This window comes from Aricia agestis, chromosome 3 (genome assembly GCF_905147365.1).
Source record: "Aricia agestis chromosome 3, ilAriAges1.1, whole genome shotgun sequence".
In the NCBI taxonomy this organism is placed as follows: Eukaryota; Metazoa; Arthropoda; class Insecta; order Lepidoptera; family Lycaenidae; genus Aricia; species Aricia agestis.
The window spans coordinates 5,954,284-6,026,372 of record NC_056408.1 but is presented as its reverse complement, the minus strand read 5'-3'; the positions used below and the strand labels follow the sequence as shown (position 1 = coordinate 6,026,372).

The 72,089-nt window shown below is 36.8% G+C and overlaps 3 protein-coding genes across 3 annotated transcripts; all 3 read right to left on the bottom strand.

Moving 5' to 3' along the window:
- Positions 1 to 2,389: 2,389 nt before the first annotated feature.
- Positions 2,390 to 7,923, bottom strand: LOC121740412 (acetylcholinesterase-like). Its single transcript, XM_042133100.1, has 3 exons — positions 7,759 to 7,923; positions 6,302 to 7,557; positions 2,390 to 2,576 (listed from the first exon to the last, which is right to left on the bottom strand). The coding sequence occupies exons 1-3, from the start codon at positions 7,921 to 7,923 to the stop codon at positions 2,390 to 2,392; spliced, it is 1,608 nt and encodes a 535-aa protein (XP_041989034.1).
- A 3,628-nt stretch (positions 7,924 to 11,551) lies between these two features.
- LOC121740409 (juvenile hormone esterase-like) lies at positions 11,552 to 14,179 on the bottom strand. Its single transcript, XM_042133096.1, has 3 exons — positions 13,993 to 14,179; positions 12,521 to 13,776; positions 11,552 to 11,738 (listed from the first exon to the last, which is right to left on the bottom strand). The coding sequence occupies exons 1-3, from the start codon at positions 14,155 to 14,157 to the stop codon at positions 11,552 to 11,554; spliced, it is 1,608 nt and encodes a 535-aa protein (XP_041989030.1). The 5' UTR covers positions 14,158 to 14,179.
- Positions 14,180 to 35,908: 21,729 nt separating this feature from the next.
- Positions 35,909 to 37,546, bottom strand: LOC121725517. Its single transcript, XM_042112519.1, has one exon. The coding sequence runs from the start codon at positions 37,340 to 37,342 to the stop codon at positions 36,062 to 36,064; it is 1,281 nt and encodes a 426-aa protein (XP_041968453.1). The 5' UTR covers positions 37,343 to 37,546; the 3' UTR covers positions 35,909 to 36,061.
- Between the last annotated feature and the right edge of the window lie 34,543 nt (positions 37,547 to 72,089).

Here is a 72,089-nt window from a genome sequence, read left to right as displayed (position 1 = left end):
TATAACTCTACTAGCATTATCCAGGGAGGAAACAGGGGACAACGTTTGTATGGAAAAAATGGCGGTGTGGAATCCTCTTAACAAGGCGCGCGCCGGCCGATATGACATACTTCGTCAAACGTACAGCTCGACAAGGCTCTAAATGAACGTGGCGAAAAAAAGGAACTAACGCTGCCATCATACCAAAACGTCATTTTTGACAGTTCTCCTTTACCAGCAGCGCTCCTGCCCACGTTCATATAAAGCCTTGTCGCACTCTATCCTTGTCAAATATGCATAACAGATACACATTTGACCCGGTGACGTCATAAAGAGAAAAATATTTTTCTGCTGCTACAATATTGCTTAATAAAATACATCTGATATTGACAGTTCCACCAAAGGAAATACGTAGGCTTACGGAACGGATATCAACAAAGGACCTGTCAGAATAATCCCAGTGAGAACACGAATTTATATTTGTTTATAAAGCTTGTCAAACGACGCAAGACGGAAATCGGCGTGGGATCAGACACAGGGATGTAACGTATCTTTGAAAGACGTAGTTAAATGGTTATGTTATTTCCACCCCGGATATTCATGGAAGATATTAATTTTCGCAGTCTATGTAAGTATTTTTGTACCACCATGGAGCATAAATAGATGTTAAATTTTTAACAAAACAAAGTGTTCCATATATAGATTATAAAGTACGTCATTTGCGTAGTCAAAATGATAGAGTAAGTAATTTGTGTGTGTTTGATGATAGTTGTAATATTATATTAGCCGCGGTAAGCAGTACAATATTATATTTTGTTAGCACAAAAATCCTTAATGAATTTATAATACCCACATTCTTTGACGTCGAGCTTTGTTAAAAAAGGCAGCTGTTTTTCATAGAAAAATGTTTATTTTTTAGATCGTAAACATTCGAGACAAGTTTTACAATTTACTAACGCTTACACAGTTTCCATCAAAACGGCAAAGCCCGAAATATTAAAGCGAGCTGACCGACACTTTTCATAATGTCAGTTTTCAAACGATTCGTTTGAACGAACTAACATGCGAGTGCAAAATTGAACGCTTATAAAACACGTTTTTTTGGTTCCCGTCACCACTCTCACAATATTAGAATGTCGGTAGGGGAAAAATTGGAAGTGTAAAATGTTTTAGTTATAAAGGTATTAGTTCTTTTGATCGAAGTGGATTTTGTTTGACTTAACTGATTTAGTTAATATATTGGAACAAATTAAAATTTTAACTTCACCGAATTCTGATTGAAACGAAAAATTCTAAAGTAATAAACCAGGAAAAATCTTCGTGCTTATTCCAAACTTTACCGTATATTTAAAATTTACTCCGTCCACCAGGGACAGGAACGAAAAATTTCCAATGTTCGAAGAAGCCCTCGTATTTCTCCAAAAAATATTCCAAGGAAACTAGAACAGGAATCATAAACAAAGTATGGCGGAACGTAAAACTAGAGCTCCATTTTTAGTGCTGAAACTCGTGTCCATCCTCATAACCTCAAACAAAAGCTATCGAGAGACGCCATGATATGAACAGTCGAAGTTTAGTACTTACTGAACTCGACTTATTGTTTATCGCTTTTCAAACAAACAGTTTTAACGCTGAATACGTCTAGTGTTGGCTTAACTTAGTAAAGTTGGAAATATGAAAAGTGTATAATCAGAGTTCCGTTCGACTTTGTTCCCCACGTGTTTATATTGGTAGACCGTGTACTTTGCTTCATACAAAATAATTCCTTTCTAACCTACGAATAATAAATAGTTTTTACTATTCGTAGTTGCTAACATAAAAATCTTTTTACTATAAAAAACCAATTAAACCTTTTTAAACTTATTTTCAGAATAACCTGAAAGTAAAGTATTAAGTAATAAAATAAGTTTAAAAAGGCTTAATTAGTTTATTTGCTTAGTAATAATACTATGCTTTAAAGCAATTGTGTAGACAATTGTTTTGATATCAAAAAATAATTCTTTCAATGCCGGGAGGAGGGAAAATTCTTTCTTTTATACGTTGGAGAGCCATGCTTCGGCACGAATGGGCCGGCTCGACCGGAGAAATACCACGTTCTCACAGAAAACCGGCGTGAAACAGCGCTTGCGCTGTGTTTCGCCTAGTGAGTGAGTTTACCGGAGGCCCAATCCCCTACCCTATTCTCTTCCCTACCCTCCCCTATTACCCTATTCCCTCTTAAAAGGCCAGCAACGCACTTGCAGCTCTTATGATGCTGCGATTGTCCATGGGCGACGGAAGTTGCTTTCCATCAGGTGACCCGTTTGCTCGTTTGCCCCCTTATTTCATAAAAAAAAAACAAAATTAAAAAACCGACTTCTAAAGTAAAAATCTAATATTTTCACAAAAAAATGAAGATCACCAGATCACCTTAAGTAGGTGGTATTCGAAGTTTATCTAAGTGCGCATCAAAGAACAGGTCCCAGAATGCCATCCTCCTTCTAAAGGGGCGCGACAAGACGGTCAAGTTGGAGTCGATCTGCAGACAAGGTACGGTGTCTCCGGTCAGCGGCGGCCAGCGCACCGGTAGCAGCTCCGTGGTCACGGGGGTTGGCTCCCTGAAATGTAATACGGATATTTTAAGAACAATAGGCGTTTGCAAATCGAGGCATGTATAAATATAAAATTAGCTGCCCCGGTAAACGTTGTTTTGCCATAAAATGATTTTCCCTGTTTTCCTGCTTTTCTCTTGAATTTTTTTCTGATTTTTTTTCTATAGACCTCACGGAGCCCGAGACCTTTCCAACGAATGCAAAATCGTGGAAATCGGTTCGTGCGTTCTGGAGTTATAGCGTCAGGAAGGAAAACCCGACTTATTTTTAACCGACTTCCAAAAAGGAGAAGGTTACTCAATTCGACCGTATATAATATGTTCTTTTTTTATGTTTGTTCGCAGATATCTCCGCTGTTTGTGGACCGATTTTCAAAATTCTTTTGTTGTTGTATAGGATACAGCCGTCATTTGGTACCACGGTCACCAAAATGGTGATCTGATGATGTAATCCATGAGGAATCGAGTGGACTCCTTGAAATTTATATGGAAACATCTAGTGATTTTAACTTTTTCTGAAGGATTATGAGCATACGCTTCCAAAAAGTAACATTTTGCACCAGTGTATACCCTGGTTCCGAAGGTGCTGTACAGATCTTTTGAATCCTTATAGATATAAGTTCGCAGGGTTCGGCGTTGTTTTAAAAACGGTAAGCATATACTGCTATGCAAATTACGTTCATCATCATCATCATCGTCATCATCATCATCATCAACAGTACTATACTAAGTTATTAATTAAAAGTGAATATCTTAACGAAATTATTGTAACCTAAACTAAACATACCGGCCTGTTCTTTGTTCTTCTTTCTTGTTTGTTCTGGCCATGTTCTTTTTTTTATGTTTGTTCGCACAAACGGCGGAGATATCTTCTCCGCCGTTTGTGGACCGATTTTCAAAATTCTTTTGTTGTTGTATAGGATACAGCCGTCATTTAGTACCATGGTCACCAAAGTGGTGATCTGATGATGCAATCCATGAGGAATCGAGGGGACTCCTTGAAATTTATATGGAAACATCTAATGATTTTAACTTTTTCTGAAGGATTATGAGCATACGCTTCCAAAAAGTAACATTTTGCACCAGTGTTGCAGGGCTGCGCCCCCCCAAGTTTGTCCGGCATGTTTAGTTCAATCTAAAAATAAAAAAATTTAATCAGAATTCGGTGAAGTTAAAATTTTAATTATTACATAAGGGGACTATAAAGGAGAAATTTATCCATCTCCGTTATTGTACCGTACTGTTACCTAACGCGGACGAAGTTGCGGGCAACAGCTAGTCTAATATATAAAAATAAGTCGGGTTTTCCTTCCCGACGCTATAACTCCAGAACGCACGAACCGATTTCCACGGTTTTGCATTCGTTGGAAACGTCTTGGGCTCCGTGAGGTCTATAGAAAAAAAAACAGAAAAACTTCAAGACAAAAGCAGGAAAACAGGGAAAATCATTTTATGGCAAAATAACGTTTGCCGGGACAGCTAGTAATATTTAAAATACAATCCACAAGAGACTACGTAATAATATGCTTAATGGAGATAGCTAAAAAGAGAAAAATAATTATTTTTAAACAAAAAATTTAAGCCGACTTCCATAGTAAACTGCCTCTAAAAAGTATGCAATAATAATTCTTACTCTATTTAAGTGCCCTTTATAGGATTGGCCTAAGCCTTAACTATATCTTTACTCAATCTTTATAATTTTGAAGTCGGTACCAGCTGACGTAAGTTATAGCTATGTCAAGAATCGCAGAAATTTTAGGAGCTGGTACCGACTTCAAAATTATAAAGATTGAGTCTTTACTCATATATAATAGTTAAGGCTTAGGCCAATCCTATAAAGGGCACTTAAATAGAGTAAGAATTATTATTTCATACTTTTTAGAGGCAGTTTACTATGGAAGTCGGTTTAAATTTTTTGTTTAAAAATAATTATTATATATTAGATATATAAAAAAAAATTTTTATTTCTGAGTAAATTTGAAAATATTTCAGCAAGTCTACGTGATGTCCTACCACCGGTTAGGGAACTAACCCGGCAAGATGAACCGGTTATTACCAAAAAAGTGGTAAAAATTAATCTTTTGAAAAACGAAAACTACAATGTCACGTAACTAAATCTTATACCATAAACTTATAATATGCATTATAAGTTTATGTCTTATACAATGTAAAAAATCGGCCAAGTGCGAGTTAGACTTGCGCACGGAGGCTTCTGTGCCATTATAGAGCAAAAATAAAAAAAAAAGTTTTTTTGCATGGGAGTTACCCTTAGTTATTTATTTTATTTACATTTTATTATCACTTATTAAAGTATAATATACATCTGAGTTTTTTGTGAAAATTTCAGGTACCTAAGTGTTGGCATTATTGAAATAGAGCAAAGAATAGCAAAAAAATCATGTTTATTGTATGAGAGACTTACCCCTAAACTTTAATTTAAATTTTATTTTTAGTATTTCTTGTAATAGCGGCAACAGATATACATAACATGTGAAAATTTCAGAAGTCTACCTTAAGCGGTTATTGAGATACAGCCTGGAGACAGACAGACGGACAGATGGGCGTACATCGAAGTCTTAACTATAACTACTACTATCAGTACTATCAGATCAATTGTTTTATTGACAGATGGCGGATCTACGTTATGAGTCGGGTTACCTATGAAAAGTTAATGGATGTTTTTTTTTTTTTTTTTTTTATGAAACAAGGGGGCAAACGAGCAAACGGGTCACCTGATGGAAAGCAACTTCCGTCGCCCATGGACACTCGCAGCATCAGAAGAGCTGCAAGTGCGTTGCCGGCCTTTTAAGAGGGAATAGGGTAATAGGGGAGTGTAGGGAAGGGAAGGGAATAGTTGAGGGTAGGGAAGGGAATAGGGTAGGGGTTAGGGGATTGGGCCTCCGGTAAACTCACTCACTCGGCGAAACACAGCGCAAGCGCTGTTTCACGCCGGTTTTCTGTGAGAACGTGGTATTTATCCGGTTGAGCCGGCCCATTCGTGCCGAAGCATGGCTCTCCCACGTATAAAACGTGTCCTGGAGTTTTTTTTTTTTATTTTTTTTTTATTTTTTATTTTTTTTTATTTTATTAACCAATATAATAATATAAAAGATACATTTTAATATACAGCAACAAAAAACCCTGACAGGTTTATCTTGTTGCTGGTTCACACTCCTTATAAAACTAAATAAAAGCTACAAATTACTAAGTTTCAAAGTACATAATACAAGCCTACATTAATTTACAGTTTGTCAAGAAAGAGTAGACACAGTACAATTTATTTTTTTTCTAAACGTAATCATTCTCCAAAATTCGACCTTGCACATCCTTATCTCGATTCAGCAAATCTTTCATATTTTTATGTGATTTCAACTTTGTGTACCTGAGTACCATACCATAATAACATTTTAATTGATAATAATTTTTCACACAACACCTACCAGCCGAGCGCTCGGTGCGTAAGACAGCTGACGCGCATGCTATACGTCTCGACCGTCTCGTTACTGAGAACATTATGAGGCGCGCGGCGCGGGCGCAAACGCAGCCGGCTGTCGTACACACCGCTCGCTCGTACTTGCTACGTAATACGTTATACAGGATGCTTACGTAGTTACTAATTTATTCGTAAAGTAGTTCATTAGGACTGTTTTTATATTGATTTATTTTTATACAGGCATATTATGCTTTCACAAGATTTACTTAACTTTAATTAAAACCAAACTTTCATCTCACCCGTATTTAACGAAGTTAGCCCATAGCGTGGTAAGTTTATCGATCATACATTGATCTCTATATTTCGTGTCGGGCATGAAATCCATGGAGAACATGTACCCCAGCTCATCCGAGTGAGTCGCCCCAGCTTTTGTTATGTTGAAAATCTTTTTCATTCTATTCCGATCGCCATCATAAGAGAATATGTAGAGATACACACTAGTATTCTTGTGGTTTGTATACTTGATCAGTTGTCGATGTTTAGGGTACACGACATTGAAATCAGAAAGCAAATCAACAATTTTATGTTCATAAGATTTGCGATCTTCATAGTCGTCCAGATAGAAGCGATGAACTACGTCGACGAGGTCGCTCCGATTCTGAAGATTAAAATGTTGATACAAAGAATATCGAAATCCATCCGGCAGTATAAATATAGGTCTATAATGGAAAGCATACAAACTATATAGGCTCTCTCTATCCGTGAATCCGCCCAGTATTTTTAATCCATCAACATTTAGTCCTTCAGACAATTCCGGATGTACAGTGATAAACGGAACGACATCCTCAAATTTTTTTTCGACACACGGTTTCCAGTTATACTCTATATCTGTCGCTTTAACGACAGCTTTGGGGCTCGCTTTGGCCAGGAACGACATAGCGGAGTACGTGTCGTTCGTTTTGAAGCCGAGCTTTCTAGCGATATTGACGAGTGTCATTGGATTAGAAGGGCCAAGAAAGCCTGGACTCGTGGCGGCTCCGCTTTGTAGTATGGCCTGCTGAAATAGCCTAGGCCTTTCGGTCAACAAATGCATGTCGACTAACGAGGACCCTGAGCTGTGTCCGCATAAAGTGAGCCTCTCTGGATCACCTCCGAATGCACCAATATTATCTCTGACCCATTTGATGGCATCGTACTGGTCCCGAAGACCCTGATTACCGGGTATCTCAGGTATGTCCATGCACATGAAACCGTAGGGTCCACTTCTAAAATTAATCGTAACTACTATTATATCGTGACGCACGAGGTACTTCGGTCCATATATGCTTATCTCGTTGCAACCATTTCTGTACCTGCCTCCGAAGACAAAAATGAAAACAGCTCTGTGTTTACTTTCTGATTTCGGCACGAATATGTTAAGTCGTAAGCAGTCGAGGGTGCCCTCATAACGTATATCCACACTGTTTGGTTTATAAACTTCCTTGATCTGCGGACATACTGCCGACTCGGTGAATGCATCAAAAACGTTGTCAAATTTTTCGTGCGGGATGGATTCCTGAAAAAAATTGTTATAGCCAAATTATAATTGGCACCTTATAAAATGTCTGCTGAGTACAACGCTCAAATTAAATATCTTTATTATACATTCATGGACCTTTCGAAGCTGAAATAATTTCACTGATTTGAAATAAACAATGCATTTCTCGAGCACTGACTTAGGGCACTAATCCGAGTTCTACAACGCTCTTATACTCACCCCAAAGGGATTGCTGGCGTTGACTTTGGCATACGGTATGCCCAGGTACATGTCGTAGTCGCCATCGTTAGCCGGCAAACCGCGGAAGGTACCCGCTGGCGCGTGGACCAACAGCCGACCCTCCGTACATCGTGCAACCAACAATACTGCTGCATACACTAACATTTTACTTTTTTTTTATTTAGAGATAAAAAGAACTTTATCATACAGCAAAAATGCCGGCCTTGTAGATTTTAAATTCACATTTGACGTAACTATTGCACTTAACGACCTCCTCACTTACACGTGCTGCGTTTGTAATCATTATTGTAAGATAATGTCGCTAATTACGCAGACATTATTGTAAAAGTCGCTAATTACGCAGACATCTATTAACAATAAGGACTTGCGCTTACTGGAGACGAGACAGTCTTCAGTTAATAGACTGTTGCTATACAAAATACATGAAGATACACACACACAATAAAAACAAAAGTTTTGTATTGCATTTAAGCGGGGAATTCACTACCGGGCTGCCCGCGGGCCGCCCGGTCTGGCACAAGTCTGCCGCTTGCCCCTATTGAACACACACAGAACAGGCAAGTCAGTCGAATAGATAGAGGGCTGCAGCTCGGTCGTGGACTCATGGACTCAATCTTCTTTGTAACAAATGATAGATCAGCATCGGCGTTGATTTCTTTGGATTTTTCAATAAGTTCGCTGTATTAGCGGCATTAGGTAGATCGGTATTCATGTAATCCTTGCTTTTAACTTTCTACAAGCAAGGACACGGTAGGCAGGTAAATGGAAATAAACGAATGTCAAAATTGTTTTTGTTCCTTCATTCCTAAGTTTAGTGTTTGTATTTTTTACAATAATATTTTAAGTGCACTCCAGTAGTCCAGTCGCTCTCCAAGGCGCGAATGACGGCGGGCCGCCCGTCGCAACCATTCATGTACAGACTTGCCCGTGCCCGCGCGGGAAAAATGCGATCTCGCGGGCAGGCTGCGGGCACGGGCCAACGGGCATGTCTGTGCCCGTACCTAGGAATTGACGAGCAGACATGCGACAGACCTGCCCGTGACGGGCGGCCCGTAGCGGGCGGCCCGGTAGTCAATTCCCCGCTTCATGTTCAGACTTGCCCGGGCCCGCGCGGGAAAAATGCGATCTCGCGGGCAGGCTGCGGGCACGGGCCAGCAGGCATGTCTGTGCCCGTACCTAGGAATTGACGAGCAGACATGCGACAGACCTGCCCGTGACGGGCCGGTAGTCAATTCCCCGCTTTAGCCTGTTTCTAGACTGTCGTGTGACGTATCTCAAGCATCCGCACAGTAGTACAAATAGACAATCGAACTAGGTTCGGACCGAAACATGAATCGTACGGTGCGCTTTACACAAACAATGACTGCACCGAACTCCGAAACGTCAAGTGGTTTTGGGCTAGCAGTGCGTGAAGATTGCTTGGATATTTATGACAAAAAAAACATATGCGTTCTTGCTTAAAGACTTTCCACAAACATGAAAAGTCTTTATACAACTCAAACAACTCTACAACATCTCTTTTCTTGATACCAATAATTGTGTATCCTCGGCGTTGCTTGGAATCCATGTTTGATGACAAAGTATAGATAGATGTCACGGTGTGCTGTGCATACGGCGGCACAACACGACTGGACCGACAAATGTGTGTGTGCCGACGCCGAGCGCACTGCGTTCGATGTAGCTCCGAACGAGCAGCAACGATATTAATAATAATAATGTCCGGCGCACCAATGCGCCAGTCGATCGAACTTGGTTCGGAGCGCACCGTTTCTGGTGCGGCCCGAACCAATTAGTTCGATCGTCTGTTTACTGCTTAAGGCTTAGTGCTCTCCTAAGTTATGACATAATATTTAGTCGGTCTTGACTGCAACAGCAAATAAATCATATTTTTTATTTGAAACTATCGTCAAGTATTAGTCAGACTTGTCGACAGTAATAATTTTATTTTTGTTATGTTGTTGTTTTATTAGGCAGTATCGTCTTTGTTCAAAATTGTTTCTTTTGAGACATCTTTGTTTCGAGTGTGCGCTATAAATAATTTATTTTACTTTTTTTGCAATATTACATAACAGTAGATTAATAAATAATAATGTCTGGTAGTAGATATTAATTATAAATATCTAATATTTTGTCGTTGATGAGCAGTAAGCCTTAGACCAATAAAAAGCAAGTTTATGTTTTTAAGCGTTTTTTATTGGCCATATAAGAAATTGTGAACGTTGTATCTTTAGTTACCAGTTACTTTTAATCAAATAATTAATTGATTACCGAGTTGTAAAAAAAAATTAATTAATTGAAATAAAATTCAACTACTTCTTCTTATAAAAATTTACCATATTAATATTCAAGTAAAACCTTTTTAATCTCAAATCTATAAGAGATTCTTCTTTCTTTCTGTGTGGCATTCACGTTAGAAGTAGCAACGATATTATACGATGCCATTGTCTGTATGCCATCTTGTGCTGTCACTTGCCTATAATATGCCGATTTAAAAGCTCTGCCCACGTCATACGGAGAATAAACATTTCTTTACCACCTCACCTACGCGAACAACCGTTGCAATGATCTCGTCACATACGACTCTAGACTTAATTATTACAAAGTAATCTCACTCGCAGATAGACGTAAGATAGCCGATATTGTTAGTCTACAGAAAATTCTTACGGGAAAGATGGAAAGCACTGAGCTACTCGAAAAAATGCAAATCCGCGTACCGCGCCCCGGAAGTCGACTATGCAACATAAAAACCTTCAACTTACCTGTGCGTCTTTGCTATGCATATAACAATGTCTGCCATGAACTTGATATATTCAATGCATCGATCAAATCGATTAAACACCATTTCATGTCTCCTAAATTATTGTGACCACTTTATTTGTATTATTATTGTCAATTGTAACTTGTAACCTTTTTCGTGTTTCTTTATATATTATTGTTAAATTCCACAATATTGTATTTACCTACCAAAAACTTCTTAAAATATTTTTTGTAAGAGCGTAATTTATATTGCATGCTGTGTTCACTGTAGAAGGTTGTACACTCAGTTCTACTAACATACTATATTATTTTATAAAATTGTTCTAGTGATACAGCCAGTTTGTGAACCTTTCAATAAAAAAAAAAAAAAAAAAAAAAAAAAAATACTCCCTCTAAATTTCAAGTCTCTACAGTCAGTGATTTAGGAGCTGTACGTCAATAATTGCACTTACATGTCATTCAGGACAAAGGATTTTATATCTATTACATCTATACATAATACTTATTATATAATATAATAAAATCGTAGGAAAGTCAATTCTGTACATTGAATATTTTTGAAAAATAATACTTGGGATGTGATTTACAATCGATATGGAAGCCAGAAATATAGTTTTTAGAATTTTAGTCCGGGATAAACTCAGAAAGTACTGAATAGATTTACTTCAAACTTTGCAAGAATATTACTTAGAGGTCGAGTCAACACATAGGCTATATATTATTACGATACCACCTGGGGTGGGGAGAGGGGCTCAAGTTTCAATATTTTTAGTTTTTTGCTCATTTCGCTAAAACGGTGCATTGTAGAGAAAAAGTGTCCGGCACTTATATAATACTTGGGACGTGATCTACTGTGCTAACGCGGACAAAGTCGCGGGCTTTTTGAAACGTCTTATTTTGTAGATTATTCGCTTTAAAGCCAATCATTTTAAAATATTTATATTTTGAAGCAAAAAACATTTTTGAGGTGAAAACAATAATATATTTTATATAAAAAGCAAAAGAACAGAGCACTTTATAAAGGTGGTATTCGAAGTTTATCTAAGTGCGCATCAAAGAACAGGTCCCAGAATGCCATTCTCCTCCTAAAGGGGCGCGACAAGACGGTTAAGTTGGAGTCGATCTGCAGACAAGGTACGGTGTCGCCGGTCAGCGGCGGCCAGCGCACCGGTAGCAGCTCCGTGGTCACGGGGGTTGGCTCCCTGAAATGTAATACGGATATTTCCAAGAACGACAGGCATTTGCAAAAAAAGATATATCGAGGTATGATTTTTTGTTGTACCTGCTATCAGAGAAATTTATTTATTGGCAGATGGCGAATCTACGTTAATTGGTCGGGTCACCTAGTATGACAAGTAAACGTGTGTCCTAGGATTTTTTTTATATAGGCATATGCCTTCACAAGATTAACTTAATTTTAATGAGGAGTCCACAGCGCACTTTTTTCCATACAAAGGTTGTCCCCTGTTTCCTCCCTGGATAATGCTAGTAAAGTTATAATTTTTTTTCTGTATATCTACGGCCACTAATACAATGTTTTCATTTTGATCATAATTTAATTATTAAATAAGATGTGAACGTTCGAAAACCCAAAAAATGGCCAGATTTTCCGCTGTGTTCAAACATCCCGAAAACAGATTAGGCTAGATTATACAAAAAAAATAAAACATAGGAACACAGCTCAAGCCTTTCTTTAACCCATCGATCGTGGAATAACGAGACACAATAGCTTATCTATTGTTATCGCGGCCGGATGCGGCCGCTTAGGTCTTCGTGAATTAATCTTTAATGTAAAAAGTACTTAAATCGGTTAAGTTTTGGAGAAGGTATCAGGGGACAATGAATCGTTGATTTTCTGCAGTTGTCCCTATCGCGTTCGGCGGTATAGGCTTGAGGTAAGGGAGACAGCTATAGATATTACACGTACTTTTTTGTCATTTCTATAGCCCCTGGTGTATCCTCTTAAAACCAAACTTTAACTCACCCGTATTTAACGAAGTTGGCCCATAGCGTGGTAAGTTTATCGATCATACATTGATCTTTATATTTTGTGTCGGGCATGAAACCCATGGAGAACATGTACCCCAGCTCATCCGCGTGAGTCGCCCTAGCTTCTGTTATGTTTAAAATCTTTTTCATTAAATTCCGATCGCCATCATAAGAGAACATGTAGAGATACACACTAGTATTCTTGTGGTTTGCGTACTTTATCATTTGTCGTTGTTTCGGATACACGAAATGGAAATCAGAAAGCAAATCCACAATTTTGAGTTCATAGGATTTATGATCTTCATCGTCATCCAGATAGAAGCGATGAACCATGTCGACGAGGTCGCTCCGATTTTGAAGATTAAAATGTTGATTCAAAAAATATTGAAATCCATTAGGCAGATTATATATAGGTTTAAATTGAAAAGAATTCAAAGTAAACAGACTTTCTCTATCTGTGAATCCGCCCAGTATTTTTAATCCATCAACATTTCGTCCTTCTGACGATTCCGGATGTACAGTGATAAACGGAACGACCTCCTCAAATTTTTTTTCGACACACGGTTTCCAGTTATACTCCATATCTGTCGCTTTAACGATAGCTTTGGGGCTCGCTTTGGCCAGGAACGACATAGCGGAGTACGTGTCGTTAGTTTTGAAGCCGAGCTTTCTAGCGATATTGACAAGTGTCATTGGATTAGAAGGACCAAAAAAGCCTGGACCCGTGGCGGCTCCGCTTTGAAGTATGGCCTGCTGAAATAGCCTGGGCCTTTCACTCAGCATATGCATGTCAACTAACACGGACCCTGAGCTGTGTCCGCATAAAGTGAGCCTTTGTGGATTACCTCCGAATGCCTCAATATTATCTCTAACCCATTTGATGGCATCGTACTGGTCTCGAAGAGCCTGATTACCGGGTATCTCAGGTATGTCCATGCACATGAAACCGTAGGGTCCACTTCTAAAATTAATCGTAACTACTATTATATCGTGACGCACGAGGTACTTCGGTCCATATATGCTTATCTCGTTGTAACCATTTCTGTACCTGCCTCCGAAGACAAAAATGAAAACAGCTCTGTGTTTACTTTCTGATTTCGGCACGAATATGTTAAGTCGTAAGCAGTCGAGGGTGCCCTCATAACGTATATCCACACTGTTTGGTTTATAAACTTCCTTGATCTGCGGACATACTGCCGACTCGGTGAATGCATCAAAAACGTTGTCAAATTTTTCGTGCGGGATGGATTCCTGAAAAAAAATATTTTAGTCACATTTTTATTACATTTTTGGCACACAATAAAAATGTCTGGTGAGTATAACGCTAACATTAAATACCCATAATGCATTAATAATTATTAATCTTCCGAAGAGCTGAAATAAATTTACTGATTTGAAATAAAATATGCATTTCTCGAGCACTGACTTAGGGCACTAATCTGAGTTCTACAACGCTCTTATACTCACTCCAAAGGGATTGCTGGCGTTGACTTTGGCATACGGTATGCCCAGGTACATGTCGTAGTCGCCATCGTTGGCCGGCAAACCGCGGAAGATGCCCGCTGGCGCGTGGACCAGCAGCCGACCCTCCGTACATCGCGCAACCAACAATACTGCTGCATATACCAACATTTTACTTTTTTTATTAATTAGAGATAAAAAACTTTATCATACAGCAATAATGCCGTCTTTGTAGGTTTAAACTTTATATTGACGTAGCTATTGCACTTAACGACCTCCTTATTCCTTCCGTCATTGTAAGATAGTATTATTGTTATGATGAATTAATTAGCAAGTCGCTAATTGCGCAGACATCTATTAACAATAAGGACTTGCGCTTACTGGAGACAAGACAGTCTTCAGTTAATATACTGTTGCTATACAAAACACATGAAGATACACACACACACACACAATAAAAACAAATGTTTTGTATTGCATTTAGCCTGTCTCGAGACTGTCGTGTGACTGTCTCAAGTATCTTGTAGTACAAATCGATCGAACAAGGTCCGGGCCGAACCACGAAACGTATTGTACGCTCTTCGCAACAAATGACCGCACGGAACTCCGAACCGTCCAGTAACTTTGTGCTAGTATTGCGTGAAAACGACTCAATATGCCATCTTTTTTATCGAAACGGGCCTTCTAAAAGTATTTAAAATCCTCGATTGCGTGGATCTTTATGACAATAAAGGCTATGCGTCTTACTGAAATGATAACAAAACAAATCGATGAAGGGGAAATATGTTTAGCAGTGTTTCTGGACTTAAATAAGGCTTTCGACACGATTTCTTTATCCATCCTTGCGCAAAAGCTAAATATTATTGGCCTAAAAGGCACGGAACTCTCCCTTTTCGAAAGCTATTTATCGAACAGAAAACAGAAAGTAAAAATAAGTCAATATACTAGCCAAGACGTTTCAATAACATTCGGTGTTCCGCAGGGAAATGTACTGGGTCCTACACTCTTTAAAATATATATAAATGATCTTTGCAATTTGAAAATCACTAATGCTAGAGTCATTTCATACGCCGACTATACTGCGATTATATTTAATGGGAAAATTGGATGGAACTTAAAGCACATGTAGTTTCATACGTGGGAGAGCCATGTTTCGGCACGAATGGGCCGGCTCGACCGGATAAATACCACGTTCTCACAGAAAACCGGCGTGAAACAGCGCTTGCGCTGTGTTTCGCCGAGTGAGTGAGTTTACCGGAGGCCCAATCCCCTAACCCCTACTCTATTCCCTACCCTACCCTCAACTATTCCCTTCCCTACCCTCAACTATTCCCTTCCCTTCCCTACCCTCCCCTATTACCCTATTCCCTCTTAAAAGGCCGGCAACGCACTTGCAGCTCTTCTGATGCTGCGAGTGTCCATGGGCGACGGAAGAAATCTGTACATTATCTATGCAGTGACGTAACCTTAAACCTATCAATGATAAATAGTTTATGGGTAAAGTTGTGTAATTGGGGGGCTAAATAAGCTTAAAAATTTGGCATAAAATATAAAGTTTAATTTTAAAAATTGAAATATTATGTGCACACTGCACAGCTGTTTTGGTTTAAGGGGTACCAGGGTTTTTTTTATAAAAGCTTTTGACACCAATTTTGTTGACATCGCGCGCTATAAACTGAAGTCCACGCAGACGAAGTCGCGGGCAACAGCTAGTTTTTCTATATTTTAAAATGTCCCTACTGGCTTACTTTACCTTTAAATCGTCAGTGCTTTATATGCAAGCTTCTTTGGGGTATCAACATCCCCTATCTTAATCTGACAGATCCGATAATATTTCAATACTTCAAAATAACTTTTTTTAAAACCACCACGTGAGAAATCTGATTTCTATACCATGATAATCATGTCGGAAGTCTATACAAGCTTAATCTGAGACGCTCGAGCAGGTCGCGAAATCCACTCTTCCCCTCCCCTACTATAATGTTATTGATTTATTAGGCGGTATCGTCTATGTTCCAAATTTTGGGTTTAGATACATCTTTGTTTCAAGTGTGCGCTGTTCTTAATATATTACTTTGTTTGCAATAATTATCATCTACTATTTCGTCGTTGGTGAGCAGTAAGCAGACCGATAAAAGTAATTAACATCAGCAGTAATGTGTAACGAATAAATAACTAGTTTCAATTTTTAAGCGTTTTTTAATGGCTATATAAAAAAAAACCGGCCAAGTGCGAGTCGGACTCGCGCACCGAGGGTTCCGTACAAACCTGCAAGGTTTACAAAGTTCGTTCATTACGACAATCGAGTCATAACTATGGTATTTTTATTGCAAAATGAAATTCATAACATTACATTCCCTTGCGTGTAGTTGCGAGTTTCAAAATATGCGGTATCAATGGTTGTACTTTTGCGTTTTGCGTTTTTGCGTTGACTTAGAATTTTTTTTTTTCACGGGTTAAAGGCAATTAGATCTAAGTATTTGATATGAATTTCAACTTGATAGCTCTACGCGTTCATGAGGAAAAAAGTAATAAGTTTATATTTATTAAAAAATATATATTTTGTAATGTAACTAAAAATTTAAGGTTTTCGGAATTTTTCCTTTATGTGTGCTATAAAACGTTGCTTCATGCCAAATTTCAAGATTCTAGGTCGACTGGAAGTACCCTTTAGGTTTTGATTCCCTTGCGAGTACTTGCGAGTTTCAAAATATGCAGCTTAAATTGCTGTTTCTTTTGATTGCGTTGACATAGAAGTTTGATTTTGTTACAGCTTAAAGGTATTATAGACCTGAGTATTTGGTATGAATTTCAATTTAATACCTCTACGCGTTTATGAGGAAATGGGTAGTAAGTTTAAAATTATTAAAAAAATATATATTATGTGATGTAACTAAAAATTTATGGTTTTCGTAATTTTTCCTTTATCTATGCTATAAGACGTTGCTTCGTACCAAATTTCAAGATTCTGAGTTCACGGGAAGCACCCTGTAGGTTTTGATTCCCTTGCAAGTGTCGAAAATTTGCGGCATAAACGGCTGTATCTTTTGATTGCGTTGGCTTAGAAGTTTGATTTTTTCACAGCTTCAAGGGACAGTAGACCTGAGTAATTGATATAAATTTCAGCTTCATACCTCCACGCGTTCCTGAGAAAAAGGGTCTTGACAGACGGACGGACGGACAGACGGACAACAAAGTGATCCTATAAGGGTTCCGTTTTTTCCTTTTGAGGTACGGAACCCTAAAAATAACGTAGTTTCTTTAGATACCAGTTATTTTTAATCAAATAATCATAATTCAGTCTTAAAAATTTAAATAAGGTTCAACAGTTTCAAAAAAACTTTGCCATGTTAATATTCAAGTAAAACCTTTCTAATCTCAAGCTATGTACGAGAAAAGAGATTGTAATAGTGTTCTCCTCTGAGTGGCATTCACGTTTAAAGTAGCAACGGCAACGGTATTATACGATGCCATTGTCTGTATGCCATCTTGTGCTGTCACTTGCCTGTAATATGCCGATTTACAAGCTCGCTCTGTCGTTATACTCAGAACAATGTAAGCCTGAACAAAAGCAGCCCGAGAAATTCAAGTTACTAGCGAGCGCTTTAAAATTTTAAAATACACGCTTTTGACATTGTCTCTCGTGAATTTTCAATGCGCATGACATACTGTGGTTACAATGCAGTAAGAAATACATGTGCTTATTTAAAAAGATGTTGGCAGTATTAATGTCTCTTGGCATTTTCATATTTCTGCCTTCCGATAGCTAAAACATCGCTAAGCCATAGGTGGTCGATTTTGAGTTTTTGATGCCATTCTACATAGAAAAAAATCTCTATATATATCATCATTCTTGTACCGTTTTTAGTTCAGGAAATAGCTCTAGCAAAAACGGCATTAACTATAGTAAAATATATATTTTACACCACTATAACTACGTTAACTATCAATACTTGGCTAAATAGTCACTTGAAGTCACGTTGTCGGCATATACAAAATATTCTATCCTTTGCCTAGCTAAAAAAAACTCTTCATCATTTTACAAGACTAGGTACTCATTATGATACTTTTGCGAACTTTAAGTCATGGTTCAGCTACCTATTAAACGACTTTAATCTTAGCTAAAAAGACGTCATACAACAATGCTACACTATGAATGAAGCGGATGCGCGTATCGCACACTGTGTGTGTGTGATTTCCGCTTCCATACAAATTGTATGGAGGAGGATTTTGGCGATGAGCCCCGGCACGCTGAGCCCCGGCACGGCCCATCTCAGTGTGCTCACTCCTTATATCGACATAAAAAAATAAACATTGCAAACGCGATTGTAATTACGATTTTGATATATGTTGTAAGGTCCCTTGAGAGTAGTTAACACCCAAGTTTGCAACCCTGAAATCCCTGTGCTGCCCCCACGGTGCTCGAAAAACTGCGAAATTTTGGCACATATTATTTCAGTTTGTTATAAAAATCTACCTTAAGGAAGAGTTTTTCAAGTACGTTTGTTAGAACTTTAATAAAGATAACTAAATTTGCTACAATTTTAGAGAAACCTGAACACGCTATGTCTTTTGGTTGCGAAGATACAGCAAGTCAAATATGGGACATTCTCCCGCAGTGCTAGGAAAACTGTGAAATTACAGAATTTCGGATGTAATAGCTCTTGTTTCAGTTGTCTCTTGTCTCATGTGTACTTTCAGAAAGGCAGTAGAGGTGGATCAGACTGCATCCAATACCCAGCAAATTCGTTCACTTGTGGAGAAATGCAAACTCCACGTGGGATGGTGTTATTTCTGCATGCCATCAGCGGGTGTGACACTACCTCTGCCCTTTTCTGGCAAGGCAAGATAAAGTGGTGCAACATCCTCAAAAAAAACTATCTCGCCAACATTTTCCTTGACCCAAACTCCAACAAGGAAGACGTAGGAAATGCTGGCGAGAAGATCTTGACTAACCTCTACGGAGGAGATGAGGGGACACTGAATACTTTGCGATACTGAGTATCGCAAAGTATTCGCATTTGTCAAATCAGCAGTAACGGTCAAAGTGAACCTTGCTCGCCTCTCCCCAACTACAGATGCTGCAAAATATCATTCATGGAGGACTTACCACCAACTACAAAAATGGTTAGGGATTAAAAAGAGCCCGTGTGATTGGGGATGGGAGACCAGCGAACAAGGTCTAATGCCTGTCACAATGTGCGCAGAGCCCGCTCCTCAGACCCTGCTTAAAATGATGGCTTACAAATGCAAGAAAGGTTGCTTAGGTTCGTGCACTGGCAGAAAAGCCGGGTTCAGTCTTATGTTCCTTTTGCCACGGTTGAAATTGCAACAACGCCATCCCTATCGTTCTGGATGCTGAGGGTGAGGATGAGGACAATCCAACACCATAATATGCCGACTCGCCTCCACCTCCAGAAAACACTATCCCTCCACCCCCGATCCCCCCACTGATCTTGACTGGTTGAGACCTGGTCCTTCCAAAAGGGCGAAAGTGTAAGTCTCTAAATTTGTATAAAATTATAGTTTTAAATCGTTATACTGTTTTTTTATGTTTACATGCATCTTAAATTTCAAAGTATTCTTTGTTCTTTATAATACATCCTACATACAAACATATATTATTGAGCACAATGTATATTTTATTATTTAGCAAAAACCTAATCATACTATAATATTGAAAACCGGCCAAGTGCGAGACGGACTCGGAAGAGTTCCGTACCATCATTTATAAAAATGGCAAAAAAATCACATCTGAAAATCATATCTGCTGTCCGACTCGGACTTGGCCAGTTTTTAGTATTTGTTGTTATAGCGGCAATAGACATACATCATCTGTGAAAATTTAAACTATCTAACTATCACGGTTCATGAGAAACAGCCACCGAAACATTATCTACAAAAACCAGCAAAAAAAAAACACATTTTTTGTATGGGAGCCCCCCTATTTATTGTATTCTGGTTTTTAGTATTTGTTGTTATAGCGGCAACAGAAATACATCACCTGTGAAAATTTCAACTATCTAGCTATCACGGTTCATGAAAAACAGCCTTCGAAACATTATCTACAAAAACCGGCAAAAAAATCACGTTTTTTGTATGCGAGCCCCGCTTAATATGTATTGTATTCTGGTTTTTAGTATTTGTTGTTATAGCATATAGTATTTGTTGTTATAGCAACAGAAATACATCACCTATGAAAATTTCAACTCTCTAGCTATCACGTTTCATGAGATAATAACGCAAAAACTACTGAACGAATTTTGATTTGACATTAACATTGACAGCACAGGGTTTTCAGGGTTGCAAATTTGGGTGTTAACTACTCTCAAGGGACCTAACAACATATTATAACAAAATCGTAACAATCGCTTTTGCAATGTTTGATGTCGATATTGACGGGCCTATAATTTTTTTTTTTTGTCTTGGGCCTTTTGACTAATAGCTGTTTAAAGACGTGTGAATCAAGATAACCATAACACATTTTTATGCTATAATTTTATAAGAATATTGGGTTTACAAGACTGGTTATTAAGACTGACAAGGTTTGTAAGACTGATTCAACTGTCATTTTATATTTTAAGGTTATTAAGTTAAGATTATTAAGAATTATTTCAATTAATAATAGGTTTTTAAATGTGATAATGTGAAACTCTGTTATTCATTACCATGTTACCAAATGGGTAAGGTTAAACCTTTACTAGCATTCAATTAAAATATATTTTTTAGTTTTAATACTCACCATGTGATTTTATTTTGTATTTGTAATTAAAATTTAAGAATTACGTGCCTGTGATTCCTTTAATAAAGGATTTGTAATTTACCTATGTCGTTTCTTTTGTTTTGTTGATAACGTGTATTTTTGTACCTCCCTTGAATTAGTCGACCCCAAATCACATAATTAAAACAAGCTTCCTTTTTGTAGAGTATTTTTTTAATAAAACACTATTAAAAACAAACAATAAATGCTTATGTTAAAAAGCTAGTTTATAAGAACGTTAAACAACTACAGCGTCATTCTAGCTTAGGAAAGATGGTAAAAACTCAAATTTATACTAAACAATAATAACCTTAAATGCGCTTAGCGACTTTTTAGTGTAGGAGAAGCCCATTATTTTATTACATAAAAAACGGGTCACAATTTACGTAAAAATCCTACTCTTAAATATCGCTGCGGTACACTTAGCGATATTTTTGTAAAGTATTCTAAAGTAAAATAACTTAACATTCCATAGCTAAAACTCCTAAACAGATTTTTCTCCTTTTAAATCTAGTTGTTTTAAATCGAGATATTTGCTATTCGACAGTAAATTAAAAGAGCTATCTTTTGATAATTCAAAGTTTTTGATACGACTAAGAACAGTTAAATGGCATCACTTTAAAAAAACTCCCGCGTTTTTCGTTCATATTTCAAAACTTGGTTTTGTGGCTTAGCGATGTTTAAGCTATCGGTAGGCAGATTTATACAGCAGCAACGACGCATTGAGTACACGAAAATTCCCATAGGTGATTAGCATAGTACTGTTTAATACTTAGAGTAAAGACACATTATAAAGAAAAGTCTAAATCGGCATGTCCTAAGAATTTGATTTAGAGATATTTTGCGTTATAAACATTTTGGTTTTAAAATTGGCAATAGTTATTTTTAACTCCAAAATTGTAACAACTATAAAAATATCAAAAAGGCAAAGATAAATTATGTTTATCTCTTTCACTCTTATTTGTCTTTATTGTTTCCTAAGACAAATCGATATTCTCGCGGTTCAGCTTTTTCGTATTACCACAGAATATACAGTGTGTAACAAAAATAAGTGATAATACTTTAGGGTGTATACGTGTTCCTTGTAGAGAGTTCACTGTGAAAGTAGCAGCTCTGAAAGACGATTTTTTTTTCACTTTTGTATGTGCAAGGGCCCGAGCGTCACGAGTTTCCCCACACAAAAGTGAAAAAAAAATTTGGTCTTCCAGCGCTGCTACTTTCACAGTGAACTCTCTACAAGGAACAGGTACACATCCTAAAGTATTATCACTTATTTTTGTTACACCCTCTATATTATTAGTAGTACCAAGTATTACTTTCATGTTTTTATCCTTTCTTTATGGGATAACACGTGTACTGTGTAGTAACGTAGGCAAATATTCGTATGCAGATAAACCCATAAATCGTTTTACTATGAATAGATTTTGATAAAAATTCCCGGGACGAATAAAGCTTATCCTAGGACAACATTCAGTTTTATCGGAGCTGGATATCGACTGGAATAAAACATATTTATTCGCTTAAAAGATTTATATAAAAAATATTATGTGAATCCATAATTTATTAATATTGTAAATGCTCGAGTGTGTTTGTCTGTCTGTCTGTTATCTCATCACTCCAGTGTTGTGGAAATTTGCTATGAGGATACTTTGAGTCCTGGGAAAGGACATAGGATACTTTTTATCCCGGAGAAGTGTACGGTTCCCCCGCGATAAACGAAATTTAGCCCAACGAAGTTACTTTTAGCTTATTGTTACGTGTAAATTTTTATAAAGTAGATATTTAATGAGAGATTGTGGCGGTACCCACAATTCGCCTAACATTCCTGCATCGCGTTATCGAAGTTTCGTAGAACGGCAAGATAATATATACAACGTCTGAGATGACGTCAGTGGGCTTAGGCCTGACCGAGCATGCTATCTCGCTCGGTCGGAAGATCTTCCTTTTCGGCCGCCACTAACAACGTTAAAAGATAATAAAAGAAACCTGTCTCACCGATGCTATCGTCATGTGTTATAAGTAGTAGAACCCCTTTACTGCGTCTTTAAATAGTAAATATAATTATTATAAGTAAAGAAATCTTTATTTAAAACGATAATTAAAAAAACGTCTAAGAGACTTAAAGAACCACAGATTTACCATTTTTTTTTTCAAACCACGGCAATGAATGCAAACGAATTCCTAACATTTTTCCTTTTTAGAGTGTGTAAAATAATTGCGGTGAAATAAAATGGCAAATAACTTGCACGTTTGACAAAATTAAAAACCTTTACGACTGTCTACCGCAGTAATTAGAGTGATAGCGTTTACGTTGGTAATTTAAATATTTTTATAGCTTTGTCTGCTACCATAATAATTATAATACAGAATTAGAAGTAAGTAATTAAAATACTTTTGTAAGTTTAACCGCCGTACTCAGAGACATTTAATTACCTTCAATTCAATTTAATAAAGAGTTTGACAGATAATGTATGGGGCTTATGTCAAAAATTTGAATTAATTGCAATTAAGTAATTAATGTTCCACTCTGAGTGCGGCAGTAAGTGACATGACTTAGTATAAATTATTTAACATTATTTTATCTATTAAATAAAAATAAGTCGGGTTTTCCTTCCTGACGCTATAACTCCAGAACGCACGAATCGATTTCCTCGGTTTTGCATTCGTTGGAAAGATCTCGGGCTCCGTGAGGTCTATAGAAAAAAAAAAACTTCCAGAGCAAAGCAGGAAACTGGAAAAAAATATTTTATGGCAAATCAATGTTTGCCGGGACAGCTAGTTAATTATAAAATGTAATATGATAACAAAAGTCTTTTTTTGACATTTTATGTTATTCGTTAAGTAATGATAATAAAATATAAAAATGTATTTTCTTAGAAAGTAGACATTGAAGTCTGTACCATTCTTCCATAGGTACTTAAAATAAAGTATAATCACTTGCTAAAGGGCGAGTTTTGCGAGGGCTCGCGTCGTTTTCCTGCGTGGTAAATCTTTAAGGCAGTTTTTTTTATATTTTGATAGTAATCAAACCTAGACTGGCTGACGATAACACATCGACATATAAATAAAAATTACTATGTTAAAGCACAAATTAATAGGCGTGATAGTTTTTCCGTAAAGTGTATAACAAAAGTGCTCAGAATGTGGGATATACTAGGGTTCGTTTCGCTCGCCCTGATTAGCAAACACGTGTACCTCTATTATGTGTTTCTAATCATAGCCGAAAACAAGTGAAACGTAATGTGCTGTATTGATGAAATTCCATAATGTTAAGTTGAGTTTTACTTTTTTCCTAGGACGTGACTCAGACTATTTAGTTATTTAATGGCCGTATTGTCTGCAGATTAGACTGATAAGCTACTACTGCGACTAATAAGCAAGTGAATATTATTATATGTGTTATCGCATGATTCAACGCCGCTGTGAAGCGATCATTATAATATAATGCCCGGTCGAAGGCCACCTATTACACAGTTTTTAGGGTTCCGTACCCAAAAGGTGAAAACAAGACCCTATTCATGAGACTTCGATGTCTGTCTGTCCGTCTGTCTGTCTCCAGGCTGTAACTCAAGAACCGCTATAGCTATACTACTGAAATGTTCACAGATTGTGTATATATCTTGCCGCTATAACAACAAATACTAAAAATAAAATAAAGTTAATATTTAAGGAGGGCTCCGAATTCCCATACAAAAAAGGCCAAAAAAAATCACGTTTCGTGATTTTTTTTGGCCTTTTTTGCTCGTAATCAATAATGGTAGCAGTCAGGCACTTAAAATTTTCACGAAATATTTAATTATATTTATACTTTATTATTATTATTATTATATTTAATAATATTTAAGGGGGGCTCCGATACAAAAAACACGATTTTTTGTCTACTTTCACTCTATACCGGTACGGAACCCTTCGTGCGTGAATCTGACTCGCACTTGGCCGATTTTATTAGATGTAGATATCCTATATTGCTTACGCTGAAAGTAGCAGCGCTGAAAAAAGTACTTTTAACTTCTGAGTGTCTATAAAGAATTGCTCAGCGTCATTAATTTGCCCACACAATGTTGGAAAAACATTTTCAGCGCTGCTACTTCCACAGTAAATTTCTCTATGTATAATATAGCCCTCATGTATTTTTTTTATGAAATAAGGGGGCGAACGAGCAAACGGGTCACCTGATGGAAAGCAACTACCTTTGCCCATGGACACTCGCAGCATCAGAAGAGCTGCAGGTGCGTTGCCAGCCTTTTAAGAGGTAATAGGGGAGGGTGGGGAAGGGAATAGGGGATTGGGCCTCCGGTAAACTCACTCACTCAGCGAAACACAGCGCAAGCGCTGTTTCACGCCGGTTTTCTGTGAGAACGTGGTATTTCTCCGGTCGAGCCGGCCCATTCGTGCCGAAGCATGGCTCTCCCACGTAAAATAAGGGACTCATAAAAACAAAAAAACACCTAATAATATTTTACACAAAACATACACTTAAAATCAAGTCCCGGCAGTCGCGCAGAATGAAGTACCTTCGTAGATAATATTTCGCAACTTTTATCGTTTAAATGCAAGTGTGCGCTACAGAAAATTGAAGTTTCGTTTCATACCTGCCTATTATTTTCAACTTTGTTGCCAGCAAGGCAACAACTTCGGAGTGCTCGGGGTTATTTTAGAGGTTGCATTGTACGAAATTTGAATTTCATATGCACTATCATTTTGTACTTTGCAATAGCCAAAGTTTTTTCGATACAAAGATTTTGGACGGAAATGTTTAACCATTTCCAAGCTAACTTGAAAATAATATATTTATTACTGTTGTAGGTAAATAAACAAAAAGTTATACTTTTAGAGTTTTAGAGCTTTATTAATAATATATTATGTAAGGCCCACTTGCGCCAGACTGTGTTAACATGCTTAACTCTGAGTTAAATTATACTTCGAATTTAAATTCAAATCATGTCTTGCACCACCAAGAGTTAGGAGTTAACCTCGAGTTAATTTTTTAAATTTTTAACCCACCGATGTCGGAGGGTTAAATCAACTAACTCTGGGTTAGTAATATCAAAACTGAGATTTTTCGGTTATGACTTATGTACTTTGTTGTGTTCAGTAATAGGTACCGGTTTTATTTTGTGTTTAACCATGATAAATGATCAGTGGTTGTTATCTGATGATGATGAAGAAATTATCGAATACATTAGTTCGGACTCGTATTACAGAAGGATTGTAGAACGGACCGATCTGTTTAGGGTCCCGTATTTATGCGTCATATTTATGCGTCATAATGGATTAGTGCGTCTTTAGTGAACTCCTTCTTATATAGGTAGACTAGATAAACAAGAAACACTTGTGTACAAACACAAGTGTTTCTTCCCAATTTTTATAATTTTCTGCTTAATTTATTTGCACAAAATATCACAACACGCACGTACAATGCGACATAGAACCACGTGTCCTTTCAAATCTGACATAAGGAGATAGCCTTATTTAAAGTACTGTGGAGCGAGAGAGAGCAGTACACTTAAATTCATCTTAAATTATTCAGCATTCGCTCTATCATATTTGGCTGGATGTAAAAAGAATGAATGAACATGACATAAGCCCGGGTTAGTTGACTCTGGGATAAATTCTTCTGGTGCAATATGTAGTATGAGTTAAAAATTAAAAACGTTAACACTGAGTTAGTAAGCCCCGGGTTCTCAAAGTTTTGGCGCAAGTGGGCCTAAGTGATTTAAATGACATCTTTTGACGACCTCTGCAGTGGCTAAATTGGTTTGTGGCAGCTCAAGCCGGGGGTCACGGGTTCAAATCCCGCCGACGGAACAAAACGGCCAACGGTTCCCGGGTCTGGATGTGTATTAAATATGTGTATGGATATAATAAAAATCTTAGATATATTATGTATAGTATAAAAGTATTAAATATATTTCCGTTGTAACACAAGTCTTTCAGGTACTTAGCACGGGGCCAGACTAACGTGATGTGAATCGTCCATAGATATTATTATTATATTATTATTGCAATAAATAGATTTTATGCACAATTACAAAAAAAAAACAATAATGTAAAAAATGGGAAGTACTGTAAGATGAGTGGTCCCTGAAAAAATATTCAAAATCAATATATAAAATAGAAATTTATGTCTAAAATTTCACTTAGATCCTAGGTTCTAATGTTGTCACATAAAAATATAATTTATACGTGGGAGAGCCATGCTTCGGCACGAATGGGCCGGCTCGACCGGAGAAATACCACGTTCTCACAGAAAACCGGCGTGAAACAGCGCTAGCGCTGTGTTTCGCCGAGTGAGTGAGTTTACCGGAGGCCCAATCCCCTACCCTATTCCCTTCCCTACCCTCCCGTATTCCCTTCCCATCCCTACCATCCCCTATTACCCTATTCCCTCTTAAAAGGCCGGCAACGCACCTGCAGCTCTTCTGATGCTGCGAGTGTCCATGGGCGATGGAAGTTGCTTTCCATCAGGTGACCCGTTTGCTCGTTTGCCCCCTTATTTCATAAAAAAAATATGAATGACAGATAATATTACGTTAACGAAAAAAGTGTTCTCGTCATTGCAAAAATTTAAGGGTTGGTCGTTCCTTTCTGATACGTAACCCTATTATATAACTTTGTATCAAGTGTAACATTTTTCAAAGTCCGCAAACGTGATATATCCGGGTACTCCATAACAAACCTCATCGCGGGCGCCCCGGGTATCCGGGTACCCGGGTAACAAAGAAACGAACCCGGACGCGCCGTGATAAGGAAACCGGATACGTCACCCTAACGAACAACTAGCTGAGCACTGAACAATATCAATGAAGTTGTATGTTAAGGGCCTTTTATGGAAATTTATGAGGTTACCTCGTGCAGAAAGTCTTTTACAAAATGTGACCTTTTTAAAGAAAGTTCTCATTTCTAATTTATAAATGTTTTAATGAATTACATAACAAAGAACTTAGGATTCAATTTAAGACAAGACACTAGGGCCATTTTTCCATACAAACGTTTTCCCTGGATAATACCGGTAGAGTTATAATTTTTTCCTGAATATCTATGGCTATTATTAGCATGTCCCTATGTTTTCTTTCTTTTCATAATTTAATTAATAAAAAAGATATGAACGTTCAATACCCAAAAATTGGCCAGATTTTCTGCTGTGTTCAAACATCCAGAAAACAAATTTGGCTAGATTATACAAAAAAAAACATAGGAACACAGCTCGAGCCTTGCTTTAATTTTTAATGAAAAAAATCTAAAATCGGTTAAGTTTCGGTGAAGTTGAGGTTGGAGAGACATCAATAGATTTTACAAATATACTTGTTTTTCATTTCTCTAGCCTCCCTTAGTATTAATTACCCTTTTATCGCTACGCTACGCAATGTTGCTCAGCTTTTAAAAATGTTTCTCAGTGTTAAATAAGGTACAAATGGCGCTATGTAGCCGTAGGGTCTATCGTATCAATTTTCGTGTCAAACAGCTGTCATATTTCACAAAATAGCTTCATGCCCCGCATTCCATTTGGTGTTAAAAACGATCAAAACGCTCAAAATGCCTCCTATTTTGAGCGTTTTCATAGTTTTTAACATCAAATGGAACGCGGGGCACATGTCACGATATAGTTGTCTGTCTGTCTGACACGACATTTGGCGAAAGACCCTACCGTCCCTCGAGGTGGCAAATGATACATCGATAATCCTCATTTGTGGAACTATATCAACAGTGAGCGCATCTTATTTACTCAATTGCAGTATAAGTTTAGAAATTATCTCAGGTACATACTACATAGCTGTTGTGTAGATCTACTTGAAGCTTCCATTTCGCAATTTACCTAAATAAATCAAGGCATAAATAAGTGACAAGCCATGACAGCAAACAGGCAAAAGTCGTATTTACCGTCTGACAGCTTAGGGTCCATTCAGACCGCAACACGACGCGTGGATGCATTTCTATTTGTATAGATTTGACAGATTTGCAAGACGTTTTGAGATTTTGAGAGACGCAATTGAGATCTGTCAAATCATTACAAATTTAAAAATGTATCTACGCATTGCGTTGCAGTCTGAATTGACCCTTAGAATAATTACAGAAACGACGTATCTACTGAAAATTTTGAGCGTGATTACGTTTAGAAAATTTTGTACTGCGTCTACTCTTTCTTGACAGACTTTATATATTAATATGATATTTTTTTGTGCTAGCAACACCTAGTACAAAATATTAAAAGTTAAAACCTAGCTTTTAAATATTCCTATATCGGATCGAACACATAAACTATTCAAAACGTCTTACTGATTCGATCGTAACTAGAATTACCTATTGTCGCCCCCTCGACATTGTTTGAATAGTTCACAATTTTCGCATTTCGAACAAACAGCGACATCATACATAATGGTGCCGAAAATTCGGGAAATGCTTTGTTCGAGTATTTCACTTTAACGATTAGTGTCGCAATTTCGTCATTACATTTTGTGTAATAGACATCAAAGGAAGTTTTGAAGTTTCGATTACTATGCCCTCTTGAAATTGCTCTTCAGAGTATTTTGTTTTTGGATAGTATTATCTTTATAGAGAAGTTGCTCTTAAAAAAATGTGAAGTTAAATTAGTTATATTATTCCAGTTATCTATACTAAATAAATTCGAAATTGTATCCGCAGCCTATCTGGTACTTCTTCATACTTAAAATTATAATGAAATAGGTTTCAATTAAAACGAAACGATATGAATAGAAATGAAGAAGTAAGTGGAAAAGTGGGTTACTAACAATTTGAAAATGGGTGTTTATTGCATAAAATGAAGCTTTAGTACCTACCAAGAAAATGGTAATAAATGAAAAATCGTCCAATTGCGAGTCGGACTCGCGCACGATGGGTTCCGTACCGTTATAAAGCAAAAATAGGCCAAAAATTTTGTTTTTTGTATGAGACCTCTACATTTATATTTAATTACGAGCTTTTGCCCGCGGCTTCGCTCGCGTTAAGAAGTATTATTATATACAAACTTTCATCCCCTATTTGAGCCCCTTGGGGTTGAAATTTATCACAATCCTTTCTTAGCGGATGTCTGCGTCATAACATCTTCCTGCATGCCAAATTTCAGCTTGATCCGTCTAGTGGTTTGGGCTGTGCGTTGATAGATCACTATGTCAATCAGTCAGTCACCTTTGAGTTTTATATATATAGATTATTATTATTTATTAAAGTACACATAAAATTAAGGCCTTTGTGAAAATTTCAAGTGCCTACCTGTTGTCATCATTTATAAACGTGATTTTTCAAACATTTTTTGCTCGGTAGCAATAAATGTTTGCATGGGAGACCCCTTAAATATTTAATTTATTTTGTTTTTAGTAGTTGTTGTAGTAGCAACAAAAATACATAATCTGTAAAAATTTCAACTCTCTACCTATAACCGTTCTTGAGTTACAGCCTGGAGACAGACGGACAGATGGACAGACATCGAAGTCTCATGTCTCTCAGTCATCGAAGAATGAAATAGGTTAGTTACAAGGTTTGTTCAAATTGTAAGAAAAAAATATAAGTAATCTCCCTTAAGCGGGCGACTAACCCTAAAGTGTCGATTTTATAATTCATTTTTATACTTGAAAATAAGCCCCGAATTGTTTCATTTTCTAAAATTAGATACTACATTATATTTCCGAGAATTCGATCTGAGCAAAAACACGATATCTTAAAATTTTCTCGATAGAAAAAAATCACAAAGATGCATCTAATTTTCACGATTTTTTCATCTATTGCCATAACCGTGCATTGAACTAAGTTAATATTTTAACACATTGTATAAAATTCTATCATTGAGAGATCGACCTAGCGGATTTTCAAAATGTTGTATATTATCGAGTTATTGAGAAAATACTAATTTGGCGATGAATCCGCGTCGTTCTTTTTCACCTGGCATATGAAAGACGGGCGTGAGTGTGAAGAGAGAAGGACGATGTTTGATTTTTGGGGGTAGTCGCCCTCTTAAGTTATAAAATTTTACTATTAATCCACTTCTTCCACTTACGTCTTCAATTATTGCGGGAGAACCAATGTATCTTTCAAGATAATCAAATCACCCGCATACGACTATAATTACTATGATTTGTAATATTAGGTTAACCTACATTTATCACTAACTAGATGACGCCCGCAACTCCGTTGCACCAAAATTCGTTTATCGAGCGGGAATCGTATATTTTTCTGGGATAAAAAGAGTACCATGTCCTTTCCGAGACCCAAAGTATATATATAATTTAAGCAAAATCGGTCCAGCGGTTTGGACATGAAGAAGTAAATTAAGACACGCTTAAATATCTGAGATACTACCCTTCTTATCCCGAAAAAAAGGACGGTGGCGACAAACTAATTTTAGCGTAACGAAGCCAATAAAGCATAATATTGTAAACACAAGCTTCAGTGTAAACAAAACCCTGGAGAGCATCAGTGTACAAGAACTGGAGAAAAATACAAGCAGCTTACAGTTCTTCAAATAACTAAAAGCCCTGGCGAGGTTGTATTGAACTATTGACAAACCACTTGCCATCCGGCGTTTTGCGCTGCGGTAAAACGTCAGGTAAAATATATAAAGCCGTCTTCATAGCATTTACGGTTAGTGGTTACCAACCTTCTTCGTCAACCTATTTTGAAACTTATCACCTAGTAGTAAGACCCAAAAATAGGACGGATACCAGCTGCCTCAGTATATATTTAAACCTTATTAGAAAGTAGTAAACGCCTAATAGTAGTCACATGTACAAAATCGTACACGACAGAAAACTTTATCCTTTACTTTAAACTCCCGTTTGATCTCATTTTTTTTTTTTTTTATGAAATAAGGGGGCAAACGAGCAAACGGGTCACCTGATGGAAAGCAACACTCGCAGCATCAGAAGAGCTGCAGGTGCGTTGCCGGCCTTTTAAGAGGGAATAGGGTAATAGGGGAGGGTAGGGATGGGAAGGGAATTGGGGAGGGTAGGAAAGGGAATAGGGTAGGATTGGGCCTCCGGTAAACTCACTCACTCGGCGAAACACAGCGCTAGCGCTGTTTCACGCCGGTTTTCTGTGAGAACGTGGTATTTCTCCGGTCGAGCCGACCCATTCGTGCCGAAGCATGGCTCTCCCACGTATGAATGCAAAGAGTTATGTAAAATGGTTCAGACAAAGTAACAGTTTATTTTTCAATAAACTGAATCTATAAAATAAACGAGTGTATTTTGAGAACTGATGTAAAAGTAGTTTTGAGGACGTTAGATATAAGACTGAGTCCTGAAAATGACGAAAAATTTTATTTCTCTTCTTATTAATAAAATAAAACGCAGTATAATATTTATTCAAGCTATCTTTGTCTGTCATGTGGCTTTTTCAGAAACAGGCAGACAATCAGACCGTGTAAAGTTATTGACTGATATTTTACTGGTAAGGGGTTAAATAGTTATTGATTATAAAAAACATTACTTTGAAAACAGAATATAGTAAACTGCTTCGCTCACTACAAAAATTAAACATTTTAGTCTCTGTTTTAATTTAAGGGAAAAATCTCTTCGAAGCTTGCAATAAGTTTATCTTCCACGTTATTGCCACGAACAAAGAAAGCAGTTTCACTAAAATATAAAACACGGCTTTAATATTTACGGGAAAAATGTGGAAATTTCTACATGAAGCAAATTCGCGAGCTGCTTGAGTGATTAAAATTCTATTTGCGTAGGCACCAAACCAAAAACAGGTTGGTATTGTATTAAAAAATAACTACTTAATAGTATCTACTATAAGAACAAATAATAATTTCCATCATGGTTCTATAACGGAAGCCTTTTTCTCGAAATGACTCGTACTTTCATTACATATAATAGCTAATACTATATATAAGCATAAATAGCTAAACCAAAGATTAAAATATACATTAAAGTAAATTACGCTATAAGGAGTGCCCGTAGGCACAAATGTTCCGAACTAAGCTTAAGCTGTAATAGCTTTTCTTTGTTACAATAATCATTTTGTACCATGAGGGCATTATAGAGTCGTTACCTTAATGATGCCTTATGCGAAGCTAACGACTGCCTTTAGCTTGGCTTTAAAAATATCCAGGATAATTCGGGCTGTTTTCCTTTTAATGGTTACCGTCAGCTTGCTAATGCTTAGTTTAGCCTAAATTTTTATGCTTTAATGCATGAAGATCTTACATAAAAAAGCAGAGAGAAAAATATGATGCTTATTTATTGTTGCTGAATTATAATCAGTCACTAGAATTGCTATATAATGTCGAAGAATTAGTTATTATTCAATATGAAGTTTAGCCTGTATTATAAAGATTAAGAAAAGATTAGATGTAAGACTTGAATGATGTTACTGATATCTGTTTACATTTTTGGATAGTGATATAATATGATTTCCAATTATAGAGCAACATTTGCGCTTAAACATTTCATATTTTCGATGTCATATGCTCCATGCCTAAAAAAATGTGATTTCTCGGCATTAAAATAAAAATAAAAAACTTCCAAAAATGGGTCAATACGAAGAATATATCAACAGAAGAAAGAAAGCAGGAAATTCTATACATATGGAGTAGCTTTTACCCAACAGAGATGACAATCTTTAAAAGAGGCGAACCGTACAATAGGGAATGGTGTGATGGATTTTCTTTTGTGTGTTTATGGTAATGGCTTTGTCTATGTGTGTTTCAATATGCATCAAAGAAATGGATGCCAATAAATAGCTATGACTTATGAGTATTGTATCTATCAGAATTTCCGTGGACAAACGCTCTTTGTTGTACGAAAATTCTCGTTATTTACATAGACATATCATACATAACTATCTAAAAGCAGAGCTTTGTGAGAGCTCGCGTCGTTTTTCTGCGTGGTAATAATCTTAAAGGCAGTTTTTATAAAAAAAAAATATTAATGTTAGGGGGTGGGGAAAAAAAGTGTACCAGAAAAGTGTATAAGTGTTGTGGGATATACAGGGCATGCACTTTTAGTTTGCAATAGTAAACTTCAAAGATGGTTATTCTATTTTAAAAATCTAAACTTAGATTAGATACTAGCAATTTACTACGTAAATATAATATAACGCACAAGGAATAGAAATCCAGGTAGAAACTACAAACACTAAATTCCTGGATGATAATTCTCAGTCCACAGCTATATAGGTCAAACTTTGTAAACTTAAACCTCCCTTAGAAATTCGCGTCGTAAAATTGGAAACTACATCCATTTACTTTCAAGGCAGTCGCGATACCAGCGAATTTGTATAGGTTCCGTTCTTTTATGTGCTGTATAGATAAAAATATATTGATGTGAGACATTTTACGAGCATATAAAAAGAGGATAATACAAACAAAAACTAATTTAATACTTGCAACTACACATCATTTTACGTCTCATAGAAGGCCTGGGTAAAATAATTATGAATTAATGGGACTCAGAAACCGGGAAATTAAAAAAAAAAACATTAAAATAATAATTAATTGAAGTGATAAAAATTAGAAACATGCTTTATTTTAACAAAAACAAAATACATAATACTATGCCAGCTAGGTAACAATTTATCAAAATATTTTAATTTGCAAAACCGCCATTTTACGTGATAAAGATTTGAAAATTATCTTCTGTTTTGCCTAAGACAATTTTATCAAGGAGGGAACTAAATTTTCTTCAAAGGCAGTCTATTCATTGCTTTAATTCTAATTTCATTAATTTGCAATTCAAATTACTTAAAAGTCCAAAGCCTTTATAGTTCACCTTGATTTAAGTCTGACCGTTATCTAGAATTTTCATTTCATTAATACCGTTTTTTTTTCGTAAGTCTAAGGCTGGCCTCACACAGCCGGAATTTCATAATCGGAAATACATATTGTTAATTCAGAAAGACCGGAATACCATACAATATCAGTACGCTCCACCCACATTCTGATTTTTTCAGATTATGAATTTCATAGATCGATCTGTAAAAATATTATGAATTTTCGATTATGAAATTCCGGCTGTGTGAGGCTAGCCTAAACTTAACCTTCAAACGGGCGCGTGCTATTTTGTAACGGCAGTAGTCGCGCGTAACCTAAAAGACGTCGTCGCTGAATTTGGGAAACAAAACACTTTTCATTCAACATTATATTTTATTATTTCATAAATTTAATTATTACTCTTTTTAAAAGTAATCAGTTCACCGAGAAAATTAAATATATTTTTAGTAAAAACTTAGTTATAAAATTCGGTTACCCAAAGTAGCTTATCTTGTGTGAACAAGGGCAGAAAAAGTGTATCGGTCAACGACGACTTAATTTTATAAATAAACATATAATTTGCCTCAATTATATGAAAACTACACATAAAATTATAAGAGAGGCGCGCGGAGTCTTCTCGACGCCGGCGCTGAGACCAAAGCAATTGAGCTCCTTGCGGCAAAGGGGGTGCGGAGAGTAAGTGTAAGCTATTTTTTTGGCAGATAGATAAATTATGAAAAGCTACTAAGAGAATGATACGGATTCAACGAGAAATGTCGATAATATCAACGTTATTGAACGACATTACTTATTCTTCATTTCATTCTTTTGCGGTAAATATCCACACGCCAAAATATAAACTAAAACATCAAATAAAGGGCGCGTTTTTTACCTTTTAATTTAAAAAGTGGTCACGAAGTCTTTCAACGAATAAAGTGCGCTTAGTTATAGCCTTAAGAGGATTATTTAAACTAAATGCCTACGCGAAAGTCAGATGGCTTTTAACTTAAGCCAAAACTGGTCACGAACAAGATTACGAACATAAATTGAAGGATTTTCTGTGAATTAACGCACTCATTACTTACTGATAAAGAAGAAAAAAGAAATCTCTTATTTACAAATTATTTATCCACTTTTTAGAATCTAGATTCTAGCTGTAGTAGTAATATAATAATATTCTTTCGTTGAAAATCCTTCATTTATTCTTTTTTAATTCATTAATTTTGAATTTTTATTTTTATTTTTAAAAAGTATCTAATTAAAAACAATTGTTTCGTATTGAAACTGGATTTAGTTAATTTGATCCTATTTTGAGGATACTGAATAAAATGCAATTTAGATAAACTTTTGTATATTCGTTTTGTAACAAAGGAACAGCATTACAGTGCAAAAAAGAATGGACGATACTAGAATATATCGACTACCGCCTACCAATTAATAAAAATAAAAATAATAAAACGCCTATAGAAATTACATAGCAACAACATGATTTGATGAAACAAAAAAACCTAAATTAACATTAAAAGATTTAGGCGCTGCAACATCCTGGCCCCCGTTGAAAGCTCCTTCTTTCAACCGTTGGTGTCTTCATCTTGCTCTTTCCTTCAACCGTTGGTGTCTTCATCTTGCAATGGACAAAGGCGAACTAGAGGCCTTCTTACAATACCCCGTGTAGTGGCGATATCTGCAACTCGCGATATTCCGTCGACACCCGGGAATAAGCGTGTGACTCTGCCCAGCCTCCAACCTAAGGGAGGTACGAAATCTTCATGTATCAATACAAGATCACCAACTTTCAAGCTGCCATGATTTTCCTTCCATTTTCGGCGCTGCTGCATTTCGGATATATACTCCTTTTGCCATCTTGTCCAAAAATGTTGGCGAAGTTTTTCTACTCTGGCATATCGCTGAAGATGACTTTCATTGCAGTCAGTCAGATTTGGGGTCGGCATGGATGTCAACTGTCTTCCAATTAAGAAGTGCCCTGGGGAAAGGAAAAGAAGGTCATTGGGTGAGGAGGACAAGGGACATAGCGGACGACTGTTTAGAATCGCCTCCACTTGCACAAACAAAGTATACAATTCTTCAAAAGTTAAATGACTATTTCCTAGTATTCTAACTATGTGATGCTTGGCAGATTTAACGCCAGCTTCCCATATTCCACCAAAGTGAGGAGCATAGCACGGTGAGAAAATGAATTTAATACCGTCCTGAGATGCAGAATCAGAAATAGAATCGGAATTTTGTTTTAGAAATATACTTAACTCTTTAGCAGCAGCAACGAAATTGCGGCCATTATCACAAAATATCTCTGCTGGCCTTCCGCGTCGCGCTACGAATCTTCGTAACGTCATCATAAAGGCATTTTTGGACAAATCACTAACGATTTCTAAATGAATACATTTAAATCTCATGCACACAAAAATACACATATAACATTTAATCAATTTTGCGCCACGTCCTTTGCGATTTAGAACATAAAAAGGTCCAGCAAAATCCAGTCCTACGGAAATGAAAGGATAGTCAGGATTGAGTCGCTCTGGGGGCAGATTCCCCATTTTTGGTTGCAGCGTTTTACCTTGCGCACGTCGACACCGAACACATCGACGCACTACCTGACGAGCCAATCGACGGCCATTGATTGGCCACACCGACTGCCGTACTGACGCTAAAAGCAACTGTGGCCCAGCATGAAAATTCTGCAAATGCTGATATTCAAATATTAATTTGGTCAAGTAATGAGACGCGTCAAGCACTATAGGGTGCTTGTTTTCGAAAGTATATTGCGAGGACTCTATTCTGCCTCCCACTCTAATTAAGTTATTTTGATCAATAAATGGAGATAAACACAGCAACTTAGAATTATGTTTCAATGGACTATTCATTTTTAATAATTTAAATTCAGTAAAAAATAATTCCTTTTGAGCAATACAGCATAAGCCATTAAACGAGTCATTTAATTCATCTACAGATAAACTGCCTATTCTCCTTTGAGAAGGATTTTTTAAATTGTAAATAAAGCGCTTTACATAAGCGAATGTTCGTTGTATTTTAGTTAATTTAGAATACCGATCGAAATTAATTATTGGCTCGGATACAGCCAATGGAACAGATTTAATTTCGATTATATTTTCGTATGGTACTTGAGGCATAGTGGGCCATCCAAACTCTTCACATTTTAGAAAGTTTGGACCAGACCACCATATTTCAAGATCGCGAATTTGGGCTGAATTGACAGATCTAGAGATTTTATCAGCTGGATTCATATCTGTAGGCACATATCGCCATGAAGCAGGATCCGTCAACTCTAATAATTCTCCTACACGATTTGCAACAAACGTTTTGAGTTTCATTATGTCTCCACGAAGCCAACTAAGCACAACGGTGGAGTCACACCAAAATACAGTTCGAGAGGGTTTGTATCTAATAGAATCAGTCACACTTTTAGCAAGCCTAGCACCAAGGAGAGCCGCGCAAAGCTCCAAACGAGGAATAGTAACGGGTTTTAAAGGGCATACCTTCGATTTAGCGCACAAGAGTTTTACTGTTACATCCCCGTTAGTATTAATACTACGCATAAATATACAGGCTCCATATGCACGTTGAGAGGCGTCACTAAAGACATGCATTTCGATGGATTTCACATTATCAGAAGTAAGAACTTTTCTAGGCACTTGAAGGGTTGAAAGGGCAGTTAAATTATTAGAAAACTCTAACCAAGACTCCTTTATCTCTTTGGGTACAGGTTCGTCCCAATCAAGTTTCAATTGCCACAACTTTTGCAAAATTAATTTAGGTTGAATAGTGCATGGACTCAGTAAGCCCAGCGGATCAAAAATAGTAAATGAATTGGACATAATAAGTCTTTTAGTAATACATGCATTTTGAGATGGTAATTTAAAAGGAAAATGAAGATAATCATTTAAAGGATTCCATCCTAATCCTAATGTACTCGTAGATTCACTTAAATACAATGACTCAGAGCAACCTGAAATTTTATTTAATAATTTCGGTGCATTTGTTTTAAATTTTCTTAAATTAAAACAGCCAGATTTTAGAGTATCTTTAACGCGATTTAAAATAAGCTCTAATTGTTGTTCGTTATCACTTCCAGTAATTAGGTCATCCACGTAAAAATCATGCTGTATTATTGTTTTAATTAATTGATCATCACATTCCTCCCCCACCTGCCACAAGCACCTTGTGCTTAAGTAACTCGCACTTGCAGTGCCGTAAGTAAGAGTACAAAGCTGCAAGGTTCTCAAAGGCATTGACTCTTCCTCTCTCCACAATATGAGCTGTAAATTTTTATGCATATTATTAGAAATATTTACCTGTCGATAAAATTTATCAATATCTCCTGTTAGTAAATACCGATATTGGCGAGCCCTTATTAGAATGGAGAAAAGTGAATCCTGTACATGTGGTCCCTTATGTAATAAATCATTTAAAGAATAGCCTGAGGAGGTGGGTTCTGAGCCATTAAAAACGACACGTAGCTTCGTGGACTCACTACATTCTTTAAAAACAGCGTGATGACAAAGAAAATAAGAAGGATTAGGCTTATCAATTTTTATTTCAGTTAAGTGTCCTAAGTCTGCATATTCACGAATGAATTCTACATATTTTGTTTTTAGTGTCGGATTTTTTCTAAACCGCTTTTCGAGATTAAAAAATCTATTTCGAGCTAAGTTGTACGAATCTCCCAAACAGTCAGGGGAATCTTTTAGAGGCAATTCAACACAAAATCTACCTGATTCTAGCCGAGACGTGTGAGAGGCAAAGTGCTGTTCACAGAATTGATCATTTTGATTTAGAAATCTTTTTTGTGGTACATCTTCAAGAGACCAAAATTTTGTTAGCATTTCTTCAATACTATTGAAAGAATCTTTAAATATAGTAGCGTGATTACAGTGAACAGGATTATGTTTAGTTTTGTCTTTTATATTTAATATAGGACCAGCAATTAGCCAGCCAAATTTTGATAGTCTGAGCTTTGGCTTGTTGGGGCCCAAAGAGCGTTGATCACACTCCAAAACATCCCAGAAAATATCGGCGCCTAACAAAATATCAATTGGCCCCGGTTGACCAAATTTTGGATCAGCAAGTCGTACCGTCTCCGGTATCTGTAATTCGCGTATGTCTATAGGAGATTTTGGCAATTCTCCAGTTAACTCGTCAAGAACGAAACACGACAAAGTAACACTATACGAAGTGCGAATAGACCTTAATTGAGCAACACAGTTTTCCATTAATTTATTTATTAAATTATTACCTATGCCTATAACATTAATAGATTCAATAGGATTAGAATTTAGACCCAGCCTCGTCTGCAATGATTTTGTGATGAACGAAGACTGGCTACCACAGTCTAGAAGAGCACGAACCGTCTCAGATTTATTTGTATACGGATTTTTGACCTCAATTGATAAAACAACTTGACTTATGCCTTGTTTAGAAAAATTTGTGACGGTTTGTGGTTCCTCCGTTTTATGCAACAGTGAGTTATGCCTCTGTTTACATTCCTTGCAAGGGCCCATTCGGCATTCACTTAAAGGGTGCCCCTGTCTGAGGCAATTCAAACATAATTTGTATTTAGTTACATAAGCCATTCTCTCTTTTACATTTTTTGATTTGAATATTGGGCAATCATATATTTTATGATCGGAGTCACAAATTATACACAGATACGTATTTGAACTATGATTAATAGTACATGTTTGTGATAATTTCGCCTTTGGAGTAGAAACCGCAAAAGATTTTGTATGGTAGTTACCACGATGTTGTAAGTTGCTGAGCGAAGGTGTCGTCGAGTTATTTTTGTTTGATTTATTTTGAAGTGCATTATCATGCTGTTTACTATTTTGGTTCAATGACTCGAGGACATCTGCCCGTGCAGTTAAGAATTTATTAAAATTTTTTAATGTAGGTACGTCATCTAGACCATTTCTTAGTTCTTCCCACTTCATAAGAGTTTGAGCATCCAATTTCGAAGATAACATAAAAATAATAATAACATCCCATTGACCGGTAGGTTGTCCTAAATTCGATAATGCCCGTAAATTTTTTGTCACGTGATCGACTAAAAAACGTAAAGATTTCTCTGTCTCGCGAGCAATAGGCTGAATATTAAATAACGAGTTTAATTGGTGATTTATTAGTAATCTTTTGTTATCGTAACGCTCACATAATAAGCCCCACGCAGTAACATAATTATCAGATGATACCTCCAAATTAGAAATTATCCTGGCTGCCTCGCCCTCCAGGTAAGATATTAAATAATGATATTTTTGAATTGCAGAGATACGCTCATTATTATGCACTAATGAAATAAAAGAATCACGAAAATCCAACCACCGAAAGTAGGCTCCATCAAACCTAGCAATTTGTATTTGTGGCAATTTCACTCCGAGCTCCTGTTGTTCATGAACGATATTTTGTGCTACAGATTCTCTCCTACTAATTTCCAGTTTTTGATTGTGCTTATCCAATAAATCTCGAGAAAGTGCAACCAGACTAATCATATCGGACTCAATACTATCTCTTTCATCGATTTCGGCATCTAAATTTTGAGAATTTAAGATTTCTATCTCAGTCTGTACCTCCTCAAACCTAGAAGACAGTATCTCAAATTTACTCAATTTAAGTGTTAATTTTACAATCTCCAGCGGTGAAAAAGTTTCATCATCTTTATCAACAAAAGATTCTAAGTACCCTTTGAATTTAGTAATTTGCCCTTTTATGGACGCTCGCCTTGCTATAAGCGACTTTAAATCTACAGACATTATGATAAATATTTACTTATCACAACAAAAACCTTTAATGCAAAACAATATTCCTTAATTAATGATTCTGTATCACACGAACAAGAAGTAAGTTAATTAGTTAAATATGAAAAAAATGTTTATGCTCACGCTCCTCATTCTGACGGAATTTACAGTACTTCCGGAAGCCGACGACTTGCAGGCGCATGCACAGCTGATCACGGTGTCAAGGTCGACCGGCGATAAGCCGTACACACGCTGAATGCACTGAATAGATGCACTGCCAGCACACCTGAAACAGTTCGGCCAAACAACTGTTAATATATTCTATTATACATATAAAGGAGTTTGTTTTATACGCTAAACCAATAATAGTAGATACCTAACTCGTTAATTTTAGTTAAGCTATTTTATACACAATATGTTAGGCTTTATTATAAATGATTAGATACTAATTAATAATATCAAATAACAACAAAAACAAGAATTAATCTAAACTTTTACACAAGAATTACCTACTTAATCTAAACTTTTGCACTTTTGTGACAATATTATAATATTCTTGGTTATTTACTACGTTTTTAAACTATTAAGGCTATTTATTTCAATAAACGATGAGTGTGAAAGTGGATATTTAGTTGGATAAATGTATAAATTAAGGATTTTTGTCTTTCTTAGTTTTATAACGTTATGATTAGGGAAATAGGAAGGGCACTTAACTTGCGTAGAATCTTCTCAAAAAGGCTGCTCACAACTCAGTCACCGTGGCTTGGTTGTCTTTCTTGAAAGAAGTCTCGTTATAATCCTGAGTAAGCCTGAATTTCTTCGTTTTGTACTTCCAAATTCCAACCCACGTCTCTTTTGAATTTTCGATTTTGCCGGTTCTTCTTATTTGTAACACGGTCGCCAATTTGTTTCGTATTGAAACTGGATTTAGTTAATTTGATCCTATTTTGAGGATACTGAATAAAATGCAATTTAGATAAACTTTTGTATATTCGTTTTGTAACAAAGGAACAGCATTACAGTGCAAAAAAGAATGGACGATACTAGAATATATCGACTACCGCCTACCAATTAATAAAAATAAAAATAATAAAACGCCTATAGAAATTACATAGCAACAACATGATTTGATGAAACAAAAAAACCTAAATTAACATTAAAAGATTTAGGCGCTGCAACAACAATAAACAGTTTAATTTTTTGATTTATTACAATTAAACGAGAAGTCGAGGAGAAAACCTGATGAAAACCATCATCTGTTATATTATCTTAGGCACTATTAAGTATTACTAGTGTGATTCCACCATTCCTCAGTGGGAAAAGCTTACTGGCTTCTTTAAACTCTACCGTTCTGCACGCCAGTTTTCTTGATGCCCTTAGTATTTATAGGAACACGACTCTTACATGTTTAAAGTTTATAATGTGTATACTATACAAGCTATATAATACTTGAGAAGTTTTATTACACAGTTTATACGTTGAAATTAGCATGTGCTCTGCATAATATGGTAAATGCAGTTTTACGGTAAGGGTTTTATAATATTCAAGTAGCTGCGATACTATCAAGTTAATGTTTATGCACGCTACTTCTGATTTTTAAAGGATTTTATGAAAAACTGTTAGTTGTCTTGGTCTTTGTAGGGTAATATAGATACCACAATTGTTCACTTATTTATTTGTAAATAATGGTTAATGGATAAAAAAGGGTTTAATGTGTGTGTGTTCATTATTGTAGGAACAAAATTTTAACACATTGTTAATATAAGTAATATATATTTTTTGATCTTTGATTTAAATATATGTATTAGCATATTTCCAAATAATATTATTTGTTTAACATGTGACAAAGTGTATAATGCCTGTGTGATATAAGTAGCGTAGAAAACGGGTGAAGCGCTATCAAAAACTGATAACAATTTGACCTACTGCATAAAACAAACCTTTACAAAGTGCTCAAATCTTACATCAAGATGGCCAATGCCCACGTATTGTTTTATGAGATCGGCAATAAGAGAACGAACACAATTGTTTTTCGAATCACGTTCGCATAAGGAAAGTACAGGATATGTCCAATTTTATCAGAGGCCCTTCAAGTCGAATTGTCATAAGAAAGGTTCGCCACAAAGACGGTAATTTGAATTGCAAATGGCCCATAACTATGGCAATTCCGGTTGCAACTTCAAAGCACTTCCTTCGATATGATGTTTATGATCGAAAGTAGCTACTACGTCTAGTAAAAATTTAGTTTTAACAAAGTACCTCATGTTGGCACAATCCATCTATTTATACTCAAAGGCATGTTTCTGCTAGATTATAGATGCGTCCGCGCGAATAAGCGCCAACTTTTATTCGTGCTATGTCGGGACTTTGGAACTTTTTGAGTAAAAATTTTTCCGTCAAAAGCAGGACAAAGTAAAAAAACGTTTAAAATCAAAATTTTGCGAATTTCTATCATTTCATTTGATTTAAAATTACGTTTACATGACAATAGATACCAAAAGTAGGCATAGAAAATCCACCTAAAACTCTATTATTATTATCTTCGTTCGCACTTTTCTTCCTCAGCACGCTGCACGTACGTTCGAACTTCGAGTTATCCCCGAAAAGCGGGACTGAGCCTGTCCCGCGCGGTACAATTAATTTTGATTTCAAAATCGGGAGTTCATGCCAAAATCGGGACGTCTGGCAACGCTGCGCTATAGTGACATTTAATAGCTTGTGATCTCGCGGAGTAGCCGCAAAACCGTTTGGGGAGAAGCATATAAATCGAGCCTAAACGTCTATAATATGGATAATGCTAAATGCACAGCGTACAGCTTAAGATATGTACTGCGTAATTTTTCCAATGTATCATAGACACCCAAACTTGTAAATTACTTAGCTACGTTAGAATTTTCTTAGCAGAGGGGATTCGAATTCAACAACTCGTTAGCTTTTAAAAGTTTAAAGAAAACTAAAGTACGTAGGTGTTAAAATATCTTGATTAATAAGGGAGTTAAGTTGAGTGCCATCCCCGAGTAACCGGATATCACTTGAGCTTCCACGACTCGACACTTTACATTTCTCTAAAATATTACGAAATATTATCCAGCTATGGCTCTTTGGCTTTATATAAATGAGAGCAACTTTGATACATGGGAAAAATTACTTCTTTCTTTTTTTTGATTTATCGCCCCCGAAACCCTCTATATTCTCATGAAAATCGTTGGAGCCGATTCCGAGATTCCAAATATATATTTATATATATACAAGAATTGCTCGTTTAAAGGTATAAGATTTATATTTTTATAGTAGTATGTAAGTATATTTTCCTGAACTTCAACTTACTTTTTAATGCAAAACGGTTATTCACGACAATTTTAAAACACATCTTTATCGTTATAGCTAAATATATTGTGTATATTATTAACATCTCAAAATAGTGAACATTTGTTACCAATAATATTACGTTTCATATTTCGTTCAAACACGAGCAATAGCTCGATAACTGAATACAGTATTAGAACTTAAAATATCAATTACAAGCTATTTAACATAGCATTTTCCGAATGACATAAAACGAGAACAAAACGGCTCGTTCACGGCAAATTGAACTAAAAGGTTTTCAAAGCAAGGGCGGATGTGGCCGGCGGACTTCCGGTGCCTGAAGCATTAACATGCTGGTGGTTTTGTGTAATATTAAACATTAATATCGTGAATTTTTGCTTGTATCCGGATGCGGTGAATTCTAATAAATGTTTGTGAAGAATGTACGTTACGCTACCGCTTTTCCAGGAAATTTTTGTTTTAATAATACATATTGGTTCTACTGCAAACGTTTAATAAATATAATTTTATTAAGCAGTAACTTTTTGGCGATCCATGTAGACATCTTCATGTCTACGTGGATCGCTAGGCTATGTTTGGTTAGCTAGGATCCTATTTTCAATTTTATTCTGTAGCGCTTTTTTAAGCTGTTGCATAGCTTTTAACTCGGGCTTTGAGCGCGGCGACCGAATCAAGAAATTCCGTAACGAAAATAACCTAACACCCCAACTTCGATCGGTGTTTGTGTGCGCGAGACTGGAGTATGCGATTTATAATTGCTAAAGTTGATAAAAAATGTTTTACTGCGGCTGCGGAGTTTAAGTGCGGCAGTCCCCAAGTGCTGCACGTATTTTTTAAATCATATTTAACCTGATAGCAATATATTATTATATTTAAGGTTAAAAGCAGTATGAAAATGATGATGATGAACTTATTAAATCAACTTTTGTGCAGCTGCAGAAGAGTGAAGACAGCGTTGTAATATAACGCGAACGTCATAAATCATAAAATATGTATCGTCACTTTGTTACAGCGCATGTATTTTCCTCCAAGTAGAAAATGCTGGAAATTTTAGAACTTTTATCCTAACATAATATTATATATAAAAAAAATTAAGAACGGCTTAGCTACTACAACATAAAACACCTTCGAACACAAAAAAAATATCTACAATAAATAATGCTGCTACTAAATGACAACCGCAACTATGTTGCCCCAAGATGTGTTTATTGCGAAGGAACCGTACATTTTCCGGAATAAAAAGTATATTAAAAAACGTATATTAAACGTATATTAAAATAATAAAAAGTATATATCCTTTCCCGGGACTAAAAGCATATCGATACAACATCTCAAAATGGATTCAGTGGTTTTGGGCGTGAAGACCTAACAAACGTCAGATACACTTTCGCATTTATAATATGGATATAGTAAAGGACGTTGAGTAATTGCGACTAAAAACTAGAGCTTTGAAACAACATTTTTGTATAAAACTCTTTTATTTTTTAATCATTTGATTCGCAGCACCGCCTAATCGGATAAAATTGATGTATGAAATGTGTTTCATATTTTGTCGTGTTTATCTACAGCGATATTTGATATCATCCATATTGATGGATAGTAATATCATTCTAAAATTAATGCATTCAGAATTAATATGAAATCATTAGGAACAAATACGATATTAAAATGCAAAGTAAATTTTCAATCAGCATTAAGAGAGATTATAAAAAAAATGCGTGTGGCACTGGCACTCGGCGACTGACACGGTAAAGCTGTTGTATAGCATTTTTATCAACTTAATAATATGCAATTATAATACGCATACTAGTCACACGCACACAAGCATCGTGCCGAAGTTAAAATGCCGCACGACCCGATCTCGTGCTAGGTTTTTTTGTTCGGTCGCCGCGCTTTAAACCCGCGATAGGAGCTATGCAATAACTTGAAACTACATAAAACACGTATTATGCCTTTTTTGCAATCGATTTTATTAAAGAATGTTAGCAAAGGAATAAAAACCTAGACCACAAAATAAATAATACAATAGTGTCGTCCAGAAACTAAATTCGGACGATGTAAAATGTCCGCCTGTAAAATACAATTTGAACTACAGAATACTGTATGAAACCGCTTGATTTATTATTCCTTTGAAAGAAATGATGTTTTCATAGGGAATGTCACAGTTATTTTATCCGCAAACTCTTTTAACTTAGCTATTCACTTTAACGCATCGGACGAACCGATGAAAAATTTAAACATGTAAATAAACGATGGTTTGAAAAGCTATCAAATAGTTTCAATATTTGATTTGGAAATGTAACAAAATTGGTTTCATGAAAAGGTTGTTGATGGTAAAAGAACTCATAAATAAGAGGACGTCGATTCCCGAGCAGTCGGAGTTTTTTTTATGTTTGTTTTGCAGAGCAGAACGTTGTCCCCTACTAAGGACCAGGCCATAAAGTGTTTTTGCCTGGTTGCGATACTAGTATCGTGGCATGGGCGTGGTGTAGTATCGCAAAAACAACATTTGAAAAGCAATGTACTTTTTGCGACGCCACGCAGTGTTGTAGCCTGGCCCAGGGCCCTGTTATGAATTTATGATACTGTGATTATAATATCCAAAAAATAAGTAATTATTAATTGCGACATTAACAATTATTATTTGAACAAAAAAGCCAGAAACGCGCCTTACACCTCAAATATATTCTATCGCTTATAATTAATAATATTTATGACTTGACAACGTATACATTCTACCCACTTATAAATAACAACAACATAATTTTGTTTTTGACTTGAAAATATATTTCACTTATGATGTTAAACCTTTCGCAGAAACATATTTCTCTCCACTCAACGTCTATACAGAATGATAAGTATTCATTTCCTGCATGTCGACGTGTTCCCTAAGGGCTGTTTCCCTTAAAACAGGCTGCCGTACGTTAAACAAAAGTGCCGAGATATATCACATTAAAGGAAAAACATGCCTTGTTATTTTATTGAGAACGGTAAAATGCTTGACGCTTGGAAAAAATTAAAGTAAGCACATTTTTAATAGAGATTAAAAGTAAACATTTTAATATATTTTTCTTTTACGAACAATGTGTTCATTAATTATTCATCCTTCGATTGCGGATTCTTGGAAATCTACTGTTATTCTATTTTTGTCGTGGTCACCGGTGTCCTTACGGCGCTTGATAGGTTAAAACGTTGGTATTCCATGACAGGATCAGAATAAAATGTAAAATCACACTGACGATTTTTTAACGGATCTGACGAATAACGTTTAGCAGCATCGTTGAATCGCGCACTCACACATGTACAAATATTATGTAATGCACATCTGTAGCTGAAGATTCATTTAGTAACTTTATTTATATAGTCGAACAAAGGGATTTTCATCCTTATAAGTTCTAGACTCTTTGTATTTTCAGAAAAGTTGATTCATAGGCAAATGGATGGGGAACTTACGTAATTTGGTCACGTCATGACTCATGTCTAACCGAGCCGAAAGAACACGACTTAAGATGCGCTTTACACGGGCAATAATTGCTCGGCGTCACGAATGGAGCGATCTGGAGCAATTAGTGGAGCAATAAGGAGCAATTTGTATAATATCGCTCAAATATTCGATGTCCACATCACTCAATATTGTATTGCGCAATATTTCTGCTTGTTGCCGCAAATTGCTTGATGTAGTCGTGACATCAAAGTTGACGAGAATTGACCGGAGCTGAGCAATTTTAATTGCCCGTATAAGCGCACCATTACATTGAATCGACATAACCCGACCAAATGACGTAGGTCTGCCATCTGCCTATATCAATTTCTTTGATGGTACAATTGTACAAACATTCTACTTGCATTTAATGATCATTTGGAAGCCATTATTGGACTCGGGCGTGATTCCGCAGCTCTAAGCACTTAATGTAGGAATCTACTCAGAGCTCAGCACTCACTAATCAATTAGTGATAATGAATATTATTGTTTGAGAGCTCTCGGCTAACCAGCCTGAAGTAGGTATTTAGTTAGGTATGAAATGTAATCATGAACTTCTAATTATGAAGAAAGAATCCAAACACTATTTTCACGAATTTTTCATTTATTGCCATAACCGTGCATTGAACTAAGTTAATATTTTAACACATTGTATAAAATTCTATCATTGAGAGATCGACCTAGCGGATTTTGAAATGTTGTATATTATCGAGTTATTGAGAAAAAACTAATTTGGCGATGAATCCGCGTCGTTCTTTTTCACCTGGCAAATGAAAGACGGGCGTGAGTGTGAAGAGAGAAGGACGATGTTTGATTTTTGGGGTTAGTCGCCCTCTTAAAGAACAAACCGCTGAAACGATTTAGCTATGTATGAAGTTTATATACGTGGGAGAGCCATGCTTCGGCACGAATGGGTCGGCTCGACCGGAGAAATACCACGTTCTCACAGAAAACCGGCGTGAAACAGCGCTTGCGCTGTGTTTCGCCGAGTGAGTGATTTACCGGAGGCCAAATCCCCTACCCTATTCCCTTCCCATCCCATCCTTACCCTCCCCTATTCCCTCTTAAAAGGCCGGCAACGCACCTGCAGCTCTTCTGATGCTGCGAGTGTCCATGGGCGACGGAAGTTGCTTTGCACTAGGTGACCCGTTTGCTCGTTTTAATTTAAATTAAAAAATCAAGGTATGGAGATAATTTGAGTCACTGGAATGGACAACGATACTTTTTATCCCGGAAGAATGGACGGTCTCTGAGTGATAAACGAGTTTGGGCGCAATGGACTAACGGACGTCCAGTTTGTAAGTAACTTGAAAAGCAACTCTCTTCTTGGCGCCGGTAAAGCAAATGAGCCACACTAATTAAGATGCAGCCTGCTACTTTTGTTTGTCTAAACAGCGTTTGACAATTAGTTCCCTTTGTGCAGGTAATTGGATTGTTCGTAATTGACTAACAAGCCTCCTTTAGCATTCAATCTGAAACTGGGGCTTTAGGCTTGCAATGAATGACCAAGTACCGTTAAAAGCGCTGCTTAGTTGGCTTTTTTACGTGCACTCGGGAGCAGAAACGTCTTTTTTCTGTTCCAAATTGTATGCAATAGTAGGTAACATAGTTTATTTGCGTCAAATAGGATCCGAAAGTAATATTGACGCCATTTTAATGAAAACCACAGATGAAGTTTGTCACAAAATGGATAGCAGGAAAGGTGGCATCATAGGACATGACTTTTTTGTTTGTATTTATACGTGGGAGAGCCATGTTTCGGTACGAATGGGCCGGCTCGACCGGAGAAATACCACGTTCTCACAGAAAACCGGTGTGAAACAGCGCTTGCGCTGTGTTTCGCCGTGTGAGTGAGTTTACCGGGAGCCCAATCCCCTGATCCCTACCCTATTCTCTTCCCTACCCTCCCTTATTCCCTTACATTCCCTGCCCTCCCCTATTACCCTATTCCCTCTTAAAAGACCGGCAACGCACTTGCAGCTCTTCTGATGCTGCGAGTGTCCATGGGCGACGGAAGTTGCTTTCCATCAGATGACCCGTTTGCTCGTTTGCCCCCTTATTTCATAAAAAACATTATACCGTATATTATCCTACTTTCATTATTTATGTAAAATATCCAATTGTAAATAAAATATTCAGAACTACAAAACACGAATTATTTTATTTATTGGTTCATGGAATCAACTTTCTTCTTATATAAAAATACGTTTTAATTCTTATCGTATCTTACAAAACAGGGAAATGATTCCGTTTTTTCTCACAATTTACGATCTAAAAACCCATTGTCATTTGAACGACCACCGCTGATTAATGTATCATTTTATTGCTTCCTTCAAAACATCGAAGCTATTATCCATGCGTGGAAATAATGTAGCAACATTTGTGATATCGCGCTTCACGCTCCATATCCCGCGCACAAACAACATAACACAGAATAAATAAAGTCGGTTAATTCAAGTGAATTCCAGAAGCGCTTGCTTTACGAACTTAACTGTTTACTTTACAATGCTGAAAATTGTCCCAAAGTTGGTGTCGTTAATGTTTCGGAAGTTGCGTTAAGGTGACGCCGCGTTTAGGTAAAAAAGTTGGATATGTTTGATATTGATTGTTTTCTAAAACAAGAAATGGAACAGCAAGAAATGGAAAGGACGGAAGTGACAAAATGGTTTTTGTCGCGCAATTTAAAAACCATAAATATATTTCATATAAGCTATGGGCAAATTAAAGTGTATGCTTGAACCAATCTATGTACAAATTTTGGAAGCTTGAATCACTCTCGTCTGTTGGCTAAATTAGAATCCCTTTTTTACAGAGGTATTTTTGATTGATTATTCTGTGTTATAAAGTTGACCAATTGTGTAAATATTCCATGGGTAATTCGGAGACAAAGACATGATGAATACTGACAATGAACTTTAATTTCTTAGCTTTAGTCATTGCTGAGAAAAATCGATATCGCTACAGCCAAATTATCAAGGCGTCGCGTCGCCTTAATGTAAAGAATAGAATGATTATGAGTACGCAATTTTGCTAAAAGGAGTTGATATGATTGAAATTAATGTCGCCAAAGTTTACTTTGTTTCCATCGCAACGATTTGATGACTAAAGTAACATGCTGAACTTGTTTACTATAAGAAGCCCATTTTAAAAAGCGACGCTGAAAGATATTGCTGTAAGAAATTTCAAGGAACACAAACACAGACAGTTTTATATTTAACGAGAATAGAAATACTCCCACATACAGGGTGCAATTAAACCTTCCTGCCAAATTTTGATATTTTGATCCTTGTTAAAAATAAAAATACAAGTATTTTTTCTTTTATAATCACTCAGTACTAAAATGTTGAGAAATAGCTTCCGAAAGTTATCCTAAAAAATACTACAATTATTGGGTCCACGACACGTCGCCCGCGCGCGCCTCCCCCTGCGTTACCCCCTCTCATTCCCCCGCGCCGCGAGTGATCGTTCTGCATCGATTTTAAATAGGATAAAATATGTCGTTGAAAAAAAATAAGACCCAATTTTTTTTTTGGTCAAATGGACTCTCCTAGTGATAACTAAGCCATGGAAAAAATGTGGCAGGAAGGTTTAATTGCACCCTGTATAATTGAGAACTAGCCATTAGACCGAGCTTTGCTCGGTATTCGATAAAACACGAATAAAATGACATTTTATAAAAATTATACTTGGCTAGATCGATTTATCGCCCCCGAAACCCCCTATATTCTTGTATATATAATAATTGGAATCTCGGAATCGGCTCCAACGATTTTCATGAAATTTATTTCATGAAAATCGTTGGAGCCGATTCCGAGATTTCAATTATTATATATACGAGAATTGCTCGCTTAAAGATATAAGATAAGATTAAATTAAAGCCAAAATACAATTTTAGAATATCAGCGTTTAAACACAATTCAGATTTAGCATTCAATTATGCGGCTTCAACAGTAACATTAGCTGCTGCAGCTTGTAACTGAATTCGCTGCGATAGCTTGCAGCGAAAATTAAGCTTTTAGTTACAGAGCTGTTTGGACAGCGTTTGACGTACGGCGCTTTGAAATCAAAGCATCAATAGAAATCTGTATCTGATCTATCTAGCTGCTACTGGATTTCAAGTCAATTAACGGTGTAAACCTGTGCTTCTATGATTGTTACTGGCATGACAGTGGCATTTTATATACGTACCTACAGTACGTACCTGTACAGTACAGTACCTACAGTATGTACAGAAAAATTCTCCATTATGAAATAATGCAACTTTTTTTTATTACAATAATTAGGTCGTCTATGGGCCAGTCGCCCATATCCTTTGTTTGTCTTTTTTATATAATTTTGTCACGTACCAAGATTACATTTTTTCTTAATCTACTGTAAGTCCATCACGCCTTGGACCTTTTAAATTATACATTATCTTATATCTTTAAATTATACATTATATAGAAAACTACCTAACTACAATAAATATATATTTATCACTATTTTATAATATTTGATGCCCTGAAGGGGCATGTGTGGTCCCAGTAGTAGCTAGCAGATCCGACATTTTCAGATTTCTTCGGGAATGATGCTGCACCCTTTGCCTTAAGATGTTGTGGCATTGGCTTGGTGGAGAGGGGTCACTCAAGCTGGGTGATGTTTCAAGGATGTTAAGAAGATATCGTTCTGCGTCAGATCTACTAGTAGTAATAATACTACTATTATAATACTGACTACTACCTGCCTACTTTCTACTTTCTTACTTACTGCCTTCACACAGAACTCTACCTGAATAAAAACAAGTTTCCCCGATAAATAACAACTAACTGTTTGATCGAGCTTTGCTCGGTATCCGATGAAAATGACATTTTCTAGAAATGATTCCTAGCTAGATCGATTTATCGCCCCCGAAACCCATATTATATACAAGAATTACTCGTTTAAAGATATAAGATACACAAATGCTTAAAGCAACAATTTGGCAAATGATCAAAGTCCATCAAATGTTCCGTCATTAAGCTCTTATTCGGCTTGACACTCGCAACAAAAGCGGGCAAGCGGGCGGGAATCCGTATTGTATACGTATTAAGAGCAAATCTCGGTCCCTCGTGCAAAACATCGTCGCATCGTTGTTTGTAGAGATTTTAAATGGATGTGACTGCTTTTGTTTTTTCAAGTGAAAACTTGTTTAGCGGCGTTGTGCACTTTATTGAGATGGATGTAGATTGTAGATAATACATTAGCGATACGAACTCGCACCAGGACACGTGAGCTGACCCGGCGAACTTCGTATAGCCTAACAGTCGATTCTTTAACTTTTGTATGAGAGTATAGAAAAGTGTTGTTTTTAGACTTTTTCAGGAAATTTAATTTTTTTTTTAGAATTTTTCTCTCCGTAAGAACCATCCTCGTACTTCAAGGACTATTTAAAAAAAAGAATTAGCGTAATCGTTCCAACCGTTCTCGAGTTTTGCGCTTGGCAACACATTCAGCGACTCATTTTTATATTAAAGATTATCTTGTGTGCTGAAAAAGTAAAGTATTTTACATTAATTGATACTCACCTTTATTTTATATTTTCATTTTTTTTCATTATTAATTTATTAATTTAGTTTGCTTCTTGTTTTGTATTTGTACTACACTAACTATATTATTATTTATCATACTAAGAGTTACCATGAGGTTTTACGATGAATCTATGATAGTCTGTGTCTTTAAAAGGATTAAACTTATTTCTTAAGTTAACAGAATACAGTGCGAGCATTCTTCACATAGCGTACTACTAATATATATTCTGTGACATAGCTCCTAGACTAGAAACCTGATGACCGCTGGAGTCACCTTAAATTATTTTGACTACAGTTGAGTTAATTACTCCAGGAATAAATAACGCCATGAATGATTTTGTTGTAATAATTGTCAATGTCAATATTACAAAACTATTTATCAGCACAACAAACATTTTAAATTAAATATACACCAATTATTTTAGTAGATAATATCATTATTATGACCACGCATTAGTGTCAACATTAAATATACATAAATATATTATAACCGCAAATCAACTGAGCCGGGATCAACAGATTATAGGATTGCATTTAATGCGGGATACAGGTCAAAATAAGTAATAAATGTCCAAAATTATTACCGTTAAATTGATGCGATTCGGTTGGATAACGTAAATATACCATCTGGATTGTTCGCAGGTTAGGTAATCCTACACCAGTTACAGCAACGGTTACCGGATTCATTGAGGCTACATTTTTTGGAGTGCCAAAGTATGCGCGTAAAAATTGTGCATCGTTTGAATATCTGGAATTGCAATTCAAGTGTAGCATTGCAAAAACGTACAGCAGCGCAGGCGCTGGGTGGAGTACCTAAGTATGCAAAATGTATGGGTCTATGGGCCTATGTAGCCTGACATAAATAATTATATAAAAAAAAAATCAATTTTTCCGCAAAATTTTCATACTCAACTCCTCTAAGCACACGTTTTATAGGCAAATAATTTTTTTTATGAAATAAGGGGGCAAACGAGCAAATGGGTCACCTGATGGAAAACAACTTCCGTCGCCCATGGACACTCGCAGCATCAGAAGAGCTGCAGGTGCGTTGCCGGCCTTTTAAGAGGGAATAGGGTAATAGGGGAGGGTAGGGATGGGTACGGAAGGGAATAGAGTAGGGGATTGGGCCACCGGTAAACTCACTCACACGCAAGCGCCGTTTCACGCCGGTTTTCTGTTAGAACTTGATATTTCTCCGGTCGAGCCGGCCCAATTCGTGTCGAAGCATGGCTCATCCACGTCTAATAATATTGAAAATAAACTAATGTACCTAATAGTAGTAATTACTATAATAATTAACAAGAATTCATCTAAATGTTAAGTAATTACTTACTTTTAAAAAATATAAAAAAGTTATGAATAATTACGAGTAAGTAATAAAATACTCTTTCATTAAAACCGTTCGCAGAATGTACAATAAGGCCATTAAAGTTATTACAATGTGTAATGTTGCTTTTAATTTGTATAGGAGCGGCTTTTACTACAATAATACGACACAGGGTCTAACACATTCGTATTTAAATTTTATGCAGCTGTTTACATCAGTATATTACATAAACTTATAATAATAATAGCTCCCACACCGGTTTCGGTGACGGTGGCCGGTTTCATTGAAACCAGGCCAGCTACGCAGGAGTAATTTTTATAGTGCCCAAGTGTGTGCGCAGTACACAAGAGCACTCTCTATTCCTTTACTCTCATAACCCAGTGGGACGGACGACCGACACGACTGGCGAGAGATCAGGCACAGGACCGACTTTTTACATGCCCATCCGACGCATGGATCATCTTACTTGTCAGACAATCAGGTGATCAGCCTGCATTGTCCTAACCAAACTTGGAAATAACATGTTTCCAACGCGGGAATCGAACCCACGACCTCCGAGTCAAGAGCCGCGCTCTATACCACTAGACCACGGAGGCGTCTTTGGTATATTACAATGTTGCCATCAACTTTCTTTTGTTTCCCGAGACTAATTAATAATGACATTCGAATCGGTTCAGGTTCAAATTCATTTTGCGCTTTTATAATTCTGGGCGTCACGTTATCGTGGAAGCTGACTTCCACGATAACGTTGGGTACGTTAAATCCTCTTTTGATTTTACGCACCGCGGACGTTTTTTGCGGTTCAGAAGAGTGTAGACGTCGGGATGTCCTCTTACGTGCACGTTAAAAAATTATCGTCGAAGGAAATTTAAAAGCGTCTTCATAATATATTTTCATACATTTTACTTCCGTATGTTATCGTTTTACCGCGGACGTCCACGATATTCCCGCGCACATTCAAAGGTTAGATAAAATGGCACACTTTTGGCAATTATAATATTAGTATAGACTATATACGAGCAAACAATGATTTAGGCGTAAAACGTAACAGTCATTACTTTAAAAAGTTTACAAGAAACACGTTAAAAGACATAAAACTGACTTCAAAATTGTACGTAATTATTGAGAATCAAAATTCCCTATCACAAAAACTACTGAACCGATTCTGATGAAATTACGCTCCTAAGCATTCCCTAAGTTGAAAAATACCTAGTACAACAAAAAAGAATGACTTAAATCGGACGTGTACTTCCGGAGTTATTCGAACACAAACATAAAACATACATACTGTATACACTTTGACTTAATTTGGCACATTTGTTCAGACGCTGATATAGACAAACATAATATACGAAAACTGAGCAGTTCTGGAAACATACACACGCGTCGAATTGATAATCTCCTTTTTTTCAAACCGGTTAAAAAAGGAGAGACATCCAAATATTCTACTTCTCGTTACTTTGCATCGGCCCAAGGGGATTTGAGCTTGGAAGCACGAAACGATTGAAAAAATCAACTTCATTCGACGTAGACAAACATAAACACAAGGCTTAAGTGCGCCGAATAAATTCTACTTGTTTGAGCTTTACATATAACTGGAGCTAAAATTTTAAAGTTATGAAATTGCATTTTGAGTACATTTTTTTAAAACGACAATTACATTTAAGTTATAAAACGTTTTAAACAATAACCTGAAGATATAAAACGTATACGTTTTATATCTTCAGATTATTGTTTAGTAATACCAAACCAATAAAATAATAGGCCGAGTGCGAGTTGGACTCGCGCACGAAGGGTTCCGTACCATTATAGAGCAAAATTAGGCCAACATTTGTGTTTTTTGTACATCTAATTTTTTATTTAATATTAATATTGTTATTAAATATTAACGTACACATAAAACTAAGGGTCGTATGAAAAATTCAAGTACCTACCTATTGCTATTATGGATATACTTAGAGCAAAACTTAAAATTTTCACAGCTTATGTATAATATCTGTTGCCGCTATAACAACAAATTACTAAAAACAAAATAAAATTAATAATTAAAATTAACATAAGTACAACAAACGTTTTTTCTCAAAGTCCTAGTTATAATTATGTCACTGTGTACTTTAATATTTAATTTTAATACTAAAATAAATTAAAAAAAATTATTCCATGCTAAAACAAAATTTTTGGCCTAATTTTGCTCTATAATGGTACGGAACCCTTCGTGCGCGAGTCCGACTCGCACTTGGCCGATTATTTTTCCCTTCAATATTATCTAAATAACCGCCGTACACAGAGACATTTAATTGTGATTAACCTTCAATTTAATCTAGAGTTTTACCACAGAAATAGATCAAGATATTATGTATGTGAGTTTGACAGATAATAATGTATCCAGGGGACTAAATCAAATTTTTTAATTAATTACATGTAAGTTATTAATGTTCCGCTCTGGTGCAGCAGTAAATGTAGTAATCGTTATTGTACACCGTGTCCCATACTATTTTAATTGCAATCGCCATATTTTCTGGAACTAGAGCTATATTTATCCAGAACTATGTCTAATAAGCAATTAATTAGACGCGTTTGTCGGCGTTCTGCGGAACCACATGGCACCAGTGTATTGAGGTGTCAGTAGTTTAACTACGGTCTTTATCCATTACATCGAATCTTCTTCAGCTTAACTCAGAGACAAATATTGAAGGTCCAAATAGTCTAGTGTTTGAGCGAAATAATTTTTCATACCAAGGGGGTCGTATCTTAAAAAAAGTTGAAAAATTTTGAAAAGTTGTTAGTTGGCAAATAATTTCTTTAAAAGCCTCACTTAGATCAAAATGGATTGAAAAGGCTAATTTTTCAATTTTTTTTTATGAAATAGGGGGGCAAACGAGCAAACGGGTCACCTGATGGAAAGCATCTTACGTCACCCATGGACACTCGTAGCATCAAAAGAGCTGCAGGTGCGTTGCCGGCCTTTTAAGAGGGAATAGGATAATAGGGGAGGGTAGGGAAGGGAATAGGGGAGGGTAGGGAAGGAATAGGAGAGGGTAGGGAAGGGAAAAGGGAGGGGATTGGGCATCCGGTAAACTCACTCACTCGGCGAAACACAGCGCAAGCGCTGTTTCACGCTGGTTTTCTGTGAGCACGTGGTATTTCTCTGGTCGAGCCGGCCCATTCGTGCCGAAACATGGAATAATATCTACTATTGAAAATAATGAACCTACGCCAGCTAACAATGCTTATAGTAGCAGGGAAGATAAATATTGGAAGGCTTGGCTTTTGCATAGATTCAGAACATTTTCTAGCCCTGAAAATATATGTAATATATATGTATATATATATATATATTTCAGTGTATATATATATATAAGATTAACCTTCTATATTAAACATTAACTGTGTCGGAACTCAGAAGCACCACGAGTTTATCTGTGTATGCTAACTTACTGCTGCCGCTGACGCGCCCGTATAATATGTGTTTTATTCGACTTTGTGGGGAAAATATTTTTAACTAGACGTTCGCCCGCGTAAATTAGATATTTCACAGACAAATTACTCAAAAAAAAAGAAATAGCCTATGACCCTTTACGTGGTCTACTTCTTATCTGTGCTAAATAACAGAAAAATTGCTCCAGTATTTCGTGAGATAGCCCTTTCAAATAATATTCTCCGATTTCTCCACACTTTCCTCAAATTTTAAAAAGCCCTTTCAAATAATTTCCCCAGGTTCTTTTTCACATTTTCCTCTTTTTCTTCGCTCCTATTAGTCTTAGCGTAATAAAATATAGCCTATATAGCCTTACTCCATAAATTGGCTATCTAACACTGAAAAAATTTTAAAATCGGGCCAGTAGTTTCTGAGATTAGCGCGTTCAAACAAACAAACAATCAAACTAACAAAATCTTCCGCTTTATAATGTTAGTAAGTATAGATTCCTGTCGCTTTGTTAAAAACTTACCTTTCATATTACACTATATAATTTAAAATATACATTTCATGTATCCGTTATAATCTCGTTTTATGTGGGTTTATTACTGCATCAAAGTTGTGTTTTCAATGTTATTTGATGCAGTAACTACAATGTAGGTTTTCCATTGAGACTAATCCATACTACCCACACTTACATAATATATTTTTATGGTTATAGGCCGGTAGAAATCGACACTAAAAATCCTAAATTCGCAAAGCATGATGTAGTGCTGCATTTTTGGTATGATGTTTGGATCAGTTAGGGTGATGTAAATCCTAATTTGCAACTTCGAAAAAGTTGTGCTCGCTGCGCACCACGTGATAAACTGCGAAAATTTTCGACCTTTTTCACTTTTTGCTCTAAAAGTCATAAACTATACGTTTCCGACAAGTTACATTCACTACATAAATGAAGCTGATTAAATTGGCAACAATTTAAGCCTTACCGTAGCTCTTTAAACCTTATAACAACTAAGCTGTGGCCCTTCAAAGATGGCCCGTTTTTCCCGAAAATTTGAAATTTTTAGTTTTGCTCCCGTTTGAAGCAAAATATTGGCAAAACCGCTCGTTCTATGAGTAGGTCGTAAAATAATGTTGTAGTACATTTAATTTTCTTTCATTAGAGCACAGAATAAAGTCTGTGAGACAAATAGTTCACTCACGATATCTGAAAAACAAAAAGAGGGTAGAAATAGATTTTTAAAGAATTGAAACAGAAGGCATATAAAATCATAAAAAGGATAATACTTTTTCATTTGCAGGCTAGGTAAATCAACAAAAGTACAAAATTTGGGAAAGTAAAATAAAAGTTCATTCAAGGAAAACTGGCATTCGTCCCTGTTATTAGAAAGATAGGAATATATTATGTATTCCATGCACTCTGGGACATTTTTGGGTTTTGAGTATTTGTTCTCTCGCACGCTAGATGGAAGACTGTAAAACTTCCTTTGGCATAACTTATGGTACCTGGCATCAGATGCAACGAGCTCAAAAGTAGCTGTAAGATGATCAATGACTTGCCGTCCCCATGTATCACCTCGACGACTGGCTGCATCGAGCATTGATTCCCTAACTGTCATTGATTCTACTTTGTACAATGTACACCTCATTTCTGCGTGACTTGGGAAGTTTGTTTTGAAGCTGGAGAAACTCCTCAGAGATTTCCTTCGCACAAAGGAAACAAATGCTCCGAAGATTCATAGGGCCCGATGTTCTAGAGGTTGACGGGTGAGGTTGTGGAATTGGATCGTCTCCACGACTCCCTCATGCTTTAATATTATGCCGAGATTTTCAAAAAAGTTCATCATCTTTGAGGCCACGCTCCACACTCGAGTTAATTAGAGTTTGGATGCCACGTTTTTTTTACAATTAGGTACCACTGTACTGTCCTTCATCACCTTCCTTGAGTGCCAGCCGACACACAAAGCAAACTCCCAGTGGAACCGACATTTTTATGACTGTTTAGCCTGACTTCGTTCGCGTTAATAAGATAATAGTTTTTTTGGCTGCTCCCCTGCCTTACCGGGTAGGCTACTTCCAAGTACTATCTTGTGCGAAAATTAAAACCAAAACATAAGCCCGAAGGCATTTGTTTAGTTAATGGGAGTTTTAGCCAGTTTACACTGTTACCGCATTCACCGCGTGGAGGTACTCCCAGCTTATGTTTTGATATATTATGCAGCTATGAAAAAACGGGCCATCTTTGAAGGGCCACAGATTAGTTGTTATAAGGTTTAGAGAGCTGCGGTTAGGCTTAAATTGTTGCCAATTTAATTAGCTTTATTTATGTAGTGAATGTTACTTGTCGAAAACGCATAGTTTATGACTTTTAGAGCAAAAACTGAAAAAAGTCGAAAAAATTCGCAGTTTATCACGTGGTGCGCAGCGAGCACAACTTTTTCGAAGTTGCAAATTGGGATTTACATCACCCTAACTGATCCAAACAACATACCAAAAATGCAGTACTACATCATGCTTTGCGAATTTAATGTTAATTTCCACCGGCCTATTAGTATTATTATAAATGTAAAAGAGTGTATGTATGTCTGGTATCTCTTCACGCTTAAACCGCTGAACAAATTTTGATGAAACTTGGTATGCAGTTACTTGTTGTCCCGGAAAACGACATAATATAACTTTTAACCCGTAAAAATATACGGTTCTCACGTGATAAACCACTATAAGTTAATCAATTCAGTGAGTCTTGTGTATTATTTCTTGTGTGTTATTTCATTCAACTGGATGACGCCTTTTACTCTGTTGCGCTAAAATTCGTATCACTCAGGAACCGTACATTTTTCCGAGATAAAAAGTATGATATGTCCTTCCCTGGTACTCAAAGTATCTCTGTACCAAACTTCAGTTAAATCGGTTCGGCGGTTAGGACTTGAAGAGGTGACAGACATACAAACTACGTATCTCAGATAATGATAGATTTTTAGGACTCTCTACAACTCATCAAGTACTTAACGGACGATATTTTGTGGCAGTGAATTCGCCAATATTGTTATTTCTTATCTTAATTGCAACGAGAAAGTACACAGAGTCGTAAATTTGATCGCGATTAATAACGATTTGGCTCCTAACCAACTTACAAAATGGTGCTTGTAAGCACTTAGAGCTGAATGCCTTAGTTTGTAGTATTAAGACCATAAGACAACTTTAAGACGTTTGAGGTCGCTACTGCGCTAAGTACGGAACTTAAGGGAACTTGGGCTACTTGGTACCTACTTACGTAAATAGTTTAGACTTTTAAGATTGTTAGCGCTCATTGTGTTCGTGCATTGAAAATTGACTGTATAAGTTGTAACTGTGGTTGTAACTGATTCTGAGTAATATTTGATTAAATCATGCAAAATGAAATTTAGTCTAATTACATTTTATAAAGGGTCCACGAATTAGTATTTTCAGGATTTTAGGATCAGGTTTTCGTCCAAAAATTCTAATGAGCCTTACAGGCATATTAGATAATATACATTAAGCCTATTAAAAATATGCAAATTATTATCAATGTAATGTATATTTATAAATGTATTTTACTTTTCTTGAAGGTAAACAACAACATTACTTTATTGATAAAGGAAAAAGTCTGAAGTCTTCTTTCCAGTAAGTGTTCTAATGCTAAGTACTCAGATACGGTTTTTCTCGATAGTTTTACTCCGAATCGAAGGAAATGATTTATTATTTGACATATTTAATTCCATTGAGCCGGCTCGAAGCAAGCCTTCGAGCTGTCAGTTTTGCGGTCCACACGGTGGTTATTGCTCGATTTGGAGGAAAACCATCGAGAAAAACCGCATGTGAAAAACCATCGAGAAAAACCGCATGTGAGTACTTAGCATTACACTTAAGCCGACTATATACACACTACAAAGTACAACACACACAACTCCTGGAAACACAAAGACATAATCGCCAATAAATACACAACAGTTTCACCTGGAAAATAAATTACCTAGAAAAATAAAGGGCAAAGACCGGGAGCCATTAGGAGATTAGACACACCTGTGTTGCACTACACCTCAAACACGACCTGTAAATGTAAGTGCTTCGCTCTATTGTCACCTACAAAGTAATCTTTTATGGTCAATTTACTGTATTACATAAGTATAAAGTATTAAAGCGTCACGAAATTATTTTATTTATTTAAGGGCTGTTTTACCACTTCCTGTTAAGTATCAGACAGGCTATCCACAACTTATCTGACAGATAGAGTATCCTTAATTGTGGATAACTAACCTTTTTTTTTTGATGCGCAGGGGAAACCCATCATGGGTGCCCCGGGTTGGGTATGTGCCTCAGTTAGCTGAAGCACCCCGGGGGTATGTGGAACTCTTACCCACTAAAACCACCTGCGGTTTGCCTTCAGCCGTATACGGAGGAATATCCTGGATCTGTCTAACACAGGACTCCCTCCACGACCGGCCGGTCTACCTCAAGAGGGACCGGACTTCCACCAAAGTTAGGGAACGCTTAGGCAAACTAAAGCGTTCCCTTCGGCGCCGGGACTAGCTAAGCCGGGCAGGTTCCCATCCTGACCCGGAGCCCCATGGGACGGTTTATTGGAGGTTCGCATAGCGACGCCTCCGCACTTCCGTCCTACGCCGGCGGGGCGGGACGGAGGATAGATCATCCTCTCTGTTCCACTCCGCGGCCTCTTTCTGCGAAAGGACGGTTTCACAGAAAGAAACCGCCGCCTGCCAGGCCTCATCGCTCTCGAGCATGCAGCGTGGAGTGCACAAAGTTAACAAAAACACATTTAAATGTTATAGAAGATCTCTTCCAGCATACCTTATATTTTGGGATGTATTGTGATAGATAGGCCATGTACACAAACTACATCCCCTTCGGGAACTGTTTGACCAATGTTTTCTTCAAAACTCTTTATAAATAGCGAAAAAAAAGTAATAATACATAGAATGGAGATGAAATAGCATAATGTAAAAACTAAAAACAGAATAAAAGCTAATAACACGAGATGATGAAGCATAAATTACAAAATGGTGGCGAATTAAGCAGCTCAAAACTAAGATAGGTACGTAATTTTAACAATATGCAACACTTACCCTATCGGGGTGCAAGACGATACTTATATTATCAAAATATTAAATCCGAAGTCTATAATTTATGTTACTAGGACTTATTTATTAAAATCAAATACTGATTTAACTGTTAACACTTAAATGCGGTGATAGAACGTAACAACTTCACGGAGACAAAGATAATAGTATGACGCGGCTGCGCTCCAGCAAGTCCCGAGACCACGGACCGAGATTCATAAAAGGGGACCGCCCCCAGGTGCACGACTTCGTGTCGGAGACGAGGAGATCAGGGTGAGCCCCACCATCAAGTATCTTGGATGATCATCTCACCCTGGATGGAAGGTGGACCTTCGGTCCCCATTTCCAGCAGCTGGGACCGAAGGTCATAAGAGCGGCATCCTCTCTGGGTCGACTCCTGCCGAATATTGGAGGGCCCAGTCAAGCCTGTCGGCAGCTGTACTCCGAGGTGTGCCGGATTATGGCTCTGTACGGTGCCCCAGTATGGGTGGATGTTCTCACCGTGCGTAATAGGGCCCTGTTGCACAAAATGCAGGGGGTCATTGCAGTGAGAGTCATCAGGGGCTACCGTACAGTCTCTTGGGCGGCAGCAACTGCTCTGGCGGGGGAACCGCCATGGGAGCTCACGGCGAGAGTGCTCGCCGAGTTGAACCTCCTCATCACTCAGGGGAGGTCAAATAGCGAAGCCCCTTCGTGGGAAGAGCTCAGGCGGTTCCGGAGACTCGGAGAGCAGTGGCTGCTGAGGAGGTGGGCTGAGGATCTGGCGCAGACCCGGTACGGTAAACGTACCGCTGAGGCACTGCGTCCAGTTCTTGCGGCGTGGATGTGCCGCAAGAAGAAACCCCTCACCTTCCGCCTTACGCAGGTACTCACCGGGCACGGTTGCTTCGGTGAGTACCTGTGTAAGGTCGCCAGGAGAGAGCCAACACTAGCCTGCCATGAGTGCAGCGATGTGGAGGACACGGCCCAGCATACCCTTGAGGTGTGCGATCGTTGGGCCGTGCAGCGCCACGATCTCGTGGCAGTGCTAGGAGGGGACCTATCGCTCCCGAGCATGGTGCGCTGCATGCTGGAGAGCGATGAGGCCTGGCAGGCGGCGGTCTCTTTCTGCGAAATTGTTATGTCGCAGAGAGGCCGCGGAGCGGGACAGAGAGGACGATCCCACCTCTCTGCCGCTCCGCTGGCGTAGGACGGGAGTTCGGAGGCGACGCTATGCGAACCTCCTAAGTCTCGTCTAACGGGGCTCCGGGAGAGGATGGGAACCTCCCCGGCTTAGCCAGTCCCGGCGCCGAGGGGAACGCTTCAGTTTGCCGAAGCGTTCCCTAACTTTGGTGGAAGTCCAGTCCCTTCTGAGGTAGACCGGCTGGGCGTGGAGGGAGTCCTGTGTTTGTTAGATCCGGGACATCCCTCCTTTATGCGACTGAAGGCGAACCGCAGGTGTTTTAGTGAGTAAGAGTCTCACATACCCCCGGGGTGCTTCAGCTAACTGAGGCACATCCCCAACCCGGGGCACCCATGATGGGTTTCCCCTGCGCATCAAAAAAAATGTACACAAACTACAAAGAGAAAATAAAAGTAACAGAAAAAAATTATCATTCGCACAAAGAAGTGAATAGTGTTAATTCTAAAACGCAAGGCTTTAGTAATAAGGGTTTTTTATAAAATCTGTGTAAGTTTTTGGAGAACACTTTTTTGTTAATTATTATGGAGCCGGAAGTAAGATTTTTTGAACTAAAATTTGGCGTGTTACAAATTAGTTCAAAATAAGATACTTCATATAATTCGTGTGAATAAGGTAAAAGAAGTAGTCATGGTGAACGGCGGAATTTTAAAAATTAGGTGACAATATTATATAACGTTAAACTGCTTCATACGAATTTGCCTGCTATATAAAGGGTGCCATTCTTCCCCCACATTCAATTTGAAAGACCCTATTATGTGTTTAAAATGACTATTTGAGCCCAGTAACGGCACCTTACCTGCTTTACTGCGTCTTTCGACAATATATTTTATGACACATAAAAGTGATACCCCCAATAAAATCAGGCTATCTGGAGCGAAAACGAAGTGCTTGGGACCTAAATAAAAATGCACATCAGAATAATTTTGCAGCACACTACCTTAACTCCGCTAATTAACTGAATGCATACCAGAAAAACTAATGCTGATCAAAAAAAACAATTGATTAACTGAACATGTCCTTAAAAAAAACTTAAACATCATACAAAACAAGACGACCTTTATAACCGAATTCACACCAAAAATATGGTTCATACATCGGATATATTATTTGTAAAACTAAATTTTTAATTGTTTATCAAAAATATTAACTTGCACTCTAAATTGGACAATCTTACAACGGAATTTCTAAAAACTATATCGAAAGGTGCACCACAATAAAATCAATTTCTATTATCAAAACAAGTCTACAAATTGACAAATCGTGCAACTAAAATATTTTTAGCCTAACTTTATTTTCTTTTTGTTTCTCTGTTTTACAGAAAAACATGTTGGGGCCTCCTCATCTAACGCCGCACTCACTCCTTTGCGCTCGCTCTTTACTCTTTAGCGACCATAGATATATCTTGATCTATTTCTTTGTTAGCGACAAAGATTTTTGGTAATTATGATGAGATATGGTGAAAGATTTTATCATTCCACAACTATATAATTCAAGGTTTCTTGATAAAAATTAAGAAAAATTATCAAAATTTACTTCTGTTTAATTGTATGGGTTAGTAAATTTATTAATGATTCTTAAATAATTAATAGCAATGTTAGCCCAATACGACTTGATTGGGTTAGGCTAAGGCGGGAGCGCAGCGCAGCGTAGCTCCCGCCTTAGCCATCGTAGTTATTTTATTGTGAACCACCCAGAAATAGGAGCCCCGCGTAGCTTTGCTTTTTTCTTTTTTTTTTTTCTTTAGTAGATTGTCAACCCCTAGAGTGCAATTCCTAAGCCGGAGGCTTAATTATTTTGCAATATGTCGGTAAGAAACCCTTTGTGCGCGAATCCGACTCGCTCTTTGCCGATTGTTTATTATTATTGTTTATAAACTGAGTTACCATTCACTGTGCCAAAGTTTAGTCCATGTTAAGTTAGCACTTAATGATTTTTATGTGTTCTTAATTGTATGAACATAACAGATTAAATTGGGTTTTATTTAGAATAAAAGATGTTCCTAAAAGTAATTTAGGTGATGGTTTTCCTTTAAAAAGTTGTAGTATGTTTGTTGAACTAAGGAATTGTTAGATATACAATTTTAATAATAGTTATTGGTTCAGTAAAACAGTTTTGCAAATAACTTTAAATAGTATGCTGAATTCGCATTATTTAGGGTGCATAATTAGTGTGCAAGTTAGTATTTTTGGTGAAACTTTCAAATATTTTGATCGAGAAAAGGGAATATACAGATATTGATTTAAATACATGCTAATAAAAATTGCCTACAGTGAATATAACATGTGTTATAATTTTATTAAGGAAATATTATAGAGGTCGCAGTGGACAGCTGTAAGTAAGTTTAGGTTTGTTAGTGCATATTGATATAAGACAAAACGTGGCGCGATGAGGGGATACAAAACTATAATGGAAAAATATTGTACCACTGCTAACGCATCGTCTCTCATCGGTGTGAATTGAGCTTTAGTCATGAAAATTAAAAAATATGAGCCCCGTTATTCTCAGACAAAAATAGGTAAATATTTTCGATTATTCTGAATAATATAGAGGCTCTGGTGTCCTGCAATACAGGCTACGCCTAATTAAGAGTGACTAGTCACTACTGGCGACCTTAGGCACCAGTATCCCGTATCAAAATATTGAATTATTGACAATTTTATCAGTGGTGTAATTTTGTGGAAAGAAAATAAACTATTATTAATAACTGTCTAGCAGCAAGAAAATTGATAAAGAAAACTGTCCAAGTATCTGTGTAACTTGCTGTTTTCATTAAATACTACCACAATCAACTTCCAAAAGCAACATATTCGTGAACATTGAACAACGTATTCCAATTTGGTATAATTTAATTATTTTTAATAGTCAATTGTGAAATTTTATAAATTTACTAGCTGTCCCTGCAAACGTTTCTTTGCCATATAAAGTATTTCGCCCGTATTATTTTATTGAAGTGACTAATGGTATATAAGTAGCTATGTCACCATGGCAACGTCCATCGCTATCCCGTCGCATAAACCATGGTCGCCGTCAGTCTCGAGTTGTAATAATTTACTATTACTTATTCAACAAATACACTTATCAATATAAAAAGTACCCAGTAGCCGATTCTCAGACCTACTGTTTCGAGTACGGTGACTAACATTGTGACACGAGATTTTTATATATAAGATTTTCTTTCATCTCTCTTTTCTTCCTATGAGTTATTCTTTAAAAATAATCCTGTATTAAAAGAATCAATATAGGATTATTATTATTATTACCATTTTTTCGGATTATATTTTTATTATATTTTCTCGGCAATCTCGGAAATTGCAATTATTGTAATTAGAAAAGAGAAAACTGATTTTAACAAGAATCTTATTAAAATCAGTTTTCTCTTTTCTTTCTATTGTTGGAGCTGAGTTGTTTTGAATGGTTTTTAAAGAATAACTCTTTCTATGAGTTATGCTTTAAAAACCATTCAAAACAAACTCAGCTCCAACATCGGAATCCCTGTGACAATATTGATAGTGTTAAAATGCAAAGACACTCTGTGCTGATTGCTTGCGGGACTTAATTCCCAGCGTCATTACCTATCGCGAGCCCGATGAAACTTTCTAATGGCGTTGTGACGTACCTTTATAACTCCGTATTTATTGTGTGCCCGGGGGATGACGTTTTAAATGAAGTTATTATACGGGAAATTTTATAGAACTGACACTAACCGCCGTACTCAGAGACGAATATTAATTACTTAATTATAACTAGCTATTTGACCGAGCTTCGCTCGGTATTCGATAAATCATGAATGAAATGTCTTAAAATGATTCCTAGCTGGATCGATTTATCGCCCCCGAAACACCCTATATACCATATTCAGGGTGTAACAAAAATAAGTGATAATACTTTAGGGTGTGTACGTGTTCCTTGTAGAGAGTTCACTGTGAAAGTAGCAGCGCTGAAAGACCAAAATTTTTTTCACTTTTGTATGGGGAAACTCGTGACGCTCGGGCCCTTGCCCATACAAAAGTGAAAAAAAAATTCGTCTTTCAGCGCTGCTACTTTCACAGTGAACTCTCTATAAGGAGCACGTACACACCCTAAAGTATTATCACTTATTTTTGTTACACCCTGTATATATAGGGTGTTTCGGGGCCTAAGTAGCAGCTCTGAAAGGCGAATTTTTTTTTTTCACTTTTGTATGGGCATGGGCCCGAGTGTCACGAGTTTCCCCATACAAAAGTTAAAAAATGTATATATACCAAATATTAATCCCTGTCTTTTATTAATAACTAGATGTCCCGCGCGGCTTCGCCCGCGTAAATTAGAAATTTTACAGAATCCGTAGGTACATTTTCCCATAAAAAATATTTCCCCCGTTTTTCCCACATTTTCCTGAGTTTCTTCTGTCGTATTAGTCTTAGAGTAATAATATAATATAACCTTCTCGATAAATGATGAGTCTTACTCGATAAATGATCTATCTAACACTGAGATAAGTTTTTAAATCGGACCTGTAGTTTCTGAGATTGACGCGTTCAAGCAAACATACTCTTCAGGTTTATAATATTAGGTAGATATAGATTTTTTTTAATTATCGCTTGACAAACTCGAGTCTCGATCTAAAAGACTATGATATGGTAGTGATGATGATGATGATGATGATGAAGAATGTAATTTGCATAGTAGCATATGCTTTCTGTTCTTAAAACAACGCCGAAACTCCCAAACTTGTATCTATAAAGAATCAGGAATTCTCTCAGCACCTTCCAAACCACAGTATACCAGGTATATCTCGGTGCAAAATCTTACTTGTTGGTAGCATATGCTTAGAATACTTCTCACGAAACCGAAGTCACCATATGTTTCCCTATAAGTTTTGAGGAGTTCCCTCGATTACTTATGGATCCTTCATCAGATCATCACTTTTCTGAATATAATACCAAATTGGGATGATACCCTATATACCAAAAGAAAAATTTTGAAAATCGGTTAACCAACGGCGGAGTAATCGTTGAATATAAGAAAACGAACATAACACCTCCCCCATTTTGAAAGTCGGTTAAAATTGTAGCCTATGTGTTATTTATTTAATATTTTAATCAGCACATGAATTGAATAACAAAATTTTTTTCAAATTAATCGTAGCACCATCTGTCAGGACAAACTAAAATTGAAATAGAATAATATTGAATGCGATGATAGCGCCGTCCGCCGGATCTAATGTAAAACATTCCAAAATCAACAACTCCTTATAAATAAGAAATTAATTGAAAAAACATTTTCCAGTAGACCAAACTGTAAATCTAAACCATTCTCGAATCTCCACGAACACACACAAAAAATTTCATCAAAATTGGCCAAGATAAGATAAATCCGTTCAGCCGTTCTCGAGTTTTAGCGAGACTAACGAACAGCAATTGATTTTTATATATATAGATTTATCTTTCGATTTCTATATAGTCTTATTAAAAAAATAATCGGACAGAGTAACAACTTAAGTTAGCTAAAATAAAAAAATAATCGGACAGAGTAACAACTGAAGTTAGCTAAAATTGTGTTTATTTATGTACTATGTATTTTGAGACTATGCAATTTTGTCGCGTTCGCGATTCACTTTCACTTTTGTTGAGTTTCAGAACGCGATATTAGGTCCTCCAACGCGCACGCGAATTTGAACTTTATGCAGCGGTAATAAATTACAAATTGACTCTCCATTTTATTTAGAAAACGTTTGTATGGGAAATAGAAAAATGCTGTTTTGAGGATTTTCCCGGCAATTATTCGAATTTTTCTCACCTTTTAAACCTTCCCTAGACCTCCACGAATAATTCAAGACCAAGATAAGATAAATCCGTTCAGCCGTTCTCGAGTTTTAGCGAGACTAACGAACAGCAATTGATTTTTATATATATAGATTATTCTATGTATCATGTATCAATCGGGAAACGCAAAATTAGAATCTCAAAACAACTGAACTGAAAACCTAGCCAGTGTGTGTGAACTAGCTTGTCTAGTTTGTGAAAGATGTTGATTGTACTTATAATATTATTGTAGTTAGCTGTGGAATCGTGTTGGCAATCATGATTACGATCATATCCCATTGTTAAATGCGGGTAACCCAAATAACCTTAAGTTTTGGGGTTCTCTTTTGGCAGTCTAGATTATTGTTAAGCATCGGTCAGTTAATAACATCTTGCTTTAACTTATTATTAAATTGAATTTTTTACAGTTAAAATGTTCTTTTAAAATTCAAATTCAATTCTTTTAATCAAGGTAACTTAATTGCGTTCCTTTATTTAGGATAAGGGTCAGTTTAACCTACAGTTTTCCGTATCCCGGGGCTATATTTTAACACAAAGTAAGACATAGTGAAAGAATCCTTCGGGTTAATATATCCAAGGGGCGCCTTTATATAAAACCCACAAACATTAACATAAGTGTCAACCCTACGTGACTCGCCGGATAAGCTGAAAAAGGATCATTTGAGGTCGTGTACTCATATCTTCGGGAAGCCCTAGCTTACATCAGATATGTTACGTGAACGATATAATAAACGTAACATGCTTAGACGAGGGTCTATTTAAAGTCATGTTTGTGAGTATAATTATTATAAATAATGTCCCGGTATTGGTGACGGTGGATGGGTTTTCAAGACACCAGGCGACGAGTCTTCAATTTTGGTTAATTCATTGGAGTCTGAAAATGGAGTGCAATAGTAATATTACATTCTAAGGGCCTTATCACACCAGCGATTAGCGAGCGATTTGAAAGCGACGCGACTGCGCAGCGCACACGCCGTGATGACGCCGCGATTGCGCGGCGTACACGCAGCTTGCCTTCGGCGTTTTGGACACTCAGCGGCAAAATGGATTCTGACGTCACTCCCTAGACGAGTCTACTATATATAATAATAATCTGTGTAGACAAGTGTACAAAATGGCGTCCACGCCACGCCGCGACGACGCTGCGCTGTCGCGGCGTATGCGCTGCGCAGTCGCGTCGCTTTCAAATTGCTCGCTAATCGCCAGTGTGATAAGGCACTTACTAATAAAAACCATAATATGACGTCGATTTCTTTGACAGTAGTCGGATTGTCACTAAACCAGGCCTGCCACGCAGGATTTGTTTTTATAGTGTCCTGGAAGTATGTGCCCACAGAAGCACAGTCCCTTTAACACATTACTCATAATATTATAGCGTAATAACTTTATGCTTATAAACCAGTAGGACGGATGATCTCGAGAAATCTAGCGCAGGGGCTACGAACAATAATTAAGAGGCAACTTTTTCATCACATTTCTTATCAGACAATCAGGTTTTCAACCTGCATAGTATCCCCATGAAACTTGAAAACAAGACAGGACAACACTCAGTGCTATAATAATATGTTGTGGCGTGTTTTCTATTTCAGTCTAAAACGATCGCTTCGACTGCAGAAACTTGTGAAAAGGCTTTCCAAAATCGACCCCTAAAGGTTAAAAACTTGCCAAAGGATT

Coding starts and splice junctions, on each gene's coding strand:
- LOC121740412 (XM_042133100.1), bottom strand. CDS start 7,923: ATGTTAGTGTATGCAGCAGTATTGTTGGTTGCACGATGTACGGAGGGT. Junction 7,558..7,758: donor ACGCCAGCAATCCCTTTGGG/GTGAGTATAAGA, acceptor AATTTTTTTCAG/GAATCCATCCCGCACGAAAA. Junction 2,577..6,301: donor GCTAACTTCGTTAAATACGG/GTGAGATGAAAG, acceptor ATTACATTTCAG/GGAGCCAACCCCCGTGACCA.
- LOC121740409 (XM_042133096.1), bottom strand. CDS start 14,157: ATGTTGGTATATGCAGCAGTATTGTTGGTTGCGCGATGTACGGAGGGT. Junction 13,777..13,992: donor ACGCCAGCAATCCCTTTGGA/GTGAGTATAAGA, acceptor ATTTTTTTTCAG/GAATCCATCCCGCACGAAAA. Junction 11,739..12,520: donor GCCAACTTCGTTAAATACGG/GTGAGTTAAAGT, acceptor ATTACATTTCAG/GGAGCCAACCCCCGTGACCA.
- LOC121725517 (XM_042112519.1), bottom strand. CDS start 37,342: ATGAATAGTCCATTGAAACATAATTCTAAGTTGCTGTGTTTATCTCCA.